Source organism: Copadichromis virginalis, linkage group LG12 (genome assembly GCF_057382275.1).
Source record: "Copadichromis virginalis isolate Kocher_CV1m ecotype Utaka linkage group LG12, C_Virginalis_male_GT1.1, whole genome shotgun sequence".
Lineage (NCBI taxonomy): Eukaryota > Metazoa > Chordata > Actinopteri > Cichliformes > Cichlidae > Copadichromis > Copadichromis virginalis.
In genome coordinates this window covers 31,045,863-31,117,951 of record NC_140629.1, presented here as the reverse complement: position 1 = coordinate 31,117,951, position 72,089 = coordinate 31,045,863, and the positions used below count along the sequence as shown (strand labels likewise).

The window sequence follows — 72,089 nt, the reverse complement described above, 5'->3', positions numbered from 1 at the left end:
TGAGACAAATGCAGGAACTTGGGTGTCTGTGTTTTTTTAACCTAATGCATTAACCCTAATTCTGTAAATTTGTTGTCACTTGTGAAACATAAGACTTTTAACTCCAGAAAAAAAAACTTTTAAAATGTAATTTTTCCCCCCATGTAGCTATCACATTACCTTACAGTGAAATGGAAAAAAAAAACAAACAAACAAAAAAAAGAGTTATAATTAAAAAGACTAAAGAAGCATGCATGCAACTTTTTGTGTAAATGTTGCTTTTCAGGGCTTGCTTTGTTGTTAGCGGCTGCTCAATTAATAAAAGCATGCATGCAGCTTTTCATAGAAGAAAGGTTTAAACTCTCAAACTCTAAAACCTTTATAGCTGTCTTCAAATTTTGGTCTTCATCCCTCAGAGTTAAGAAGCCACAGACACTCTTGACTCTTATTTGGAGAACCATTAAGTATTTAAGCAATGAAAACTCCATCACAGAGGAAACAGAGGTTTCCAGTTATGCCACAAATATCCACCACTGACCAGACTGCAAGGCTGTGTGAAGATATTTGTTGTGATTTACATGCAAGTAGAAGCACTCACTGAAAAAACTACAGCTTGTGTTTCTGCCTACCCACATCTTGATATCTAATTTAAACTATTAAGCTGTTGAAATAAAGGATATGAATAATCAAAACTTGACACAGTCCTCACTAATGACAGAAAAAAGCACAAAATGATCAAGCTGTAACTTCATCACAAAGTTGAACTGATTGATGAAATATGCCCGAGGTTCACATTAATCAACCAATCAGGTTAAACTGATGTAATTATTCATGTATAACACTGCTAATATAAGAGACAGTCATCTGATTCATCAGCAAAAAGACTGTTATGAGCTAGTGCAATGGCATGAAGAAATTTGTCCATAATGAATGATTAGAGAGAATTATATTCAATGAGGGTCATATTATACCTCAATTAATTTGTACTCAACTGCTCTTCTGAGGGAGAGTTTATAGGATGAAGATGATTAAATCAGTGATGATGCTGCACAGATAATTAGCACTGCAGGCATGGACTTGTTGCATGGCCTATCAATGCTTAGTAGGGGAGTCACGCTGTCATTTCCTCTTATGTGTAGGATATTGTAGCATAAGAAGTTGGGTAAACTGGGACATTATGATGGTCTGGTGTTTGAAGCACATAAAGGATGCTATTATTACAACCTTCTTTCTTTCTTCTCATTTTCAGCCTCTGGTTTTCTTTTGGAAGAAATAATAATAATAAAAAAATAATAATAATAAAAACCCTTTAGTGAAATATTGAATTAAACAATATTACGACTTAAAACTTAGCAACCACTGTTCAAAATTATTTGAAAGAAGTAAATTAGGTACTTTGATATTATACAGCTTATCTCTGCTGAAATTTATTATCACTTTACAAAGTAAAAGAAACGACACTCTTTGCCCCCGTCATGTCTTTAAATTGGAATATCTAAATACTGAAAACAGTATTTGTTCAGCATATGTCCAAATCTGTTCTCCTTTTTTAATGATGTATTTTATTTTTCTACATGTCCTAATGGGGGAAAAAAAATCATGGGTACCAATATACCGGAAATTTGAAATTAAAAAGACTAATCAAAGTTGTTGATAAGTTGTTCAGGGAAATATAATTTCCCTGAACAACTTGGATTTCCTTTAGAAGCTGCTGTCACGTGATTTTGTAAGTTGAGTGAGCATAGAAAAGGGTCTTAAAATAATTTCTCTGGATAATTGAGAACACCGTTGCCTTTACTAAATCTTCTCTCCAAAGCATCAATCTGAAGTTGTTTCCCAAGACCATCTTCCTCCCACCCTCAGCTCCCGCCCACCGCTACGTAGAAACCCACAAGTGACGAGCCAATGAGAGCCACTTCGCTAATGTATGTTGAGGGGGCTGAATAACCGAAAGACAAATGGTCAAAGGGGAGAGAGTAGAGGACCACTTTGCGACCCACAAGGATTGTTGTTTTCCCCGTGCACTGTTTGTTGGCACTTCCGTGCGCACACGGACTGCTTAAGGACCCGGTGCAGTCCACGTACTCGGGACTTCGCTTGGCTAGTTGGTGGAGATCCGCAAGGGAACGCAACGGGGAATCGCTGAGCCCCGAAACACTGCCATGGAGTGAGACGCTGCAGAAACTCTTATGGACAACTTTTTGCTGTGTATTTTACTTTAAGTAACTGTTTCAGTTTCCATCCCAATCATGTACGGATAACAGATAGTTCGCTCAAGAATCCGGCTCAAGTGGATCAGCACTGACGGGTTTATGGAGCCCGGATTACGCATTGCCAGCCTGTTGAACGCCTACACACGGGCCTATGACACACCATCTGCCTCGGAATAATAACATTATATAATAAAATTATCCAACGAAGACAATATCCATGGAAGTAGTGTAGAAGTTTCACATATGACACGGCTGTGAGTTTTATCGTTTCTTTTTCTTTGCAGCCATAACAATGGCAAACTGGTACAATGGTGCACTGGTACAGAGCGTCTGCAGAACTGTTTGGCCTCTTGGCTGCTTGATTTTGTTTTTTGGCTACTTATCCTTGGCTTCGCCGTCCCATGGTCGGCGACTGATATGCTGGCAAGCCATCATGAACTGCCAAAGCGAGGCTGAATGCAACTACGCGTACGAACACTACATTCGCGCTTGTCAACCAGTGTTGAGTGGGGAGAAGAAGAAGTGTCCCAGCCACTGCATCGCCTCGCTCATCCAGCTCAATCTGACTAAAAGCGGGCCGGCTCTGGAGGACTGCAGCTGCGGCCGCGATTCGATGTGCACAAATACCAAACGGGCCATAGAGCCCTGCTTGCCAAGGACTACCAGCACCGGTTGCACGGAAGCCCGGCACCAGTGCGAGAGAGACCCTCAGTGCAGCTCGGCTATGCACGAGTATTTGAAACACTGCGGGAAACTTTTCAGCGGGGCAGTGTGCACAAACGCATGCCTAAATGTGATCGCGAACATGCGTAAAATACCGAAGGGTCAGCAGCTGGAAACGTGTGTATGTGATGGCACAGAAAGGGCCATCTGTGAGTTTGTCAAGAACAGCATGAAGGCGTTATGCTTCGAAAGGCCCGATAGATATGAGGCTAGTGGGTCCTACGAAGATGACGAAGACGGGTATAAGGATTATACAGAAGAACCAGAGAGCGGAGCCTCTCTCCCAGCTGCCCAGTATGTTTTGACCCTGCTGCCACCCGTTTTAGCTCTTTTACCCCTCTTTTAATCCCCGTTTCACAAACTGCCCCGTCTATTGTCCGGATAAAAGGCAATCTAAACTTTTGTCACTCCTTGACCTGCTTCTATAGTGAAAGTATAGAGCCTCAAAGATTAAAGGGGAGTGCTTTTGGCGCAAGTAAACCTTCTTTGAAACGAGTTTAAGACTCTGAAGGATATCAAATCGGGATATTTCTATGCAAATGAGGCCAGAAAGATATCTAAACTGTTTCTCTTATCAAACCACACCACTTATGACTCCGCAGTTGTGTTTTGTTTGTGTGATAAGCTAAATAGAAATGCCCACTTTCTCTGTCACAGACTGATAGTAAAGTTGTCACAAAAGAGAAAGAGTTGGCTTGTTTTGGTAACAGTATAATGGTATCAGTATAATCAATATATGCTTTGCACTGCCAATCTTTTTGTGTGCGTGTGTGTGAACATATTTTAGGACAGGCCATTGCCCCTTGGCATCAGGCTGATTCATTTGATTTACACATATTTAATGTTGGAATCCAGTGTAAATAGATTAGGTGTTAAAGTAAAGCTGTAGCCTAATTTATTACATACCACCTAGTTACATCCAAATCACCATCATGTGAATAAACACCGAGAATTCCAGCTTTAAAGGGAAGTTTTTTTGGTTTTTCTTTGACTGAATATAGTGTACATTGTATATATTTGTATAGCCTATATAGATTCCCCCCCCCCCCCCCAGAGAATCTTATATGTTTTAGGCTATGAGATGATTTATTCACTGTTTATAGCCCAGAAAAAAGAAATGTCTAAATCCACTGTATGACTGCCTTAATGATATACCTTTATAGAAGGCATAAAGGAAACTTGAAGATATCATTCTTGACTGTGAGTGTTAATTTTGCAACATTACTTCCTATACGGTATTGTGCCTTAACTCAGATAAAAGTGACATGGAGTCTGATGACCATTATCACACAATTCTTTGATCAGTATCAGATTGAACAGTAACAAAATCCACTATGAAAAGAGAAAAGTATCAGTTCTTTTTTTAAAAAAACAATCCCCAGATGACACCCCTCCACCTTTAAGTTACATCAGTTTGGAGTGACTTGTTTTATACCTACTTTTCTGTAATAAGTAAATAAAATTTTTATTTTGCACAGTGGTATTTTTATTTCTATAAATCCTTTTCACCTTTGCATAATAATAAAGGTTGAAAGGGCACATTTTGATTAGACATTGATCTATAGCTACATACGTTGCTATTAAGAAGCTGTATTCAGTTTATTTAGTATAATAATAAAATGTTAAGTGATTTGGTAAAAAACTCAGGGCTGTGGTTGAGCTGATTCCATTTTTGTTTTAAGATTTTTGTCTCATAATAGTGATCAAACCTTAATAGTTTCATTTTAAAGCCAAATGCAACTGTGAAACAAACCTACATTTCCCAACTTCAGTTTGTGAGATGACGGTAAACTCAACTAAATGCAGGCCAGCTTCTTCTGCTGACTGATAGTCTAATGACCTGCTATGTCTTGATTTAGCTGCCTGTTGTCAAAAGCAACTGTCGCCATAAATCAACAAAACACCCTCTCCCTCCAACAACACCCGAGGGCACTAAACTCAGGTGTCAGAATTTACTGGCTGTTAAAATCACAGTCTATATTCTTTTTTTCTACTAAGGACACTTTACAAACAGTCATATGATTTATTTTTTAGATTAGCGTTATATTCAAGCCTAGGCATTGCTTAAAACGAACACGTTACCATATCAGAAACATTGACTATTACGCTGTTGTTATTTTTTATTTAAAGTCATGTCATTGTGACATTACTGGCATATTTAAGTCATGTAGCGAAAGCGTATTGACTATTCATTAATTAGCTTCAGTTCCACAAAATTAACAGAAATTATACTTATTGACCTTTTAATTTGAATATCACATGTGTGGGGGTATGCACTGTAAGCTCAATTATCATTAGTAGTAGTACTATTTGCAGAAATATTTTTTGCAAGAGATATTGCAAATCTGCCACGCCTCTCCGGTCAGCTTTGGGTAACTTTGAATCAGTGATTTGCTGCAAAATGTTTTATTAGAGGGGGGACAAGGGTACTCTAGCTGAATGGATGGAGGAGAAGTCGAGTGGCATCTTTGTCATGGAAATGTTAAACACATAATAGTTGGGTAGCACAATGGGGAGGCACTTCATTCTTTCAGGCTGGCTTGACACCTCTGGAGAGCCGAACGACGGGGAAGCATGTGGGAACGATCTGCTGCCGCTTGGGTCTCAAACCTCCACTGTAAGAAGAACAGCAGAAGAAGAAAACACATGACAAGCCTAGTGAGGGGTGTTTTATCTTGAATATGCATGTAATGTGCCCTGTGTATTTTTGAAGATGTTTTTTAATTTTATTTTTTACCTGCTTTGTTTACTTTGATACCTAAGCTTTAAGTAAATTACAAGAATACAGCATTAATGCAAGAAAAGATTACTTGCAATCTTTTAGATATTGCAGAAGAAAATTGACATTAGGCAGAAAAAATATGCTGTCTATATATTTGCTGCTTGCAAAGAGTTCCCCAGATCCCGTAGCGCCTAAGCGAAATACCTTGTCAGTTTCTTGCAGTGCCGGTAATGTGATCCACCGTGCATGAAGCTTTCCAGGCAGGAGAATAGCTCTGTAGCCCAGCCTGTCCTCCCCTCCTCCTCCTCCTTGTCTTTCTTTTGCCTCTCGCATTTGTTCAGGCAGTTTCAGCACTTAGAAAAGGCGCAGCATGCGTTGATTAGGCTATAATAATGTGCAGTGTGTGTGAATGGATGAATGAAGTGCAAAAAATCTCACGAAAGTTGCCTGCTTGTCAGAAAATGGAAGTGATGTACGACAAGGGCTTGAATATATTTCATAGTGTTTAGCTCACAAGCCAAAGTTTATTTATTTTTTCTGTGGTTTTAAAGGATTATTGTAGTTAAACTAAATAAATTAACCAGCCACAAAAAGTGCCTCAGAAATGGAGAGTTATCACAGCTGATTCTGTCGTTAAACACTCCTCTCTTGCTCTCTGTCGTCCTCAGCATACATAGAGCACTGTCTGTGTGTGTGTGTGTGTGTGTGTGTGTGTGTGTGTGTTTTGGGTGTGGGGTGGTGGTGGTTTTGGGTTTAATTTACAAACTGTGGCTGTTTGTGTTCCAGCTCTTTGAGAATGTGTAAGGTATCTCTGCCATCAACTTTGCTTCAGTGAGCTCAGTTCACTTCCAAGCTCTGTTTCTTTGGCCTCTTGAACAAAACGGCCCACACTACACCCCATGCAGATCACTTCGCCCCTTCACCTCATGCTTATCACAGCACAATGTTTACAAGGAGCAAACCTCTCAACCACTGATGCTGGAGATTTGATGTTTGGCTGCCTTTAATAGAACTGATAATAATTCTTACAAATATATATATACTGTTATGTTGTTTTTCGTCCTATTTTTTTTCCACATTGAATTAAAAGAAGTCTTTATAACTCTTAGGGATATACACACACACACACACACACACACACACACACACACACATATATATATATATGTATATATATATATATATATATATATATATATATATATATATATATACACACATGACCTTAAGTCAACTTTTCCTAGCAGTGTTTTCAGTTGATTCTTGGCACCGGTTGTGTTTTTTCATGGAGAGATAAATGGAAAACCTGCATGCAGCCTGTTTAGTTTCACCTTTAATAACCCTAAGTCAAAAACACGATGTGTCAGTGTGTTTTTTTAACAATTCTTTCGGTCTTTCTAAAAAGGTTTGGAAGGGCTAAAGTGTATCCTTCCTTCTTTTCTTTTTTTTTTTTTCAACACTGACTGTATTCCAACAAATTGCCGGTAGTTAAAATCCATAAAAGTGCCGGTACCTGTAAAAGTCCTAGTGCCTGATTTTAACATCAATTAAAAACAATTGCTTAATGCCTTTTAAAACCTTGAAGCGGGGTCTTCCCTCTGGACGTTCCCTCACCATTTTTCTCAGAGGCATTTGGTTTGGCCTTGGCTCCATACAGGTTTGTGCAAAAAGTGATGTAAAAACGACTGGACAGTTGGAATGGCTGAGACAGAGGAGGAGGCACTGAGATGGAAAGTTCATTTGAAAGGATTTGGAAATAATCCCTTGAAGTTACCAAAGGGTATCTGATGGAGTGGACTCCACCTTGACTTCCCTCTGTGCTGCAGCCAAAGCTTAGGCATTTGCTAAAAAGATGGTTTAAAATAGGTGTTAGTTGTTCCCTTTTCATCCTTACTTGGAATTTGTTTTTGTGTTGTAAGTTATTTCAGCTCTCCTGGTTATGCTCTCCTCTTTGCCTTTGGTTGGGGATTCTCTGAATTGAAGTTCTTTTCAGGAGACGCCAGTCACATAGCATAGCAAAGATCATTGATTTTGCATCTCTCTCATTAGCTGTGTTGCTGATGCCAGGAGACTTTCAGGAAACCCTTGTTATTTTTCTCTGTTCTATATCAGCTGCCACTTTGATTTCATCATGCAAGACCTCTGCTGAGTTCACAACCCTTTGAAATGAGAAAAAGGCCTGTAATCCAGTTACTCAAGCTGCCGCGCAGCTCCTTGGGTCCTGAGAGAAAACCTGCAGCACTAATCCCACTGTCACCAAGAGAACGCCTTGCTACCTGACTGTTTGTGGCAGCCATTTGATATATTCACTGTTTAATATGTTGCTGTTGAGGGTCTCTAAAAGAAGGTCACAAAGTGTTTCACACTGGTTTTGTTAGTTGTACTGCAGGCTGGTGTAGTGTTGGAAAAATCTAAAAGATGATGCAAAAGAAAAAAAACACCCTTAGTGGTTTAGCTGCAAAAGAAAAGAAAGCCACTGGATGGTTTCAGTGTGTTTTTAAGGCTTGAAGTGCACACAACTTACATCCACTGAGTATGCAATGAATAAAAAAAATCCCAATACCTATGTATTCAACAGGACTGATAAGATTTTGGAGGCATCCTACAATGTCTTGGAATCAACATTTGATTACAATGAAACAATGAAATGTTCATGGTTTTTGTAGAGGAAGTGAGTCACTGTCAAAGTAAAGTCATAAAGCAGCATAGAGTGAGTATACCAATGTTGTTACTTTGTAAAAAAAAAAACCTGCTTTGGATATGGTATTACTACTAAGTTTAAACATAACGTGAGTAAACATTAGTGTTTGGACACTGACAAAACGAAATAAAATATTCGAAAAGTAGTCTCTTGCCACACGTATAGTCAGAAAGTCCTCACAAGAAATCAGCAGCTGTTATTTCAACATTTATTTGCAAATGAAAAAGCTCTAAAAATAATATCAAGTATCTCAGAAGAAAAGTCCATGCATGGTTATAGGACGTATGCAATCGAGAACCCTTGGGAAGATAAAATTTAAGTCAGTGCTGGACTGTCCAAACCTGTAGTTCCCTGAATAGCCACTTGAGGCTGGCTTCAAATCTCCCAAATATTTGGGGGGTTTGCCACTTTGGGTGACAAGTTGGTGCAGACACAAGTGGCCGAAGCCGATAGGTGCACCTCAGCTAGCTCAAATCAATGAACTTCACCACTTTACTGAGCTTGTGGCCTATTGGAGGAATCATCTTAGACTTAACATGATTGGTTGTCTGTGCAGTGCATCTGTATACTTTGTGGATGTGCCTTAGTAATCTAGGTCAGCAGTCTCCAACCTTTTTTGCGCCACGAACCGGTTTATGCCCGACATTATTTTCACAGACCGGCCTTTAAAGTGTCGCGGATTAATACAACAAAATAAAACTAGTACTGGTACCGAAAAAAAGAAGATTTATTCATAACACACGTGAAAAGACCCAGGAAAACCGAGTTAACGATAAAAGCGATAACAAAATAACGCTGAAAACCAATAAAAACCCTGAAAACCATACATTTCACACCTGAACCTCAACTCTCGCGGACCGGTACCAAACGACTCACGGACCGGTACCGGTCCGAGGCCCGGGGGTTGGGGACCGCTGATCTAGGTTACCCCCATTATCTATAACTTAGCCCTTCTCACATCCAAATATGGTTCCTTTGGGTTATCAAATACACAAGCTACTGGTATCCATGAAGATAAAGCTGGGTCTTCAAAATCAGAGTGCAGTGGGTGATGTCAAGATGGTTACATCCACCTTTTATATGCTGTGTATTGGAACACATTCAAGTGCATTGTAGCCAAGCCTTATAGAGTTGTTAATAAAACTAAATCTGTTTTTCTTTTCTGCCTATCTGGACAGGCTTCTGTGTCTAACTGTGTCTGGAAAGCAGCTTCAAGCAATGTTGATTTATTGTTTATTTTGGGCATTCTTTTGTTATCTGAACAGTTCTGGAAACAAATGATCATCCACTGTCCTCAAATATACCGTGATTTGTGGAGTTAATTACTCAGTAATAGTCCTCTAGTTGACACATTTAACAGTTTACTACTATCTGTTTGTATGGCTCCAGTGGCCCTTCAGCTTTCTTCAGCTAGCGGGTCCAGCTGCTCTGCAGGCTAGGGGGACGTTCCTTGCTTGTTCACACATCACTGGAGGAGCTGAAGTGTTTGCCTTTCACTTTGACCACAACACAAACAACTTGACCCACAAATAAACATAACACAAGGCAGAGGCCACAAGTGCAGCAGGACACAGTCCAAGAAGCACTGAGACAACGAGTCAGCGCTGGCTCTGTTTGCCTGCTTGTCTTTTTGTTTACACACGTGTAGGTGGGGTGTGTATGCAGATAATTTCATTAGCAACCAACAGTGTGTCTCATAGTGGAAGTATGCTGGAGGAAATCATAATCTTCACTTTCCTAGTTAAATAGAGAGGTTTTTCATATTTTTTTCCTTGCATGATTATCCATTCCTCCAAACACACCCTCAAGCTATGCACTTTTTAGGGGCCTCCACAATTTACGGAAGAAGCGGAGACAGGGAGAGGAAAGGGGGGATGGGCGGGGACTAGAGTGGAAAATACAAAACTTGCTGACACGGGGCATAACTTAATTTCCACGGTAGGGGGACAGCTGTGCAGTGTAATCTGCCATGGCAGCCCATTCAGACTTCAATGGCAGGCTTGACCCGCCAAGGAAAACTCAAACTGCAGCTAGCCCCTTCAGAATGAAGGAGGTGGTGACCGGGCCACCATTTATGGGCTTGTCTTAAAGAAACATACCCTTCTCATTTGTTATTGATAACACCCCATATACTCTCACGGCACACACGCGCGCACGCGCAAACACACATACATAAGTTGGTGGGATTCTTATCTCTAGCAACATCTTAGAAGGCATGACATGTGAAGATTTAGGAATGCAACAGTGTCTGAAGTTGTTTTCCTGCAGAGAAATCGCTGCTTCCTATGTATCCACACTTGTAGTAGAAGTGTATTCATTTTTTTCCTTATTGCCACAAGCTTTTTGTGCATGGTGTTGTGGGTATGTCTGAATGAGGCTGTGAGGAATTTTAGTGTAAAAAATTATGCGAAGTTTGTCTGACAGACAGATATTTAAGAGACTGATGAAACCATCACTGAAAAGGTCTTTTGACCCATTTCCCTTTCAAAGTCCCATCTACATAGTCCTATCCAATGTAGTGGATGTCTGAAGCAGAGTGGAGTTCTGACTTGAGCTTTACTTTTTTTCCAAAAGAAGTAGTGCTATATTAAATCTTATGTTCTACCAGGATGTTAGGGGACTCTGGCCACCAAAGTGTTTTTCGCCAGCTGAAAACACGAAGAAAATGTCCTGCTGAGAGCACTTTAGTGCTTTGGAGCCACACATGTTTTTCAGCTGAGACATGTTTGCTGCTGTGATGCTGAGTATCAGCGAAGGTAATGTAATGTCAGAGGCTGACTGACAAGAAAATAACAAGTGTGGGGAGCTTAGCACGGGCAAGAATCTTATCACATTAACAAAGCTTCCATTGCAATCCACTCTTTGCTTGAAAGATATAGGCCAAGCAATTAATCAGGACATTCTAATAATACAGTAAGTATCAGTTACACCCGTAAGACACCCATCAGTGACAGTAGACTTTGGAAGTATTTTTTTAATGCAATTAAAATAGACAGATATGGACTTTATTTAAGAAAATTTACTATATCAGACATAATCAATTTTAGTGAGAAATACCATCATCTTGACTGTGAAGCAGTTGTTTTCAGTGATTTGACTTCAGTGGGACAGTTTGTGTGACCATAGTTGTTCAAACCCACAGTGATGTGCCAAAAAACTGATTTTTATACCAATTCTTATGGTTTCAAAGCCAATATATGGTCCTACTCTGGAAAATGATGCCTCTGCTAACAAAATACAAATATACATCACAGAATATATAAACAGGAAATCTGCTTTCACACTGAAATGAATAATGAGGCTGTTGCTTGGGAGTTGTGAGGAGTTAATAGTTTGGCAGTGGAAGTCAATAGGGGCTGGGGTCTCACTCCATTAAGCTGACCCCTAGGGCCACGTATTCATCCCTCACACATTCATTTCCTCTTTTATACTCCCCCTCTTTTCACAGAGGGGTGAAGGCGGCGGTGTGAGCGCATGCAGAACAACCTCGGTACAGACTGTAGGTCATAAATATATTGTTCAGAGTGAGTTGATGTGGTTTTGTTAACTAGAACAAAAACAGGAGGCTTCAGAGTAATTAATGCAAAACCAGGCATAGGACAGAGGGAGCCATGAAAGGTAGTGATAGTATATAAGCTTGAAAATGTTTTTCTTTTATATAACATACAATATCTCAGAAGTATCACGATGCATTTTAGCTTCTTGATATATTTATTTTGTCTGTATACAAACAATTCTCAGTGAAAATAAATTCTTATTTATCCAACAGATTAGTGAAATGATCCATATAAGCTCAGTGTGTCACTGAAAACACAGGGTTTGATCTCTTTTCTTCCTGTTGTGCTTCCTGCAGAGGCATTTGTAAACATCTTCAAGTGAAATCCCAAGAGCAAACACACCCAAAAGCCTTCAGCAGGCTGCACTTCACCCCAGCTAAAAGAGGTTCAGAGCAGAGGACGTCTCTGTTTGAAGTCCAACAAGTGGGAGCAAAAGAAGTGCCGTCTATAACTTGGAACAGGAAGCAATTATTTGATTTAAAGGGAAATGTACAAAGTAAACAAACGAGGATTTTTTTTTTTTTTGGTTTTTGTTTTGTTCTTAAACTTCTTATTAACGTCCACACCACTATCATCTCATTTTAAAAAAATGAGTCCTACGGCACTGATATCTCTTCCCGTAGTTCAAACTCAAATTGTGTCCTGAAGGTATAAAAAGAGAGAAAAGATGATGAGTCTGCAATAAACTGGGTTCACATGAGTTAAACACATAATGATGTGCAATTGCTGTAAACACAATGGTCTGCTTTACCAAACCAACTGAGGGCACGACTGGTCATTCAGGGTCATTAATAGAGCACTCTTTGTTCTTCAGTTCATGATGTAACAGGAAGGTTTTCAGATGTGTCTTCATTGTTTTGGCGTTCATTTGAGTTGTTCTCCATGTGTTTAGGATAGTGCACTCGTGAAGCTTGTTAACCTGCTTCAACATAATAGAAGCACTCACGACAAAGCAACGCTAAAGCATGAAGGGTTACAGACAAGATAATCCTCACATGCAGCAAGGCAGTCCAAGCATTGGAAATATGCAGAAACATATGGTGAATGCATAAATGCATAAACGGTTATGAACTTTGAAAGTAAACTGGTCATGCATGTAAAAGTAACATAACAAAAAGCTAGAACTGTTCTACCACGGTTCTTTTCTTGGCTCATTTTAAGGCTTTTTCTCATCACATGGAAATCCAGATTAGCAGCTCCCTAGTGAAGACAGAAAGCTGACTGAGTCTTTTCCTGAGCTGCTCATATGTCATGTTAAGGACACAGCAGAAACGGCAGGAGGAGGCGGGGCATCCAATGGCGAGTAAAGCAAGAAACAAAGACGTGTGTGCACGTGTGCATTTGTGTGTGTGGGTATGTGTGTGCATGCTTTGGGGGAGGGTATTGCTGGGAAAGCCAGATTGAGAGCGAAAGTGAAAAGGCATGGAAGTGTGAGTTTTTGTTAGTGAGACAGAAGCATTACATAAAACAAGAAAGGCTCTTGTTTTGTGTGAAACCACAATTAGTTTTTACATTTCACATGAATTGTGAATTGTTACTTCTAGGATGATTTTGTTATTCGTGAGGAAGCTGTTTCCCTTTTTTCCACATTTTTTTCTTAAACACTGTGGTAACCTGAGCTGCATCTGTGTGTTCATTCAGTATGGAATATAAGCGCATTTCTCAAAATGTGAAACGATGTTAAACTTACTATATCTTCTAAGACAAAGTACTACATGAAAATTGTCCCAATTTAACAGGTAAAATAAGTCTTTGATTACGTGGCCTTCCCGTAATGCCAAAAATCATGAAACCGCTAACTACTGGGGTTTTTTCAAATGTGTTTTTTTATGTGTAATGAGATGATAATGTTATTTCAGAACTGAGGCCCCTGGTGTGGATTAAACAAACAGCAGGAAACAGTTCAGAGCTGGCAGCACTCAAGGTAGACACTCCGTTAAACCTCCGAGAGGGCAAAATCCACTGTAGCCCTCCAACCCTCTACTTAAAAAAACACATTACCTGAACACACATGTCACAAGATTAAAACAAAAATAAAAGTAGCTTGTGGCTCCACTCTAGCAGGAGAAAAATGTTCATTTTAAAGCTGCTTTTCAAATTAAATGTATTACATGCTTTCATATTTGCCCATAAATATATTGCTAAATCTTGTAGGGTTTTAAAATAAAACAGATTCCCAGACACTAATTGAGACTAAAAAATGTTCTCAGATTTAATGTTCATTTGCAAAAATAATTTCGCACAGCACCAGCCACGTGCTCCTGCAAAAACTCAAAATCTTACCAATTATATTTGTCTTATTTCTAGTCAAAATATCTCATTACACTTAAAATAAGACAAAATCAGCTACAAAGCAACATTCCATGATATATGAACTTGTTTCAAGACAGTGAATCTTGAAACTAGAGAAAAACTAGATAATTTTCACTTGTTTCATTGGTAGACTTTTTTCACTTAATACGAGACAGTTTACCTTGAAATAAGTAAAAAAATCTGCCAATGAAACAAGTGAAAATTATCTAGTTTTTCTCTAGTTTCAAGATTTTGAGGTAAGATTTTGAGTTTTTGCAGTGCTCTCATTAACAGCTAAGGTAGCTGCTATTAGAACACTGAACAAACTTTAGGAGGATTTCAGACATAATTAATTGTGAAAACCTGGGAGTGAGAAAGAGTTGGATTTTAGTATATGTAAATAATGGATTTTGACTTGCAACAAAAGTCTCTGCGAAGGTCTCCCATGGCAACTCCTCAGTATTATTATCATCATAGTTTATGATGTGATCTGTGTATGATATGCCCAGGATCATGTTGTTTGTGCAGTTTTGTAGTCTTGCACTAATTTGTCTTTTGTCAAAGACAAATTAAGATTTCTGACAGAGAGTAAATATTTAAAATGGTTCACAGGATACAATTTCTAAGTTGGAACTAGATGTTCACTATCGTACTTGGTGTTTGTCATCGGCTCGGTTTTCCCTTTCCTTATTTTCATCCCAAACTTTACAGATGTTTGAGGTCGAGTCTGACATCAGTTCCCACTCTTGTTCAATTTTGGCCATTCTAGCAACATCATCAGGAGACCACAAGTTGGTGATTTGCCCTCCCCTTACTAATAGGGCTGTGTGATCTTCCAGGGTTTCTGCCATTATCCTTTCCAGGAAGATGTTGAACAATGTAGATGAGAGCATACAGTCTTGTCGAACACCAGCTGACTTCATGGTGGGTCTACAGTAACAAATAATTTACATTCTATACGGTAAAGCACAGTGCTGACAGAGTCGGTGGTCTATCTTTTCAATAACAAAACTATGCAGCCGGCCCAGGGCCGTAACAATAACATTAAACATACAGCGTGGAATCCTCCATCGAGCTCTAGAAGCATGTTTATGACCACCACAGGCTTATTGTAGGGTTTCCTCTTGTTAATGTGAATGCTCGCAGCACTGAGGAGTCCAACACTTTGTTAACATCTGGTAATTTGTTCCAAGGAAACAAATGTCTTTCAAACTATAGAAACTTTGACTGAAATGATGATGGTAATCCCAGTGCTCGGGGTCCAGCCTTCCAATGCACTTCCTCTGCAGCAACTTCCCCTGATGCATTTGATTATGGTCCAGCAAGCACTCAGCTTTATTTATTTTGCATTTGCTTTTTACTGACAGTGACTGTGGCTTTTTTTTTTAATTTAAAAAATCATCCATCTGCTTTACATGAGAATTGACTGCACAGTTTATGTGCTTTCTCTTTCTTCTTCAGGCCTGCGTAAATCCATACTCAACTCTTTATATTAGTTCTGATTGAAGTATATCAATATAGTCTTTATCATGTTGATTGTACAGTGCTTTGTGACAACATGTCTGAGAAAAGTGCTCCATAAATAGAATCTCATTTCTTTACTTACAATGTGATCAAAATATGACAGAATTACATAATGGCAGCATTTTTAGGAGTCAGTGTCAATATGATGTGCTATGAGAAAACATGATGCAGTATTTGCATGACAGTGGAAAAAAATATCCCCGTCTAACTCCAGGCAAGAATGCTAGTCATTTCTCAAAATGTCATAATATTTCCAGAAAATATATGGAAATAGGAAAGCAATATAGACATATACGCTTCTATAAGACAATCAGAGAACCCAGTACATTATCAAGCGACTGTCAGCTGAATTAAGTCAGTGGCATCTATCCTAGGCCCTCATGTTTTCGAGAATGCCCAAGTTGTTTGAAACAGGTGATAAGACGTCCCCGAAGCGCTCCAGAGAAGCACAAATATTTCTTCCCTCTCTCTCTCAAGTAGGAATAGATATTGTTTCCCTTCAATTCCACAGTGCAGCTTCAAATACCCGCCACATTTGTCTATTGTTCTGAAAGCCCGTGGACTCCTCTACTAAAAACAACTATTACAACACTTGTGTCAAGCTTGTGGTCGGGTTCAAAAATTAATTTAGCTGGCGTGGTCCGACGTGGCAACACAGTAGAGAATTATAGACTTCTGTTTGACTTTGAGCCACATAAGTATTTACTGAGACAGTCAAACAACCCCCTCCCCCAAACTGGATTTGTAGAGAGAAGGATATAAATATTTAGATTAGTGTCTGACCTACGGCTGCACCTCAGGCAGAAGTCTGAGAGATTGCATCATTTATGCTGTAAAGCTATTTTTTCACAGTTTGACTTGAACAATCAGGATAAAGTTAAGGCAGTGTTGCTGCAGCAGTAAAATATCTTTCTCAATGCTTTATTACAAGCATTCCAGTGGAATTTATGAACCAGATAATCAGTTCCAGATTTGCAATGCCAACCTCTGGGGAAAAAAAAAAAAAGTTTGTTTATTTGCAAAATGAAAATGGCACCCTTTTGATTTGGAGACATACAGCCCCCTCCCCCTGACCCCTCACCCCCCAAATTATTAGCTGTGAAGTACGACCACAACACAATTTGGGAAATTCTCATTTGTGCGCCTCACTTTCTGTGCTTTTCTTCACTCATTTGTTTGGTGCCTCCTTGTTGGCAGCCTAGCTGAATAAATTAAGCATTCCGTCTGATTCTGCACGCAAGTTTCGTAACTTTTTTTGTTCCCCCCCCCCGATTAACACTTGAAACGAAAAAGAGTGCCGTTTCATATCCTCTTCACACTGAACCATCTTTGCCTGAAGCAGCAAATTATCATGGCTTTGAGAAGAACTGACTCATTTCTCTGTGCTCGTTTCAGTTTACAACTGCCCCTGAATGGCGTATCAGCTTCCACTGGGTACTTGGCCTTTGTTCGGAGAAAAGGAAACAACAGCTGTTGCTTTCACAGCATTTTGTAACCCCAAGTCCTTGGAAAGAAAAAAACCCTCCCCTTTTTAAAAATTGGAACAAAAAGCAAAAAATCCCCTTGCCAAGGAAACGGCTCCAAACTGACCCCACCAGTTAGACCTTTGTCTCCTTTTCTGACACCTACAAACTTTATTTTATGGAAAAGAAATACAAAAAGAATATACAGTAACATGTTTTGAATGTCACACAGGATATTTAACGAAGAAAATAGCCCACTTTAACATTTTGTTTTTTTCTTGCAACATAATAATAAACATTAAGCATGAATCAAAAAGACAATCTCTGAAAAATGATTATTATCTTAGATTTGTAGATAAAAGTTACACTTTTTTTCTATTTGTTTTCCATATGGGGACGCTCACATGGAAATTATTGTGTTCTCTCTGTGCAGAGAGGAGGGGGTGGAGAGGCAGGAAAACTCACAGGTTGAGCTCCTTCTTTCACCTGTCTCATTATTAGCGGTGATGAAGGACAGAGTCAGAATTCCCTCCAATTATTCTGTCTGTGTGCTGCCTCTTTCTCTGTGTCCACCTGTTGACAGAGCTGTTAAATGAGTCCCGGCCAGGAATGTTAATCATAGAATCTGACAAGCTGCTGAAGATTTGGCCTTCAGCCTCTCAGTGGGCCTCTCAGACAGGTGGCTCTGTCACACAGGAGCAAAACTTCTGACAACTTCATTTGAAATCTTAATTTTGTGGCTCATACTCCCAATGAAATGTGCGACAATCATTGATAAAGACGGCAACAAAGTCCAACACATATTGATTTACAATTCATTATAAATAAACTTATAAATATGTAACATCCCTTTTTTTAATCCGGGGTTCAGATTCCCAAAAATAGCCCTGAAGACCAATTAAAAACATCTGTAATAGAATACCTAAATGTAGAAATAAAATAAACAAAAATGTCGAAGTTAATTTAAAAAAAGAGTAATGTACTTTGCAATTGTGTCTCCGGCTTGAGGAGAATAAAAGACTGTGCTTCATTCACTCCCTGGAAGGCTGGGACTGTTTTTTCTTTTCACCATAAATCATTAAAATCGAGCAAAACAAAAGATAATTAATAAATTAACAGAAAACCTTCACTTTCAAATTCTATTTACTATTATTAACTCTAATGTAATATGTAGTTTCATTAACTGTAGTGTGTAACACTGTAGAGAAACATCCTCTGATTCATTTGTTTGTGGTTTGGCTATCAGAAGAAGTGTGAAGAGCTGATGTTCTTTTATACAACCTGGGAACCTGTAACTTGTTTGTGTTGCGGTAGACTATAATAAAATTGTGATGAAATGCAACATTTACAATTTTTTTTTTGTGCCAGCTAATAAGACATGTGGCATGTCACAACGAGGGCTGCAGCTGGATGATTGAATTGTAGGATGAGGTTAGTTGGACATTGTCATCATGTATCTGAAACAGCCTCAGGGCAGACGCGATCATCATCAAACAAAACACAAGCTAATTGCAGAGCATTATAGGGCAGGTTGAGTAGCAGAGCTGTTTGAAGTGTGTGTGTGTGTGTGTGTGTGTGTGTGTGTGTGTGTGTGTGTGTGTGTGTGTGTGCACGTGAGTACACGCACTTGCTCTCTCCTCATTTTAGGGGTAAACCACAATGTTTAATCTTAACATTAGTACCTCTTTAGCAGGCATGAAGCCAAGCTGTGTATGTTTGGTGGTGGTTAACCAGCCAAAGAAAAGATCCTAATGAGATACCTGTGTATACTCACTGGCTGAGCTTAGCCAAAACATTTGTTCAGCATTTGTTTAGCCTGAGGGGGGGAAAAAACATACTGTAAGTTAATGATATTGTAAAAATACACTCACTGGTGCGTTCAGTAATAATGCTTTTGCAAAAAAGTCTGTCTTAAAATATAAGGGGCAATTTTCCTGAAATAAAGCCCATTTTCATTGATGCCATGTGTGTTTTAGTTGAGCGATTTTCAAGTTGAACTGGCTAGATAGCTTGCCTCATAAAAGCTCTGCAAATTGAATTTCCATTTCTGTCTCTGCTTTTTTCTATTTCTTTTCCATTTTTGTAGGTCTGTAATGTCACAACTTTATTTTTCTTGGTAATGTTTAAACACCAAGGCTGTAGCAGTTTGCCCAATAACTCAGACTTTGGTCAACAGAAAATTAATAGGAAATAAAAACGTTAGATTCTATAATGTGGGAACTTGCAACTTTTTATGTATTTCATTAATTAAAGTAAAAATCTTTTCATTTTTGGACCTGTGTTAAAATAAATAATATTTATGAATCTTATAATATATAAAATATATAATACAATCCATTATTTTTGAGAATCAATGTGAAAATTAGTTAAATGCCTGTCAAGGATTAAAGTGCAGGTGCTCGTATATCTTGGAAGCCACCATCATGACTGGATCCAGTTTATTTAACAGGATGCTAATCTAAACCTAATGATGACAGTAATTCTCTCTAATTTAGTGTGTCTTCACTTAATAGAGCTGAGATGCTCCTATGAGGGCATCTTAAAATTCTAACTTATTCTGATTATGTGTGAATATGCCAGCTGGCTGCTATCGGCTGTTCTGCATGTTTCTTCGCTCTGTTGGTTGTAAGGTGCAGACATGCTACGTTTGCTGAGAGCTGAAATTGAAGCCATAATTTGGCCATAGAAAAATCCTTCTCAATTTATCTTTTGTCTGACATGGCTCAGTTTGCATTATGTGACAAGTGAAACACTACAGATCAACAACTTCTCAGAAATAATTGTAAAAACATTGCTGATTTCCAGTTGTTTGCTAAAAGTCAAATGATCAAGCTCGTATGCATGATTTGTCATCAAAGCTTTCCTGAAACCACCTAAAAGCTAAGCTAATTAAAAGCTAATATCCAATGGTGTTTGTGCTTGACAGTGCAGATTGCTGAGTTCTAGAAAAAAAATTTCTGGTTACCTTTTACTCCGTGTTGAAATTTAGAAGTTATACAAAGTTATCTTGATCTTCTCAATATGTTGTCATGTGCCTTTGTAGTTTCAATCAGACATAGATGATTTATAAACTGGAGCTAGTCACTCAATTAGTTCAAATTAGTTAATAATTTAAATGATTCAGAACCAGATGCTAAACATGTGACCAGAAATTGTTTTCCTGTGTTGTATTTTCAACTGACAAGGTGTCTGATCTGCATTTAACTATGTAAAGCACTTTGTGCTACATTTTTTCTGTATGAAAAGTGCTTTATAAATAAAGATTGATTGATTGATTGATTGATTGATTATTTTAATGTGACTCAGAAAATGAAAATATGTTACTTTACTGCATATACACACTCATGGTATTCTTTATTTGGTAAACCTCATTTCCTTATTTTTTGTCATATATATTCAGCAAGGTGCTGCAAACAGCCCTCAGGGTTGTTGCATGAATCACATTGTTGCATGAATGAACTCACTGTTGTTTTCAAGAAGTCATTTTGAGATTATTTGAGTTTTTTCACATGATGTGTTTTTCTACCGGAAGCAGCAATGAGAAGATGGGACACTGTGGTCACAAAGAGATGGACATTGTCAGTGACAATACTCATGGACGCTGTGCCATTTAAACCTTGCTCAGTTGGTACTAAGGGACCAAAAGTGTGTAAAGAGAACACCCCCCACACATTATACCACGAGCCTGAACTGTTGATCATTACGTTCTTGTCTTTAGCTGACAGGAATGGCACCCAGTGTGGCTTTCTGCTGCTGTGGCTCATCTGCTTCAAGGTTCAGTGTGCTGTGCATTCAATGATGCTCTTCTGCATATCTTAGTTGTAACAAGTACTGTTGCCTTCTTATCAGCTAGAAACAGTCTGGTCATTATCCTTCGACCCTTGACATCAGCAATGCATTTTCTGAACTGCTACTCACTGGATATTTCCTCTCTTTCTTTTTCCATCCTCTGTCAACTCTAGAGATGATTTTGTGGGAGAATCCCAGCAGATCAGCACTTTCTGAAATCCCACCTGGCAATAACAACCATGTGACATTCAGAGTTCCTTAAATTACCTTTCTTTCCTATTCTGATGCTCAGTTTGAACTTCAGCAGGTTGTTTTACCTACATGCACTGGGATTTTGCAGTGTGATTGGCTTATGGATTATCTTATCTATTTCTCAAACAGGTATAACTAATGAAGTGGCCAGTAAGTGTAAATATTCTTACCAAGTGTGTAAAATTTTTAGTTTTAGTTTGGTATTAGCAGTTTCAGTGTTTGGCGGATTAATTTTTGTCCACACATTAATGGGCATCTCAGATAAATGTGAACATTGTTTTTTGTTTCATTTAGCTCAGTTTTTAGGTCAGAATGTTTCAGTTTATGACAAAATCAATGAAACACCCATGAGCTTCAGCTGTGTTTCAACTTAGCTCAGGAGTGAAGACTGTCACCATTAAAGGATCACATGGTTGCTTGCATAAATGGTTAAATCTCTTATGCTTATGTCTTCTTCAGAGAATTGTTTGGCATATATCAGAAAGAAATGTACACATTTTGTCACATTCCGGTGAGATTTGTTGAAGAAAAGCAACACATCCTCATGTCAGGGAAGACAGAACTAGTGAATGTTTGAAGTCCGTTTTTCCAGCACTAAGTTAAATTAAGAACCGGCTTCAACTTCCTCTGCAAACCTACAACACAAATGCTGCTTTTTCTTTTCTTTTCTGGAAACACAACGTCATCCTTGACACTCAGCTTGCCCTCCCTCTTTAGCACCTCAAGAGCTTCCAGGATCTAACACTGTTAAACAAACAAAACCTCAAGAAGAAGAGCAAAGGGCACAGAGCCACATTTACCGTTCTAACCCTCTGCTTGTGTAATCTTAGCCCCTCTTAAAAAAGACCTTTACTTGCTGTGTTTATCCTTTAATTCTCGATGTAATTGTCTTGTGTTTGGGTTTCACAGCCATTCAAAAACTAGCGATAACTTCTATTTGTTGATGCCTCAGGTTAGTACATGCAGCATGACATGGATTAAAATGATTTCAATGCCTTCAATCAGCAGTAACTATCAACTAATAAGCAGCTTTTGTGTGCTTTTTGTCACTCAGTTTATCAACAAAGGGAAACATGTTAGTCTCACTCAGAGGAATTAAGTCCAATCAAACAAAGTGACCACGATGGGAAAACCTTCTGATCTCCTTTCAAATCCCTGCTTTACTGTGCTCTGCTATGCACTGGCCAAAATAAACTATTCTCCTCATGCACCTTTAATGGTAGCAGCACCCTCCAGATCCCAGTAAATCTCTTTGTTTGTGAAGCACTTTTAAATGGAAACTGTACTGTAAAAGATATGCAATTATCCAAAGCTGGCTCATAAAGAGAGAACACGTTTTGCTGCAGGTGACCCTGAAGGTTTGTTTGTGCAAGAAAGTGTGCAGACATTTTGCAACCAGGTGCTTTTAGGCGTCTTTTGTAACACAGCACTTCAACACTTACTCATTTTGTTCGTTAAAAGATGTGTGGATGGATGCTTTGTTTTCCTCTCTCATGCACAAAAAATCCAGTATTAATTGTCTTTTTTTTTCAGCTTAGGGTGCAGTACAGTACTTTTTTTTTCATTTACATTCATCTAAGTTGTGTCTATAGTAATCAAATGAATTCCTGGCAGTAAAAAGAAAAAATATGTAACTGTTGATGATGCGGATTTCTCTAAAGGCTAACATGGGTCAGCTTGAAAGGATCAGATTGGAAGTGGGTGTGAGTCTTCTCGTGGGTTGGTGTGACCCATGCCTTGCAATACTATTACAACAAGTTTTAGAAGATTTTTAGAAGAGGCATGATGGAAGCATGAAGCTGAAAAAAGTACAAGAATATCCTGCTTATTTGTCAATGCAACAAATTGAATTGTGTACAAATTGTGTACTTTGCAGAGCTGTTCCAAAGAACACCTACAGAAGTCTTTGCCACTTGCTAAACTCATGTGTCAACTATCAAAAAACACGAAAGATAATAGTGTCAAGGTAAATTCTATTAAATATCTTAGTTACAGTATTTTTGGCCAGATGGTTGAAAACCTAGAATGGTTAGAAAAAATCCATGTTTGGCACTATGCACAAATAACAAAACCTTCTTGAAATTGTGCAGAATGGTGAAGTGAGCATCATGATTTCAGTCATATTTACTGCTTAAGCAAATAATAACTATTTAGTAGAGTATATAAGAGTATATTACTGATTAGTGTAATACCTTCTGCACAGCCCCGGTTGAACATAGTGTGGATGAAGTGGTGTCAGCCCACCGGTTGCACTCTACGGAGCCAAGTGTTGGCCAGGAACAATGACCCACTAACACGCCCTCCACTCACTGCAAATATGTGTGCTTTATTGGATCATACACCTTATCCTATGGGGCTATACCATGAATTAAAATGTCAGAAAATGAATGTGAGTCACACCAATTGCAGACACATTTTAGAATTTTGACTTTGATGTTAATGACGTGTGGCCAGAAGTAACGAGGTCTCTGTATTAAAAAACCCAAACACATCATAACTCAGTCCACATGGATAATGTCTTCAGAATGAAGAGACAATAATTCCACCTGCATTCATTTATTTTGAACATCACTGGATTTACAATCACTGTAAACACAACTGTTGTTGCTATTTATCCAAGCACTATTAATGCTACAGTAGAAGAACGTACACTTTTCTGCTGCTTTATTGTATCATGTGTCTTCCTCTTTTCCTCCTGTCGTAATCAATACTGCTGCTAAAAATATTACTTGAATGTAAACATGTTTTTTTCAGTCTTATCCTGCAATTCTTCTTGGAAGGCCGGTCTATTATAATCTTCTTAAAACTTCAGCCTTATAGCTGCTGCTCAGAAAACCAGATGGCTTACAATCTTTTTTCCTCCTGCTGGTGTTCCCATATAACCAGCACAAAAATAAGTTTTCATCAGCCTGGGAGTTCATTTTTTGTCTGGTTTCTTTGGACACAAAGACTCAGAGCTGTGCCTATCTCAATATTTGTTTTTTAAAAGTGGACTTTGCTGTGGTCCGTTTTCCCACAAAATTATCACTGGTCACAGAAATGATAAACCACTGATTAACCGCAGCTTCAAATCCACTTAAAATTCATGCTCTGAAGCAGAAATATTCAAGTCATTCAGCAAGCCAGAGTAAGACAGGAAGTTGGGGCAGGGGAGAGGTGAAAGAGCACAGAGAAAGGAGCAGATGTAAGTGAAAACTGAGCACAGGTCTGCAGCGGTTTGCTAATATGAATCCTGATGTAGCACAGAAAGATTCTCAGAGTGCAGAGTGGAGAGTCCCTTGATGATCAATCCCAGTGCATGGTGCAGCGCCACAGGAAATGGCCATGGCCGTTAGTCTGGCTGGCGTATGGTTCTATATTCCATCCTTGTGTTGGCCAGAGGCCTTGGACAGAAATGTGAAACACTGAAGCGATTGTGCACCGCAAAGTTGTCGGGGGGGGGGAACATGCTGGCATACAGCACTGCTTAAGGCTATACACAGATTCACAGCACACCAGGCAGAAAAGATTTACGCACCCAGTGAAGAGGGAGACAGTAACATGCTCTAGCCAAGGCAAACCCACACTCGTGTTTATGGACATTTTTTCTTTCATAGACCACAGGCTTTCCGGTAGTGGCTTTGGATGTGTCCATGAGAGTGTGCGTGTGTAGACACACACGCACACTCTCATGCGATTCCCAACAAGAGTTTTTCCACCCTAAATCTTACTGCAATCAGTATTTTAATTCTAATTGTATGTTTAGATGTTTTGGAGGGCTTTGATGTTTAAGTATAGCACGCTTTGGGGGGACAAGCTAATTACAAATTTACGATTAGCTAGTAATCAGGGCGTATCTTTTCTTGTGGTCCACTCTCATGAGTTAGAAAGTCACCTGCAGTAACACACCATGGTACGCTGATCAAATGTACTTTTGCTCACTGGCAAGGCATTTTATTTTTATTTTTTTATTTTGAACAGTGTATTTCATTGTTAATGTGAGTAATTTTGATTCCTTTTAAGCAGGGATTCTTTTGCGAGTTGTGCATTTAACTTTTAAAGGTAAATCGGTAGATCATCTGCATCTTTTTTTTGCATCTTTTTGAGCATATTTGTACTGGAAGCATTTTCTCATCTTTATACACTGGTATTGAATTCATAATAAATAAGTAAAAACATGCCTATTTTCTCATAATCAGCTAATATTGAAAACGGTGACTGCTGAGGTATGTGGAAAATCTGACTCAAGTTCTTAGAACTAAAGACAAAGAGGGGTCTTGTCCAAAGTGTCTTGAAGTTTTGGCTCAATCCACAACAGGAAATTTGTGACAAATAATTGTGTTTTGTGTCACACAGAAACAATAATTTCTGAAGTTTTTTTTTTTTTTTTAAAAAAAACATTAAAATAGTGAATCTGATCCTGATGATAACCTTAACTTGTGGGGGACATTATGTCTTCATGCTTTCTAGTGTTTTTGCAGATGGCCAGCTGCTAGTGGTTTGGTCATCCATGGGAAATTTCCCTCCCATTAGCTTGTCTCCTGCCCTTAGTCATCTCTCTTATCTTCTGGCTCAGCCCACTGAGAGAGCAATCCTCTGCCAAATGGACAGAAATATTTCCCCATGAATGGAGCCATAGATAAAATCTCTCCCCCATGATACCCTAGAGCATAGTCCCTCTCCCTGGGTGCTACCCTGAACTATCAGAATTACATTCAGGCCTTGCAGCTACTAAAGTATTTTAATGAACACACGGAGAAGCCGTGGGTCAACTGAGGGCTGAGACGTTCACTTGTCTAGAAGTTTGACATCAATTCAGTCTTTGTACTTTTATGACAATTAGCTTTGCAGGAAATTATGTCTGGATGTGTAACAAATGGGGAAGAATTATGGTGAGCGTGAGCTAGACAAGTTAATTCACAAGTAAAGTCATTCTATGTGGTATTCAGTAGCAAACCTCACTGTCCTGCATGGATTATCCTCTTAAAATATGTTCGAGCTGTATGATTAATTTAGAAATGAAAAAAAGCATTCTTATAATTTTGTTAAGCAAGTCATTTTTGCTTGTACCATCTTTTTAAAGATTGTATTTTATTTTGTTTGTTACGTATGACAGCGGATTCAGTGTCATCAACCAGGGCTGACATACTAGAGTGCATACAAGTGAGTCTCTCCAGCATCCATATCAGTTGAGTTTTCATAATCCTTTTCTCTGTGTAGATGAAGAGCTACGAAAAGAGACACCAGTGCAGGACAGTCTGCCTGAGTGCATGTGTGAAAATGACAAATGGATGTAATTTAGAAAACACTTACGTCACTAGGCCTTATCCTGCATTCTCAAGCCTTGTCTCAGACCTGTTTTGATAAATCTGAATCTGGCTTTATACTGTTGGGTCCAACTCATTCACTAACCACTTTGGTACACCTTACTAATGCTGGATTAGATCCCCTTTTGCCTTCATGACTACTTTTATTCATCATGGCATACTTGCATCAAGGTGGATGAGAGCATCACATGGTTGATGCAAATTTGTTGTCCGCAAATCAGTGATGCAAATCTCCTGTTTACAATCTCAATTCCAACATCTACTAGATTGCGATCTGGCGACTATGGAGATTATTTGAAACCAGTTGGAGCTTTGTGACATGTATTATTATACCGTGGTCGTAAAGGGATGGACATGGTGAATGGCAACAATTCTCAGATAGGCTGTGGCTTTTAAAAATGCCCAGTTTGTACTAAAGGGTCCAAAATGTGCCAAGAAAATGTCTCCCACACCCTTACACCACCACCACCACCAGCAGCCTGAATTGTTGATACAAGTTAGGATGAATCCATGCTTTTATGTTGTTTATGCCAAATCTGACTGTACCATTTACAGCACAAATCAAGACTTATAAGACCAAGCAATGTTTTTCTATTTTTTCTCCCTTCTGTTGTCCATTTTTCATGAGCTTGTGCAAATTGTAGCCTCAGTTTCCTGTTCTTACCTGACAGGTTCTGTCAGGTAAGAACACTACAGTGTCCAGAGGGTGTATGATAACTGTTAGCCATTTTGAGAGTCCAGTACAAAAACAAGGCTGCTACCTGCTCGAGAAACTACTGTATTTGGCAATAGACACAAATTTATGATAATTTATTATCATCTATGGGATGTGTTCCTCTTATAAGGACAGGACATTTTGGAATATGCTCAGACATACATCTGACATCCAGCATAATGCATAGTAACAACTGTTTATCTACATTACCCTGTTTACAAGGAGTGAAGCTTGGATGATCATAAATGTATCTGTTTGCAGTTTGATGTAGCAGTAGTCTGCAGTTGGTGGTGCAATTATGTGCTAACTCTTAGAGATGGTCTAAAAGACAATTTAAAAATAAAACATGCCATTATTATTAATGTTTTGATCAGTCGAAACAGTGGATCCAAAAATATACCCACTTGCAAACTCTTATCTGAGCTTTTCAGACTGAGACTTCAGACTGTCCAAAGTCAGCTCTCTTTTAAGTCAGCGTATTTTTCTGTGTGTCTTCTTGCTTGTACAACCTCCACCTGCACACTCTGACAACGCAGCAGACATTCTTTGCCATAAGTGGAAGACGGTACCAGCAAGAGATGGAACGATAAGGAAAAACTGTCATGACATGCATGTTGTCTTTTAAGTGAAAATTAGAGGCAGAAAATCACTGAAGGAATTTACTGTGTTAAGCATTTATCGAGTTAGAATAAGCTGTAAACTCTGTAGTGAGTTTTGAATTAAGTGAGCTGCCTTTGTTAAATGTATTTATTGTGCATTTCCATCATTATCATTAATCAAAACTATCACAGGTATTATATTCAAAGATCTGAATTTTGTTGTGATGCACAGTGTTCAGAAAGAAAAAACAAAACGGAGAAGGGAAGGGGTATCATGGTCTATTATAAACATGTTTTGCCTTGGGGACTGTTTGCCAGCTGCACTTCATAAGCATTCCTCTAACCAAAGACACAGGTTAATAAAAAGGTCTCAGACCGAACTCCTTCAGGTTTTGAATGCAGGCCTCCAAATGCCTGACTTCATTATTTTAATTTCCGCTGCCCCAGCTTGTATTCCTATTTTTCAATTTCCTACGGTGAACATTTCTCTACACTCAGCAAACTGTAGGGGACATGGCATGTTGTTGAAGTTGTTAGTGATGAATGGTTTATACAAACTAAAATGATATCATGGAAAAGAACAAAAGAATTACTGTGAACAAAAAAGTTTCATCATTTTAAACAAAGTAAAGTAAAGCAAGCACTAAAGCTTGGTTTTCATCTGGTAACAAAAGCAGCGATGAGCAGTCAGGTGTGTAGCCTCCATTTCTAACTGTGCCTATTTATAAAGCACAATCACTGTGGACACAACATTTTACTGTGACATGCTCTTTGTACTTGTTTTCAACTCTTTGGTTATATTTGTGTTAGAATATTGGTAGCATGTAGCTTAAGGTTTATGTGTAAACTGGTGAACAACGATTGAAAAAGAAAAAATGGTGAGTGTAAGAGCCATTGTACTTTATGTTCTTTCCTATAAGATGTTGGGCTCCATGATGTCATGTAAATTCTTTTGCTGGTGTATCATTTACTGGTGTCAGCTCTTATAATTCAGAGGAGCCAACATGCCTGATATCACAAGTGACAACCTGTTGATGTGTTTTGCTGCACGGCGATGGAGTTGCTAGGCGCTTTTTTAGTCAGCAATTAATTTCAGTCCTGGCCAACGGTGGGTGTGGCGTTCCAAATAGCTCGGAGGGTTTGACAGTCAGCCAAGAGTGAAAGAGAGTGACTGAGTGAGAGAAAAACACAGAGAGAGAAGGAACGCAAGCAAGAGAGATTCCTTCAGCTGACTTTATTTTTATGGCCGGCAAACCACAGTAAACAAACAAAAAAGCACATAAATTGTTCATGGACTACCCTCGGAAACCCCAAACCCTAGAAGCAGCTCTGTAGCAAGAAGCAAGCCTCTTACATGACATGCATACAGTGATTGATTTTAGTTGGCTTTTATTTATTTATTTATTTTATTAAACCACAGCATCTTTGTAGGTTGTGTATATTGAAATTAAAAGAAAAAAAATGAGCAACACATAATCCAGATTGCATGTCTGGTTTTTGATTGACGAGAGCCAGACACTCAGCAGGAGTCATTCCACAACTTTCTGCAGTGTTACTTACTGTGAAGTGTGTCTCTAAAAGATGAATAAAATGTCAACTTTACATTCTGAATGTGTCTGCAGCGGTGTCACAATTCTCAAATGTTAAAATACACAAGCTTGAAAATGTGATGTGTGTTTAGACACCACTGAAACAGGCTGTTGATTTTTGAAAATTCCCTTCCTGTTAAGCTTGAACGTGTGTAATAAAGGCTAGCACAGCATCAGCCCACAAAACGGTGTCTCTGTTTTTAGCCACAGTAGGGGTGGACAATATAGCCGTAAGATTGCATCACGATTTCCAACCAATTTTGCAATAATGATATTTATGATGATAAAAAGAAATACCGAGCAGTGTTTTATCGATTATTTATTGCAGCGTGCAGCGTTAATGCTAACAAAATGAAGAGCATTATCCATCCTTCTTTTCCAATGAGCTTTCCAACGACAGCCCAGTTCACAGTGTTTATCTACTGAAACAAGGTGCCAGCAGCAGCAAGATTTTAGCGCAATAGAAGTGACACAGCATTATATAGAGTGAGAATGTGTAAGTCATGCAAACACAAAGGTAGCTTCAGTGGTGTTTCTCCCTGGAAATGTTAGGTACGAGATAACTGCTTTCCACTTATGTTTAACAATAACTAAAGTCAGTTAACCTTGTAACTCCTCAGTTATTTAATATTCATTTAATCATTTATTATTTTCACATAATATTGGCACATCTTGAGTGTTGTACTTTAGGTAAAGCTTTTTAACCAGTTGTTTAAACCTCCCCTTTAAGGCCATGTGAGTCCTCTAGCAATTTCCATTCATTGTTAGCTCTTCTGGTCATATGGAGAAAGTGCGTAAAAATAATCTATAAATTTTCAGTTCGCACATCACCAGCTGCTAGTATCTCCCTCATGTGCCTCCAAGCCTGGTTGTACTCAAGGGTGTGCTTTTGCCTCAAATGGTGAAGCAAGCACATGTGTTTAATAGCTTCACAAAAATAATTTATTTAGTTATTTTGTTTCTGGAATAGTGTAAGTTTGGACAGTGCTGAAGAACAGATAAGCAAATGAAAGACACTGCATTCCTATGGAATTTGGATATCCTCTAAGAATGCTGTGCTTTTTCTGCTATAGAAACCGTGGTTTTTAAGTTGACATGGTGTGTGCGAGTTTTGTGTTAAGATGGACTTGTAAATGGTAGTTAAAATGTGAAATGTCAAAAGCTTGGAGTCAGCTGTTAAAAATATTGACTTAAAGTAACTTAATGAAGACTGCATATCATAGTGTGTAAGGGGCTCATTTAAAAACAGTAGATAAATCAAATTTTTTTGTTGTTGTTTATTTTTTACATTGTCTTTATTTTCAGGTTATTTTGAGTTTGGATCTGACTCATTGCGGTCATTTACTCTCTGCTGTGACTTTAACTAAGCTGGGCAACAACATCTGGACTCACTAAAGCACAATAAGTAGCTTGCTTATAATTGGCCTTGGCCCCTTATTCTGAGAGGTCATTGGTAAGAAAAGGTTGGGTAGTTTAGGAACAGGAAAATTAACTTCCTGTTACCAATGATAATGACCACATTAGGACGTTAGGTGCAAAGTTAACCAAAGGTCATTAGAAGGAATGGCACGCAAACAGCTGCTGGGACTTTTTAGAAAAAATACATAAATGTATTTATTTATTTAAACATTTATATGTAAATGGTTTTTTTGCTAATTAAAAAACCTCTCTGGCTGTTTGGAATGCATCTCTAATTTTGAACTAAAGTATACTGATTCACTCCCATTTGACATTTTGATGTGGCCAGAACTTGACAAAGTGCACAAAAATTGCATGAAGACCATGCATGTTTAAGGTAAACAGCAATCCAGTTAACTTGAATATTAATTACATTCCATCCAAGTTTCATTACACTTCTCAGGAATCATTATTAGATGCCAGGTTTTTTGTTCTTGCGTCCAACAAACATAAACTTTGACTATAATCTTTGAAGCCTCACGCTGCCTGCAATGATTGGTCCCGTACAGAGACAAAAAGGGCCTAAGGCTTGCTTCTAACTAGGTCCATATGGTACAGGTCTGGACATCCAACTGACTTCTAAGACTACTGCAGACTAGTTCAGCATAAACTTTGCATCTCATCTGAGCGGGGGCCAAAGGCAAATCCCCTCACATGCTCTCAGGAGAAGCATCTGTATCCCATTGCTCCCAATATCAACTACACCAGTTGCTAAAGGCTCTGACAGTGAGGTGACATACATCTGAAATGTTACACAGCTTGAAGAATTTTGTTTGCCCGTTTATTTAGGTCCATACAGGTCAAAATAATCCTTAATTACTGAAAAGGTCAGAAGCTTTAATAACTAATACTTACTTAGTTTGAACAAGCAGCACAGATAAGCTTCTTTTTCTGGTCTTTGTCAAACTGTAAGACACTTGGATCCGTCTTTCTGGGAGGAATTTTGGTTGAGATCTCTTTACTAAATGAGATGGTGAAAGGGACTGCTGGCACTGAGCGTGGATTGGTGAATGAGCATGGTAAGAAAGAGTACAACAGGTAACAAGGACCTACTGCTGAGAGACAGATGGCTGAGCTGCACAATAAGAGGCCCGCACACTAACGGGAAGCTCTCTGTGTGTGCGCGCATTAACGTCTGCACGTAAGACCCTCTTTTATTTGCTGTATGTCGATTTGTCCAATGAGCAATCAAAGAATGTTCCCTGAATGACTGTTTCACAGACCATCTACTGACATGTCTTTGCGGGTTACTCACTCCCTGGTCTCTAATGAGTGATGTAAATGAAGCTGCTTGCACATCACTATAGCTTCAGGATTTCCCCGGCTTCACAATAAAGAATGACATTTTTTTAAAGGAGCAATGAAAACCCACTTTGACTTAAATATTGTAAATTATATCAACCAGCCAGGGCCTCTCATGTCACCAAAACAGTTTTGACCTGTAAAGGGATGGACATGAGACCTCTGGGGGTATCCTCTGGTCTCTGGCACTCATCCTTTAGCTTTCTGAGTGTCTAAGGATGGGACTTGTTCCAGGCCATGCTCTGTAGGATTGGGATTTGTGGAACTTAATGGCACCTTAGGGTCTTTGTCCTGTTCCTGAGTAGTGTTTGCGGTGCGGTGAGTTATATTCTCAAGCTGCTGCCAGTGGCGAATGTTAAGAGAGTACAGGGCATGCTTAATCTGCAGCAATTTTTTTGCTTGTTAAAGTGACAGAGCTGTGAATGCCAGGATGGCAGGTTTACCAGCAGAGCACTGATTTTGAATTATTGGATCCATGTGTAAAACTGATCAATGCAAATTGACAGACAATATAGAGTGTAGGTGTTATTTAAATCTGTTTTGGAGTCCGTCGGGTCCATTGTTTCTTCCATCACTTTCAAAAAAGTATATTTACATTTTTCACTTTCAACCAGAGCAAGGATCCAACGTTGGGTTTGTTACTACAGGGGCCTTTTCTGGGGACATTTCTGTCACAAAAGCCAAATTGTCTCTTCTCTGACTCTTATTGTGCGTTTCTTGATGACTATAAACTACAGAGTCTCTGCAAAAGTCCTTTTTTTCTCGGTTGTGAAGAATTCAATTAGGATTTAATGCAGATGTTTTAGCTTGCTCTACGATCAAACTCTATTAAAACTGCGCTGGGCATACGGTATGTTCAAATAGCATTACATCATCTAACTTATCTGTGGGAAAGTACAACACTGTATAAAAGCAGAGTACATTACAAGCAGCTGTATTTAACCAATTGCAGGCCAAAAGAAACTTTTAAAGTACTTGAGAAACTGGTTTCATTTTAAATGCTTCATTCTTTATATGTTCTTAGATTTTGTCAATGGCAGTGATTGAAAATATAAAAAAGGTAACAGCAGGAAGTAAAATGACAACAAAATTTGTTTTTCTCTTGCTGTTGTTTTAATCTGTAGGGTGATTACTGCAAGGAAACCTGCATATCAGTTAAATATGCAGGCATGGCATGGTTGAACCACAGAGGATCTTGGATTGCAAGCCCCCCCCCCCCCCCCTTTGGAAGAAGATCTACAGCAAATAGTGAAACCACATCCAGTTTGGATCTGTGCCAGAGAATTATTCACTGCTTCAGTATCTGGGCCAGTGCAGAATCATATGGATTACACACTCCTCCACTCACACTGGTGATGTTTCAGGGGTAGACTGAGCTATTTTCTGAAAGTGAAGTTGTTGGCTACGGTGGCTCTCCACACTAAATAGCGAGGCTAACCAGTGTTTGCTTTGTGGAAATCCCTTTGGCGTTTGCTGAGTGAGATGGGACAGATGGCTCACACAAGCCAGTTGCCCTCCTCTAAGTGATGTGTTGCATGTCATACATTAGAGGCTGTGTGTATTCAGCAAAATATGTAGCTACTGGGATGATGCTGAAAAGTAAACATTAAGCTTTACACAATAAATCAGCATTCTCATTTAGCATTAAAGAGCTAAACAGTACACAAAATAAAAGAGGTGATGGTTTTTGTGGTGTAAGTGAAATAGATTTAGATCCATGTTTGGGTTATTTTGGGTTCAGGGGGTTGGGAAGCTCATCTTGTAACTGGAAGGTTGCCTTTTCGATACCCAGCTCTGTCTGTCTTGGTTGTTGTGTCCTTGGGCAAGACACTTCACCTACCGCCTACTGGTGATGGCCAGAGGGGCCGATGGCGCGATATGGCAGGCTCGCTTCTGTCAGTCTGCCCCAGGGCAGCTGTGGCTACAACTGTAGCTAGCCTCCACCAGTGTGTGAATGTGAGAGTGAATGAATAGCAGAATTGTAAAGCGCTTTGAGGGTCTCGAAAAGCGCTATATAAATGCAATCCATTATTTATTATTATTATTATTATTAATTTCAAGGTGTTCATTAAGAAGGAAGGTTTTATATCAGACAATATTAACCAGAGCAGTGATGGTGTATTTAGATAAAATGAAAGTCTTGGTGTGTGATACCATTTTCAAGGAAAAACTGTATATTAAGTGTGGTGCTACACTACAAGCCAGTGATTAAAGTAAATAAAACACTTAGTAAAAAGCAATAGATACAGAGTTTAGTATATGTAGGTTTATAGGCTTCTACTGAAACTTGACCAAACTTGACCAAAACATGACTGGTATATGAAAACCAATATTGTTTCAATACCCACTTTTACTGGTTTTAGTGGAACTTGACACCCACTTTAAAACAAATTAGAAATCAACACATTGTTTGTGTTGCTTAATCCCATGTGAATGGGATATGGTGGATCAGACTAAAAAAAGTGAGGACATTTGGTTTGTTACATATTTTTTACCCCTGATTCTCAGAAGATGGGACTCTCCCCTATTGAGATTTGACCTGGCAATCTTGTGGCCTAAAGTGAAAGCTGAGGCCCAGAGTGCTTATCATCTGGTTTCTATTCTCTCTGCCCTATCCAATGAAACTGGAGCCACTTTAGAACAGAACTGAATTATGGGCCCATCAATAAATACCATATTCCCCCCTTTGAAGTATCATATGTGTTGGAAAGTAGTAGATGTCATGTGTTGAAGTTATTACCTAATTCCTTAGCGCTATTCTACTGTGCTTGATGTGCCTGAGTTTTTAAGACTGTTGTGACTTTATCTATTCTAACAGCAGTGAGACTGACCTCTTTTTTTTTTCCCACTTTGCAAAAATGTCAGAACTTTTTTTAGTCTTCCTTCCACTTTTGCAACCCCCACAGAGCTGGCCTATTCTTATGGGAAAAGCAAGAGATGGGTGCATTACCGGCGATGATTGACTTTGAATGTTTCGTGACAATGGTGGATAATTTTACCAGCTGGTGAATAGTCTGCTCTTGAGTCATTTGGAGGTGCCTATAAAGTCTGTGTGTAATCTTCCTGCCTCCCACTCTTTAATTGTGCCTCTCACGGAACAAGTTGCTTTTGTTAAAAGATGCGATTGCCTGAGGTCCTGCTGATCTACTTATTTGTGTGTTTTTGCTTTAAATGATATAGTGACAAAGAATGGTAATGTGCACTGTTGACATGCAAGAGGAGTCCCATACAAAATAAATACAATTAAAACCCACCATAAAGTCCTATGGTCCAAAAAAGTATAAAACGCTGTAGTCTGTTAATTTTTCTCTCTCCTCAGCCTGTTAATTAACCTTTGCATGGTGGCTCTGTTTCAAAGCTTCATTCTCCTCTTCAAACAGCCTCTGTGCCAGTGTTGTGACACAGCTGGGTTTGCAGTTGTTTCTTCAGCTCTTTGCAGCTGATAGACACAGACACCAACGATCACTGTCGCAAAAAATAAGGCTTAGTCCTCCACAATGTTCAGGCTGTCCTTTCTGTCATCTCCCTAGCTGACTTGCACATGTTCACTGACACAACAGTGAGAATGGACACATTTCAGCAAAAAGCTACCTATAAGGAACGATAAAAAAAAAAAAATTAAATTTTTTTTATGACAATAAATGAAACCAGGTGATAACACAAGTTATTAGTAGATATTTTTACAAGTTAACTTACTAACTGAATACTTAATTTGCAAAAATAATGCTTTATGTTACTCTCACAGCAGAAAGGTATTGTGAAAATTACCACACGACACACACTGGCCAATGGCTAGTAGCTTTTTAGTAAGTGGTTAAGGGTGCTGTGTTAGTAGTTTTAAGAGGTTATAAAATTGGCAGTTATTGGTGGAAATTCTAATTGTGAAATCGATCATCAAAAGTTCACACAGCTAGAAACACTGTAAACAAAAAGGACAAAAACAAAGAGGAGGGTGATCATTAATGTACTGCCTTTACTGACAGGTGAGTGACATGCTGGGTTATTGCTGTAGAAGTGTATCAACAGTCTTTCCATCGTGAATGAGTAGAAAATTAGCAAAGCCATTAGAAGCCTCTCATGAGCAGTGCAGGAAGAGAGTGAAAGATTTTATTAATTAACATCAACATTCACAATTATAGCTGTGAAGAAAAAATATTCTCCAGCTATAAATCTTTGTTTCTGTCCCTTTATACACTGGTTTAGCCACATTTGTAAAAGAAAAAAAGGTGGCTAATGTTTTGAGATTCTATTATTTTGGTAGTCGGTTAGCTAAATTTATATATCTGTATCGTATATATAGTTGTTTCAGAACTGACTTTGTACTAGAGAGCATGTATTGCCTGAGTCATTCAGTGTTATATAGAAGGAGGTGTGAAGATGTTGTCAGTGATATTCATTATAAGCCAGCACATCAGCCCATCAAAGCTCTCTTTTGTGGAGGGGATCAAGAAAGAGGAAATCTAAGGTTTTCCACAGAGATGCCTGTGGTTTGCTCTTTCTCCTGGTTTCATCTTTTCTTGCACTGTTACCTACATGCGCGTCTCATTATGAGGGCTGCAAAGTCCAATCTAAATCTCTCTGTAAATAAAACTTTTCTTTGCATGAGACCAGGAATATGTAAATGGTAAATGGCCTGCATTTGTATAGCGCTTTTCTAGTCCATAGGACCCCAAAGCGCTTTACACTACATACATGTAGCAAAGTTAAGTTGCCTAATGCAAGAGTTTGTTTGTCGTCATTTAAAAAGCAGGAATGTATTTGCCATGCAACACACAAAAGAGCCACACAAAATAAGTAAATGGATATGGAGTATATGGAAAAAGAGTTGCAGAGAGAGGTAACTTTCAGTTAGATGCAGGAATTTCCACTAAGTGACTAACAGCCTGCAGGGTCTTTTCTGTCCGGAGCAGGTTGTGACCCTGCAGGATAGAGAAACTGAAGAATGATCTTTCTGTTGAGAGAAGCCGCTGAGTCATCAGAGCTGCTGAAGACAGGAAGAAGCAGTCTAGAGACCTTTTGACAGGCTCAAGGGCAATTTCAACTGAGATTATCTCATCTTGATGAGCAAATGTCACAGTTTAAATTTTAGATTTCTGTACTGTATTAAATAATTTGCTTGCTGAGAAGACTTTATTGGAAATGTTCAGACTTCTGGGACTGCTTGACACATTTTAACTAGTTTTGGTAAAATGACAGCAGTTTTTAAAGTTGTTCTGTTCATGCAGGTCTACCTTGTTACCAACAAAAAAGTAAAAAAAAAAATAGTTTAGCTGTTTACTTTCAATAATAGACTGACTGCTGTCGGCTAGTATGAAGGAGGAATATCTGGATCTGAATGGTGATCATCCTAACCCAATATGTTATGCTGCTTGCTATATCCTTTCTTTTTTTTATTTATGAAAAAGGTGAACATGATCTTTAAAGTTAGATGATATCCCCCCCAAAGTCTCTCAGACAGAATCCTCAAAGATCCAGTTAGAAAATAAGGAACACACTTTTGCTTTGGACTCACAGCAGGAATGTCACTCCTACCCTCCTTGCCTTCCAGCTCAGTTAGCGTCTCTTTTCCCTCCTCTGGGCTTGGAAACCATGCAGCAAGCTTCAACTTGTGCAGGGGTCGTGGAAAAAAAAGCGGTTACTCTCTAAGTCATAAAGCTTCAAACTAAACTATTCAGTGAGCTCAGATACACAATATTAGAAGTCATTTAACTACAAACAGGTTATAGCAATAAAACACTCATTCTTTTAGTTGTAATGGAAAGCAGTATGTATAGATTAGTATTTTCATCTATTTCATCTTTATGTTTCTCTTCTTGTCTTCCCAAATATTTTCCTCTATACTGTGTAGATTTAATACCAGAATTTGTCTTTTTTAAGGACCAGTGACACCTGTCTAATGCTCATTTAACACTTTTACTGGCCACGTTCTCCATCACAGACAGTCAGGGTAATTTCTAACCCTCTGTACATCCCTGTCTCTGTGAGCAGTTGGTTGCTACAGTTTTGATTTGAAAGGAAACTTTGACTCTATCATTGCTTGTTTGTGTTGTTACAACAGTATATATAAAATAGGCTGTGTGTTTTCATTTTGCTAATAATGTGGGTAATAATGCATTTCACATCTGAGGTTCAGTGAGAGATCAAGAGTATCTCAGACCTGAGATAAAGATTCACAGTAAACATCATTTGCACAGTTGTTACCAAAAAAGGAAACTTTTTTTGGAAGGAATTTTGCCAGAAACATTAGAAATTATTACTGATATTTATACAGCATCCTCCTGTACCTATGAAGTGAAGTCATTTAAACAGTAATCACAGACAGTTAAAAGCCACAACAAACACACACTCATGCATTAAAGCAGGATGTAGGCAAAGGCGTTAAAGGTTCAAAGAGGATAGAATGCAGGAGCAAAGCTGGATAATCAAATCTATAAATACCACAACATGACTTGACAAGTGAGACATGAGGGCAGGAGGCCAAAGGATATCAGAAACATGCATTCCAAAGTAGGACAATTAGGTTTCATCTTCCTTTTAATTTACTTTTGTGTTTAAACTCAGCATATATGGCATGTAAAATCAAGCTTCTAATTTCTGTTAGACCTATAAAACATTTGCTGATATATCACATCAATTTCCATGTTAAATTAGTAAGCTGCCATGCCACCGTGTTGAGCTGAAAGTGGTACGTGTTTTGGACTTAAGCAAAACTCCTTAAATATAAATGAAGTGATTTATGTGAGTATAGGGGCCACCGGGGCTCCTTAATACTCCTTTTTTTTTCTCTCTTTGTAATGTAATCAAAGTTCCCAGAGGGGGGATGTGGGGTCTCTTGTGTTAGACAGCTTACTGCAATTAAATTTTATTTAAGGCTTACAAGAAATCCATTCTCTCTTGCAAATCCGAGTGGATTCCTCTGACTCTGACGAGGTTTGCCCTCCATATAATTATCCTCTGCTCAACAAGGGCTGAGAGAGCAGCTCTCCTTTAACCTCAAAAGCTTTACACTTGTAATTAAATCATAAAATAACAACAACTGCAAATTCAGAATTTTCAAAACGAGAGCTATAACACTGTGATTTGAGGAAACGGGTGCATGCCAGATCACTTTATTGATGTCAGTTTTTAAACTTATGTCATATATCATTCTTTTATTGTGCAGGCACTGAACCTTTAGTTCTAAGACTAACCAGCGAGACACAAACCAGTACAAGCATCCTGACTGTCACTGTGTAAAGTGACACACTTTAGGACAATGCAGGTTTCAACAGGTTAACAGTCTCACAATTTTGTTTTCTGCTAGCTCAGGCTTTCACATTTTTTAATGTTACAACAGCGATCAGCATATAAAAGTTAGCATTACACCCTGACACTCTGACACGAGCTTGTGTGTTTCATTTTGTACTGCTGGGATTTTAATTTCACAATTGGCTTTGGCCCTGTCACTAAGATCAACAAGAACAGAAATCCTTAAATGTGAAATCCAGCCTCACTCTCTTATTTGATGAGTCTTAAGCCTGTGTTGTGTTTTACTGTCGCATTCTTTTGTAAAGCTCTTGTTTTTGAACTTAGTCAACCAGGTATAGTGTTCAAGATTTCTTCCTAAGTCATTTCTGTAGGCTTATCTGACACTATGCCTGTTCTTGTCCCCTTAATATGTCTTTTGATTACTTTGCCCTTGTGACCGACTCTTGAATTAAATGCCTAATTTAACATGGGCCTTTTGTTGGCCTTCTCATTGTTGAAAAGTTCTTTCTAATCGTCCAGCGGGGGATGTGCTGTTGTTGACGGCCGGGGGCCACTCAGTCCGCTCCTATTATGCCACGGGGACAGCGTGTCCTTGGGCAAGGCAGCAGAACTGTCAGGTCTCACTGTCACACTTCTCTGCAGGCAATGCATGGCCAGCCCACAGCGCAGCTAGGGGTCCTTAAGACTGAGGGTAGTGCTGCTCTTCTCCAAGGATGCCTACCTTGGTTGTTTAGCAACCGCTTGTGGGTGACAGTGTTTGTTCATTTGTGTTTTGGTGCTGTGTGATGGAACAGTGGATGTGGGGGTTACAGCGAAACTAACCAAACAACACGATGGGTGCTTTTGTTGGCGCGCTAAAGAGGAGGAGCTATCAGGAGATCCCACAATGTGCCCTTTCGTGCCTCCATGTCATGAGTAAACCAAGTGTACACATATACACACAAGCACAATATACAATGTAGAGCTGTACACATGTCAAAAAATGTAAGCATTTAGAAGACATTTCAAAATAAAATTGAATTGGTTACTTCAGATTTGATCAGATAATGGTGTAATGTTTGGGTACAGTCAGTGTATTGTGTATTGTTTTGAGAACACTGCAGAGAATCATGATGGGAAATGCTATGCAAAGACATTAAAGCAGAATTGGTAATAATGTCATATGAATAAGTAAAATAGTAAGAAAAAGTAAGCAAACACAAAAATGCTTACAGTAATTTGTTATTTATCAAAGTAACTGTGAATACATTTTCTGATGTGACTATTCAAGCCTATTCTTGCCAGCTGAAGGTTTCTACCAGAGCCTAAAAAATACAATTCTGACATCCTCCAAAATTTATGATAGACTTACAAGTGTAGCTGTAGCTTGCATGTCCTGTCATGCGTTGACATGACGCTGCCCTAGATCCAGTGCTGGTAGGATCATGCGTGGGCTGTTATTCAGTAAGATTTAAGTTGGTCAATTATGCTTTTATTACTTTCTGTCTGTACATCAATTGTCTCATCATATTAAACTTGGCCAGAGTTTGAAGTGACCTCACCTTATGAACAAGTAATCCCTCTGATTCAAAAGCTCAGGCTTCAGACTACTCTAAATATTCAGTCTCAGGCAGATTGTTTTAGGGTCTTTATGAAGAGGGAGAAATTCTTAATTTTGTTATCTTAAAGATGGAAGTCCTGGTAATCTGCTGTTTAAACTTCCAGTTTGGGAGGGACATCCACTAAGAAGAAATTTAGCGTATGCCACAGTAACACTAGGGAAAACAGTGGTTGGAGACCGTGGCATGACCAAAACTATTGTGGCCGCGTGCAGTAGACTTGTAATCTCGCTATCTTTGAAATGGTTGCATTGAAGATGGGGACCAGGTCTGTGGCCACTCGCAATTACTTGCCATCTTCAAAGTGACTGTGATAAAACTGCAATAAAAGTGAGTCAGTCTGTTATCGGTTTGTGGTCAAATGAGGTCACATTAGCAATTATATCCAATCTGTTTGTGATCATAAGGCAATTAACTATGACAAATTGGCAAAAATCACAAAATTGTTACTTACTGTTGCAAGATTATTATAGTTAATTAAAAGTAAACTAAAATCAGATGGGAACAAATATTTTGGTTAATTAAAATAAAAAGGAAAATTAGACTTTTGCAAAAACAAAAGAACATCAATTAAAAAATAATTCTAACTGAAGTGATTTTGTGACCTTGCAAAACGGAATGAAATGAAATAAAAACAAAGAGGAGATATCCATAATTTTTTTTTAATTTGTCACTCTGGCAAATTTGTTGCCTAAGGAGGCTTTCATGGACACGTTAACTGAAGATTTGTTTGTCTAATATTACTACTTATATCCCAGAGAGTCCAGCCAGAACCTCAGATTTGAAGTAGAAATTCAGAAATAATAGGCTATTTGACATTTTTGTGGCAATGTATATATAGAAAAGGGATTCAAATGAGCCCAAGTATTTGTTTGCACAAAACACCTTTTCCTACATACAAACAAACCTTTTATCACATCTTTACATGGTAACGCACATTGATCTCTAACACGATTACACCATTTAAGTTGCCCTGCTGATACGGGCATGAGATCAGAAACACTCTATGTGCCACTGCGGAGGGCATGGAAAAACATGTTTTGTTGTTGAATTTAGAGGGATTTATTGACTTAGACTTTTGATTTGTTTTCATTCTTAGGAATCCCTTACTCTGCTACTTCTTTTCTTTATAACAAAATGTTCTGATTAGAGTTTTGTTCTTATGCAGCTCTAAAAATAAATAAAACATAAAAATGTAATTAGAATAAGTAGTACGTCTGCGCTTCACTATCAACAAAACACATGGCTGTATATTTATTAATGTTGACAAAAAGGAGCTTTTTTTAAGATTCCAGATTCCAGTGAGTTCAGGTTTCAAACCCTCCACTGGATACAGTAGCAGAAAGCCACAGACTGCTGGCAACAACTGAATGAACCAGCTTCCTCTTTCTTTCATCTCCTCTCTAATCTTCTGTTTGCGCAGCTCTCTTTCTTGACAGCATAGTTTGTTTAGGTTTTATGCCATCAATAGAGCTGTATTCCTCTGTCTCAGGGTATCACTCACATCTGAAAAGATCATTGGTGATGGATTTGTAGACAGAACATTTCCGCAGATGTTATATCCAGGCTTTGACTGGAAAATGATTAAGGTTAATGGTCTATTTCACCGTAAACGACAGGAAAGAAAAAGCCCAAAACTCCTGCAAGAATCCAAGTGACTGAGTCTGTGTTTAGTCTTTTGTATAGGTACTACAGAAAAAAAATATTTTAAGTCATATAATTATTTCTTAGTTATATGCATATTTTATGCTAATCTGTATAAATGTAATAGTTGATGCAACACATTTCAAAAACATACCTATTAATTTGAGAATGTGGGACATCACCTCAGTAGCTGAACCGAGGAAGTATCATTGCCCTGGCAATGTCCACTTTAACGAAATCCACCTACTGCAACATCTAAAGCTTGTTTATGTTGCACCTACAAAGGTTGATTAAGAAGATACTGTAGAGTGGTTTGAAAACCACTGAAAAAATGTTATAGCTGAGTACTCTAACAGGTAAAAGAGAAGCGCTCGCTTCTTCTCCACTGACCGGCCGTGCTTAGCAGAGAGAAAGAGAAGGTTGTTTTCCTTCGGCCTCGGCAGTCAGTGACTCATGCTGGAACGTGCAGCCAACAGACAGAATTTGACAGTTTAATATTTATGCTGTCAATTCCAAAGACTAACCTTGGTAATTAGGGGAGGTGGTTTCGGACAAATGTATGTGGAGGGACAAAGGCCCCTTTTGTTTGGCTCTTGCAAATGCAGTCACCTCTCCCATGACAACATTTAAAAAAATATGCCCAAAGTCATTGGCAGCCTGATAGGTTCTCTTCTCAGTGTACTGGATGAAGTAAGATTTCCTCATGGGATGAGGGTGGGATGTCACATCAGACTCCATTAGATTGGGGCGTCTCGTTGACGGCAAAGTAATGAGTAGCAGTTGATTTGTTGAAATCCTGAAGATTACTTAACTAAACTGAAATATTTGCTCAAGATTTTGCCAACTTTGGAAACGAGCGTTTACATAGATAGGTCTGGAAACAGTTGCACCTTTTAAAAATTTAGGCTAAAATTACTCCAAAGCAGACATGGCGATGATTACTATAAATGCGCCACCGAGAGCAAATTAGCAACTCAAACGGTCTGATTTGTTTTCAAAACAATGAATCGGTTGATTAAGCTGTGTTTTCTGCTCCAACGCGCTAGCAACGTGTCCACTGAAGGTCCTGATGCCAAATTCATAGAAGATGGATACTATAGGCTACATGATTTAAAATCATGTCCGAGGGTTTCACTGCCAACATTTTTTTTTTTTGTATAGGTACTTTGTATAGCTACTAAACTATGCACTGTAATCATAGTGTTGATTGTATGCTGCTACCCCAGATTCTAGGCGTTGTCCTGTAATCAGCTGTTGTACTGCCAACAGTGTTACCAGATGTTAGCAGGTTCTCATTCACCAGTAACAGCTGATTACCCTTGAAGGCGGCTATTGACCATGATCTGAGCTCTTCATCAACGAGGAACTTCCATCCATCCATTGGTTTTCTTTTGCTTATCCTATTCAGGCTCACCGCAAGGCATGAACTTATCCCATATGAGTCAAGGTATGCACCCTGGATAGGTCGTCAGTCCATCAATATTAGTCAGTATTTGTTGTATAAGCTGTGTTTGTGAGATAAAAACATACTCAAGGAAGCTGTATATTGCAATAACAACTCCTGCCTAAGTGGAAAAATCTGTTTTAAAAATGCTAAAACAGAGATTTAAGTTATGATTTCCTGTCCACTGAAAATCCTGAGAACAAAAATGATGAAAAACAAAAGCCGTTTAACTCCAGAATTAAGTTGACTGTGCTGACATGCATTATATCTATATTATTTTATAGAAACAAATAATCATAGGTAGTCTGCAATAACCACTACATTAGAATAACCTTTATCGTTTCAGCTAAGCTGTGGTCACTGGTCAGTCTAACAGCCATAGCTTGGCTAGTTCACAGTAAAACATTATTTCCTGGTAATGCTCCATTAAAAAAAAAAAAAAAAAGTAATTTAAATTTGATCATAATGAGTGCAACTTTTAAATTCTCATTCACAAGTAAAACCATCGCAGATCATTATTCATAAAATCAAAACTGCAAATTAAAAAAACTGAACGCACTGATCGTTTAAGCAGGGCACATATTTGCAAAACCTGGACATTAACCATTAAAATAAACCACAGAGCCAGCCTTCGAACTTGCAAATACTGACATCATTTATTTTATTTTCCCTTCATCAGCCCACCTGGACAGAGAGTGAGAGTGGAGTACAGGTAGTTGCCATAAACACTCGGACTTTATCGTCTGGGGCGAGCACAGCCAGGATTTATTTTGTGGCACACTCTAGTTTAATGACAGATGACCTCAAGCTATTTATAGGCTGTAAAGGACACCCTGTAACAGCTAAAGTCCATCAGAGTGAGCGATTTCAGGATGAGGCTGAAGTGAAAGGGTAGTAAAGAAAAAAGACATGTCAAATGGAACTTAATGGCTTCGATGTGGCCCAAGGTTTGTGTAAGAGCATAACCGGGCAAAAAATATGGCTAGAGGTCTGAGGACTGGTCCAGACCTTCTAAATCTGGTCTGCAGCTTCATAAAAATAAAACAATCTGCACAAGATACAACAAGTTTGTTAGTGAACAATAAATATTAGTTTAATATTCCAGATTTAGTGATGCAGGACTGTGCTTTACTGATTTTAAAAGTGTGTAGCAATATGTGTTTGTTTTTTCTTCATTCACTGATTCAGGCCTGGAAGATATTTCCAATTAAACTTTGACTCTAAGACAGTCTGCCTTGAGTACGTAATAATTGTGCCTCGTAGAGTTATAATGGACAAAAAACACGAATAGGGTGATCCACTTGATTTATGTATATTGTTATGCTATTTGCACTCCATGAAGCATACTCTTGACTCTCAAAGCACACCCTTCATATGTGATAATCATTCAACACAACAAAAGTTCAAACATGTGAGAATAGAGGGGGTGTGCTTTATACATGGTCATGGGGCCCTTTCAGCCAAGATAAAGTTTTGTTGTGCTTGACCTGGGGATCCCAGCGTTGTTATTGAGCAATATGCTCTGCTTTTTTCAATGAGGGCCCACCCCTCATGCGCTGCTTGTGTTTTATCTCCCCTCTCACAAAGAAAGAGGCCCGGCAAACAGCCACCTTCACACCCCTCTTAGCAGCTCTGCTGAATGAGCTCAAGCCCTTTTCCATTTATACATGAAAATATACTACACACAAAAAAATCCGGGTGATGGTAAGTGTGCAGGCCTTTCTCCTCACTGTGAAAAATTGTGTGTGTGTGTGTGGGGGGGGGGGGGGACTGCGTGATGTACTGAAATCTTCATCTGAATGAGGAAAAAGCACAGGCTCCTAATCGGTGATTGGTCTTGGAAAGTTTATAGGTTTTTCCGAAAAGACGATTGAGGAGTTAAACATTTGACAATAGGCCTGAAAAAAACTCCAGCAGCTTGGAACCTTTATTAAAGTGCCAAATATGAATCACTGCACTGTGGATGCCAGACGCGCCTTTCCTGTGTTGCTAAGAGAGCCCCTTGGACTGAAACAAGGGGGGGTTAAGTGTTTCGGATGGCTGTACAGTGCAGTATGGTACGGTAGACATGACTTGATGCTCCTGTTCCTGCACTGCAGCATGGGTGGTCTCTGTTTGATTTTATACTGCCACCTATTAGCACCATGAGCTAGTGATTTATGTAGCTTCATCAGCACCGTCTGCCACTGGTGAATTGTGGGTATGCTGCCAAAGTCCCGCTGCACCTCCTGCTATGGGGCTAAAGTAAACCACCCCCGAGAGCTGAAAGGAAGAAAAAAACACTGTTTAAGAGAAAAATAGTATGTAGATAAATAACAACCATGCAGAACACTGAGGCCTCCTCCGTGGAGAACGTCCAGCCTAAACATCTGACTGGCTACATATAAGGAAGAGACTGTGTTTGGGTTAAAGCAAGGAGAGAAAAGGGGAATTCATAGTGAAATAGCCAACTAACAGGTCAGCTACTTGGGAAACCGTCAGAGACTGCATGAGATTTTTTTAAGGTCGAATGTTACCAGGAAAAAGCTGTGTGAAAAGACACATCAGGAAATTCTATTAAATCTCACTGCTAGGCTAATTTGCATGAGTAAATATAAGGTGCATAAGGGGAAAATGTGTTGAAAATTAGTCAGTAGAGTAAGTCTGGAGGTATTTTGCATCAGGTTGTGCAGTGTAAAGTAATGGAAACTGCGGGTAAAACCTCTTATTTGCTGCTTGATGAAGAAAAAGGTGTTATTCCCCGTGGGCAGAGCAGAGTAATGGGTTTTGGTTGGTTGTAATGAGGTTGCTAAATTCATGTTGGACCAGTGCTCTGAGCCAATTTCAACAAACACAGGAATGAAAGAAAGGTGGACTATGGATGGGGTTGATTTACAGTAGTCTTTACCATAAGGAGTATATTAGGAGAAAAAAAAACTCCACTCCATCTTCTAATGTGATGCTGAAGGTGCTGCCTTTAAGATTAAAATTCTGATTTGTGGTAAAGACGTCGGGGCTTTTTTAAGTGTCGGGGGCTAATTGCTTCTACCGCAATTGCAGCTCAAGAATGTCAAACTTTATTAATCACCTGTTAAGAAATAATTGCTGGGCTGAGTTTGATAGAAAGATCAAATAGACCTGAAAGGAATAGTGGTCTAGCTCAGTGATTCCCAAAAACATAATCATATAGATATACAATATATTGGCAAACGGCACAGCAGTTCCATGAAATGACTCACAATGACAAGAACATACTTGTGTGATCTTTATTTAATTTTATTATCACAAGAGTAGATTGCACAACATCCCGCACACACACCTGAGGTAATTCTAGCTCATCCAACCCATGAGTCGTACTATCAGACTGCATTAAATCTACTTTACTTAAATAACAAAAGTGTGAATTTATTTAATCTTCAAGTTAAAAGTTATGGATAAGAAGTTCAATTATTACCTGAAAACTATTAATATATACTGAAATATCAATTAATAGATATTAGTAAACAGGTTTTTCTCTAAAACAGCAATCTGTTACAAAGTTACTAAATCAAATCTGATTATTGAATTTTCTTTTTCATCTTTGCTCTTTGATATACTATTGTACTGTTTAAAGCTGAACCAACTACTGCTGCTTAGTTTTTCTTGACATGCAGCTGTCTTGTGTTTGCACATCTTCCAGACCTACATCACAGATATTCACAGAGAACTGTTGCTGTTGGCTGCATGCAGGGTGTGCCTGGTGCCAAAGGCCTCTCCTTGGTGTAAAGCGGTTTCCTTAATTTATGCTGGGTCAGAAACAGAGGTCATACTTTTGAGATGAGAAAAAAAAGCCTTCTATGGTCACACGCTAGCTTTTCAGCTGCCAGAAAGTGTGATCAAACAGTTCCCAATTAGAACCATATAATTTGGTAACATTATGATATTAAAGCTGGCAGCTTGGTTTTCCCAAGCAAAACTAACTTCATGAGCGGCTGACCATAATTTTGGGTTCTGTTGCATTTATGCAGAGGGGTTATGGTGCAGTAGGAGATTGTGTGTGTGTGTGTGTGTGTGTGTGTGTGTGTGTGTGTGTGTGTGTGTGTGTGTGTGTGTGTGTGGCAGGGTTGATAGGAGTTGCTCCAGAGACAGAGAAGTATTCTGGAGAAGAAAACGGTTGGTAAGCATTCAAATATGCATTCGTTTGGCCCAGAAACAACATGTCTTGAGGATGAAAGGGCAGAGAGTAGGTAGGAACATGAGTGCGGGGGAGGCTTTCTGGTTTTTGATTGTCACTTTTAAGGGTGGGAGGGGGTGGAGTACAGGAAAAAAAAAAAAACCTTTGACATGCATCATACAGACTAACTTTACAACTGCTCTCAGTTGTCATAGCGACAAGGAAAAATAAACATAAAAGCAAGTATGACAACTTGTTACTGTTGAAAAAAAAAAAGCCAGATGGGATGAGAAGTCTCAGCATAAATTGTGGTTTAGCATTTTGGGAAATACATTTTCTTTCTAGCTTTTCGATAAGAACATTGATACCACAATTATAGAAATATTACATTAGCCTAGCTTCTGCTTAGCACACAGGTTGGAAACATATTGTCATATAGACTGTATATAAAAGATGTACATAGCCACCTCGGGTTTTTCAGGACACTATTTCTATGGGGACCCTCAGCTACCTTGATCCATGTCATCAGTAAACACTTTTCTGACGAGTTATGGTCATTTTGCAAATTATGGCTCTCATTAGTTTCCATGTAATAAAGCATGACTTTAGAGCTTGTGATTAACAATTCTTCATGTATGAGCATGCAGCATCCCTCTGTGTCACATCTACTCTGCACTTGTGACATTTGGGTTCAAGAAGCAGATGCCCATCTTTTATATACAGTGTGAGCTCCCTACTTTGTCACAGACTCGGTGTTGAAGTGTTGCTCTAGTCTTGTGGACAGACTTGAGTGTGTATGTGTGTGAACATAGGAGCCTATGAAGTTTGATTTTGCCATGTCTTTGCAGCAGTGAAAGCAGCTGCAGCCAGCTCAGCTATGAATACATCACAGTTTGTTAAGCAGTGCCAAGTCTGAGCATCACATTGTTGGCTAAATGTGATTTTTTTTTCTCCAATAATTAATTTGAGAATTTTATCATTTTTGAAACATGATAATCAAAAAATACTTCAGGACCCTTAACATAAAAAATAAGTATTAAAACAGTACTGTATAATATACTGTATAACAAGACTATTTGTAAGGTTTTCATAGAATCACTTTATTACCTAGGGAAAGAGCAGCAGTGGGACCTTTAAGTATGTGAATCAATACCTTAAAATGCATGCATGGCATGAGAAAGAAAAGTTTGCTCAGTTCAGTGAAGCATTGTGACCCTTCATGGCCAGGTCGTCAATGAAGCATACAGGAAGGATCCAAGAGGGAGCGAGGATTCACAGGCAAGCTGAGAGTCAACAGCCGAGCTGCATCCCCAGAGATTTCTGGCTGTCTCGCTCTGTCTGTTGACACTCTTCTACTCCATTGACTTTTTCATTAACCCCTTATCAAAATGTTTTTCTCTCCCACACTCCACCGGCATTAGGCCCCTTCCCTTTCACCCCCCACGAGATCCTGGTTCAGCTGTTCCCCCTTGTGGTCAGATTTGATAGGAGGGTGCCTTTACACACACTTTTTTTTCTTATCTTCTAATTTCTTTGTTGTATTTTTGTCTCCTATCTCACCTTGGAGAGATGAAAACAAATACTAAAAATTCATAACTGCCATGCCATGGCCAAGACAGTGTTTGCACAGAACACACAGGACCCTTTTCATGCATTTACACTTAGAAAATGGATATACAAAAAACATGCATGAAGTGTGAAATTAAACTCTACACAAGAAATATAGCCAGTGAACATATTTTATTTGGTGCCGAAAGCCTAAATCGGCCAAAATAACTTATGGCTTCTCTCACATTTAATTACCTTCAACTTGTGGAGCAGCCAAATGAAATGTTTTCTTTGGCCTGTATTCAGAGTTTGCCCACCTCTTCTGCAAGTATGAGACCATCCTTCACTTCCAACTTAAATTAAAATTTTTTGTATGACTTAAGCAATTTCCCCCCCAAATAAAGCAAAGGAACAGTTACAGTCATTACCGGAAGAAGGGCAAATGCTAAACCTGTTAAGTACTTCATAAACACTAAATCTAAGTGAACAAATAAATGCAACGGTTAATGAAAGTATTTTTAGATTATTGTACATAATGTTTGTTGCCATTTTTTCTACAATTTCAATCCTTTGGGATTGATACAAAGCACATACTTTTTAGACCTGTCTTCATTTGTCTGTTCCAGCTGTGTAAGTAAAACACACAGATATGGCACCCACTAGTGGCCGGAATAATAATGATCCCCAAACTCAAGTTGGGTGCAATACAGATTGTGCAGTAAACACAATCAACATGCAGTGAAAGTGCAGAAGCGACATTTATTTGTTTAATCCTCTCTGCATGTATTATCACACTGGTTATAGGTAACTGGAAGCGTTTCCCAGTGTTTAAATAAAACTTCCTCACTCATCCGTTAGTCTAACAGCACAGACAGGCACAGTAAATGGTCCCAAAGCTCAGTAAGCGTGTAATAAATAGCATCAGGTGTGTACCTGCCAGCACACTGCTGATTCCCGTCTTAAAGTATGATGCACGAGTGGAGGATGGTGATAAGGATCCGGTTTTTACACATGGATATATTCCCTTTACAATCTCCGCACTTCCACCCCACCAGCATCATCATCAGCCATCTCATTTCAGCTTTGAAATTTAGATTCTTGTTGACTTGTAACTTGGTGCTGGATTATTATTATTATTTTTTTTTACTTTTCTGAACTCAAACTTGTCTAATTTGTACATTTTCTGGGTGACTGTTGGGCAAACAACAATCTGCTTCTACAATACAAAAAAAAAAAACAAACCCACAGGGTACAACTGTCGAGGATAGATGATTTAATTATCAAAATTGTAACTAAAGTACAATTCCCTGAAGAAATAATGAGTGATACACACTGACAGTTGAGGTACAAGTCATTTCATGGTTGATCTGATATCCTCGTGTTGGTGTTGTTCCCAGATCATCATACTAAATGTTGTTCCAGGATCAACATTGCAAGTGACCAATCAGAATGTTGTGACGTCATACTTTTGCGACTTCGGGAAAAAGCGACGTAAAACAAAAAACTGTTCTAAAGCTGCGTGAAACCGCCTCTGTCCGCCGATCAACGGACCCTGACCCTGACCCTAACCCTAACCCTTTAATAAACAGTAAGCAGAATTGATATTGTCCTTGCAACATTGGAATTTCATAAATGCACGAATGGCTTGGCGAGCAAAAAAAATAACGTCACAACAATGTGATTGGTCACTTGCAATGTTGAACCTGGAACAACATTTTCATGATGATCTGGGAACAACACCAACACGAGGATATCAGATCATCCTCATTTCATACTCTTCTTTTCATTACATTTGGAAAATGTTCTCTGGTTTATTCATAGCAGTGGTCTGAAAACCTTTCAAAGACATCCCCACATTACATTCCCACCAGCTGGATTTTGTCTAAGAACAATGAATAGGGAAAATTATACTAACGATGTGATTTGACAACTAAAAACAGTGATATAAAATAGCAAAAGGAAGATACCAGAAAAATCATTTAAGAAGAGCAAAGACAAAACATTGAAGGCAGTTTTATTCCCTATCAAAAACATATTTCAACCTTTTACCCCCATGTTACTCAAGGAACTGTTTTTTGATTTCTTAGAATTCCTCTTCGGCGTTCCGACACCTGGAGGTCTTGAGCTGTTTGAGGCGCTTGATGCACTCCTCCACACTGTGCTCGCCGTGGACTTTGTTGTCTCGGGTGCGTACGTTCACTGTGTTGCTCGTCTTCTCCTTCTCTCCCACCACTTTCCAAACAGGGAAACATGCAAAGACAAAAAGGGAGAGAAGGAAAATCAATATCTAGATGGTCAGTGAGAAAGCGATAAGGACAGGAATAACAGACAAGACTGAAACAAATGTGTGTTGCCACTGACCCAGGATGAAGTTATACTGCGCCAACTGTGCATTTCTGATCTTTTTGTTCAGGGTGCAGCTGGGGTCGAGATCCACGTCAGTCATGAGGCCGCTGCTGTGGAATTCCTGCTTGATCTGCCACATTAATGAGAGAAACAACCAACACTTAAAACAGTCCAGGAACGTTTTGGAAATTAATTCATTTGCTTACAAGAAAAAGTCTGTAGATGTTACACATTTTAGTCTGAACAGAATAAAGATCATATTACAGAAACCATTACAATCACAGTGGACTGTGGGGCTGTTCTCTTTTCCCATTACAATATTGGGACTATAGACCACCTTTACAAATATGTTCAGCACCAACGATATCCAACCAGAATGTCCCCAACACATGTTAAAAGCTAAGCAAACATTAATACAAACCGAGTTTTATTTTCATAGCTCTGACAGTCAGTTTTATTAGGTGTGATAACATTGTGCTCGCCATGATTAGGCCAATGTCAAATAATTAAATTGTAATCAAAACAAAAAACGTTCAGAAGAAAAATCCATTAGTATTTATGAACTAACATCCTAATTAAGTAGCAGAGCATTGCTTTAATTTTAATTTTAAATAAAACATTGTGTGACAGCTTCACGAAAACCTGCATGACTTGGTTCAGAAATATTAAAAAATTATACACTTAAAAGATGAGGCAACAAAGCAGGCTGAATTTCGGCAAAGCATGCAGTAGTTTAATAGAGACGAAACTAATGATCCTTAAATACTGCAGTACTGAATGACTCCAGTCTGTGATAACATAACAAAATATGTATAAAGTTAAATTAAAGTGCTCAACAGCCTGAGGGTGCTGTTTGTAATGTCCTTTAAATGTAAATACGGAAGCAGCCAAGGTCAGTTCTTACTTTCTCAGCATACTCTTCACAGGTTGGTCCCACGGGTACAACCATCACTTGACGAGGAGAGAGCCACAGAGGCCTGAAACAGAGGAGGACATATTTGCATTTAGCTGATTATTAAAAAACAGGCCAGAAACCTGCCCGTCTGCCAGAAACCCATGTAAAAAAAATGTCACCCGCCCACCCCCCACTGAGCTGTCATGCTTCCATTTCTAGCCCATTAATCAAGAAATCATGGGAACAGTCTGAAAGAACAGCAATAAACCAAAAATGTCAAAAATCAAGAATGGTGCTACTTCACAAATCAACCTTTTTAAACTGATTGTTTACAAACCATTTGCCCCCGTAGTTTTCAGTGAGAATAGCGATCATCCTCTCTACTGATCCCAGGATTGCTCTGTGGATGATCACAGGTCTCTTCTTGTCGTCACCATCGTGGCTACAAAGGTTGTTGGAAAGGAAAAAAAAAAAAAAATAACAGAGTGAAAATTTCCCCTCAGCAAACACAACCATTTATACAGGACAAAACTCAGACTTATGTCTGTTTTAAGTGAGGGACTTACAAAAAGCAATCAATAGAAAATGATGGAGGGCCAATTAACAAACAGGTGAGGACAGCATATGCTATTTAATGACTAGAGTGTCTTTTATCTAATTCTCAATTTTATATTGTGATGTCACCTTATTCACCTCCCCCCAGACAGAAATAAAACATCTAAATTAATTTTCATGCAGCCACTGCCCTTTTGTGAAAGATGGCACTCAGTGCACGACATGATGTGTAAAACTCAAACTCCAACTGCCAGCTTCTACTAATACTTTCAATTATGCTTTACAGGTTAATTATTTACCAAGGTGAATTTTCAAGGCAACAGATCATTTAATTAGCTACTGACAAACATCACCTAATGTAATTTAAACAGTTTATGAAGTGATGCAACAACAGTGAAGAAATGACCAATTAAAGACAGTTTGAAAAGACAACAATATGACCTGAATCGTGAGATGTATAATAATAGGTGAGACTTGCATAACTGGTAAAATTTCCCTAAAATGCCATTAATGGAAAAGAGTATGCATTACTGTATACATGAGTATGATCATATTGTACACATGAACTATGGTAATAAGTGAAAATCACATTTATAGGTCACAGACTGACATTTTCCAGTCGCATGAAGCTCTGAATTTTCTGTCACTTCTGATCTCATCACCTGTGACAGCTGTAATTCTTGTCTGTTCCTTCCTGCTATACAGACAATGACAGAAGCCGTTTGAGGTGTTCTCAGACTGAGGCAAAGTGAAAGTACTACTATTTTGTTATTGCTAGAAATATCATTTATTATTGTTACAAAAAGACTGGGGGGTGGGGGGGGGGAGCTCTGCTTCTAGACTTTATACATTTTAAGCACTATAAAGAGAAACAGATAATTGCTATGGTGGTGCTCCTTTTTGTTGGTCTTGCACTTATAAGCTTTATTACTGGGTATTGTCATAAAGCTGTAATGAAGACAGATAATTTTGTAATGTTTTTTTGGCAGACAAGTTAACTGTCTCCAAGTCAGGGGGTTTATTTACATATTAAGAATATTACTCATCGCTATTTGGTTACTGGATTTCCTGCTTTCTCACTGACACTTTAGCTTATCCCATGGGCCATAAATTTAATTACCCAACATATAAAACTTGTCGTTACCTGACAAACGTGAGGTTGAAGCGGATCGGGAGCTGGAAATCGAGCTGAATAGTAGCGCACTGATGGTATCGACCAATGGCATCCTTGATCTGAATGTCGATCTGCAGACAAAAGACTTGTGATCAAAAGCGACCCTTCTGCAGTTCCACAGTTTAGCTACATCATTAGTGCAGCGCACAGCTCACCTTGGGTCCGTAGAAAGCTCCGTCACCTGGGTTTAGAACCCATTTCTCTCCGAATTCATTCAAGCTATTCTCCAGTTGCTGTAAATACAAACAATAACTGCTTTATTACCATGTCAGTTTCTGACAAACGTGCAGGTAAACAGAGGTGTTAAGCAAGGCTCCTCCTTTAGACCTGACCTTTTCTTCATCTGGAACTAATCACTGAACTGAGAAATGCTAACGTCTCAATAATATTTTATGGTTGCTTGTGGGAAGTAACGAGCTGAGGGAAATATGCAGCAGTTTCTTCCAAGCACGATGCCAAGTTCCCCAGTCACTTTTGTGTGTATAATTTTCCACCTTTGTGTGGGACACATTAATCATTAAAAGTCAGTGCTGCATTTAAAGAGTGCTTTCTTCAGATGACAGGTTAAGTAAGACAGCTGTTCAACTTGCAAGCTGATATTTTTTATGGCTTTTATTTCTATTCTAAGAACTGTGACTAACTGTTAATTAGAAAAAGATAGCAGCAGCCCATAATTAACATGTGCAGTCAGTAAGATACAGTACATTTAATTTTTATACTGTAGCATTTGAATTATATTTGTAGTGTGCTACTTATCAGCAAACTACATAGTCTTTAAAACTTTAATAGTAACTGTAACCAATCAATTTATTGATAATGAAATAGCCTAAAAATAACTTCCATCAGTAATGCTTTTCTCCCAGCAGACAAAAGATATGCTTGAAAATTAAATTAAAAACGGAAGGACTGAGAACTGAATGATGACACCAGTGACTGTAAAAAGGGAGCAGAAAGGAAAAGGAACTCTTTCAGGTTTCTACAATACCCATAAATTGAAAAACAGAAGGGCAGACAGAGCCAGTAATAAAGAGTAAGTATGCTTTTCTCTTCTTCTACCCTGCTATTATGTTCTATCTATTCAAGAATGAGTGTAGCTACAGTTCATGGTAATTTATCAGTGCCTGAGAACAAAAATGTAAACCATATTTTCTAGTGGCTCATGGGTTTAAAACATTTGAACATTTTCCGTTATAAAAAAAACAGAGGATGTATCTTGAACCTCCACCAAGAAGACTGCACTAGATTATAATGATAAACCCGCCACCACAAAAAACAAAATCATGATTAAAAAAAAAAAAAAAAAAATCAATGAAGTGGTGACAACAAGGTACAAAATGTATCAGCTTATTCTGCCAGATGAAAGTTTCCAACAGAGTAAAAACAAACAAACAAAAAACCACTTAGAGGAAAACATAATTGAACATCTTTGTGACATGAATCGAGTGTGGCAATGTGCAGATGAAATAGTTATCCGACTGCTGAAATAAAATACCTCTGCAATCAGATAAAGAGAAGAGTAAAGGCCGTGTGAAAGTTAATTCAACACATGCTTTACATCAGTCAAACTTTTTCAACCATTCAAAGGCAGCCAGCACAGGCTTGCCAGACAAATAAACACTTTATGTCCTTCATGGACTAGTGCTGTGGGAACAACAATGCAGTATATATGTGGCATTTAGTAACCATCATTTAACAGTGGCTCTACAGATTCATCTCCTACAATTCAAGTTGTCCCAGCAGAGATGCTTGATGTCATTCATGAAAAGCTGCAACGCTGTTACCCACAACACCGAGCAATAAAGCCTAATTATGACTCAGTCCAACTCACTTCTATTATTTGTTTATGCTTGTTTAAAAGACAAGCTGAGCAAATTAGAGCCGAACTACAGATGTAAAATACAGAACTTGTGAACTTGATTTGGCAGCAAAAGCAGACAGTTAAAGCAACAATACGTGGACGGTTTCAAAGCGTAAAAAACCCTTCTTCAGACATGATTGCAAGTCCACAAAAAAAACTCATTAAAATATAAATGTACTTAGGGTCTGCAAGTCTCACTTCTCCATTCGCTGTCAGTGGAGTGGCGCTAGAATTTACATCTTAACAATGTCTCACATCAGAATCTTAATGTTCCAGTGAGACACTGACTGAGCGTTTTCTTATTTTCTACATGTAGTGAAGCTAGAGGCCTTTTGAATACCTTCTCTGCTTGGTCCCAGACCTCTGGGTCTCCCAGGAACTTCTCTGGTCTCGTGGAAAGGTTGAGTTTAAAAGTGAAGCCAAAGACATCATAAACAGTCCGCAGGAAGTCCAGGCATCCCTTGATCTCCGACTCAATCTGAGGTCAGTGATAAAAGAAAGAAAACAAAAAAGCAATAGTGTTTGCATCATCCATCTGGACATGGCTACAAATGTAATTTCTGCTGCTGATTTCATGTTTGTTTGTGTTAGGATAGCTAGAGAAGGAAACCTAATTATTTTGTTTGATAAGATGCTCAACTTTTGGTTTATTTAAAAACAACAACAACAACAACAAAAAAACCCAAAAACTAACAACCACAAAGATTTCATCATAATTGAAAAAAATAAATAAATAAATAACGAGTGAGTGCTTTGAAGGTGAAGGAAAATACACGATAAGAATGAAAGGAAAATGATTGCTTTCTTTTCTATGTAAACCATGTGCTGAAGTCACTGATTATCAATTTAATGCAACATAAGAGCATATCTCCTGCAGTCTGTTTTGCATGATTCTAAATACTGGGGGGGAAAAAAACAACCCAAAACAACAACAAAAACAAAACCACACCACCACAAACAGCAACAAAAAACAAACAAACAAAAACGACTACAAGCAGTGCTTTCCAGCTGCTGCAATGAAAGAGAAAAATTAAAAATGAAATAATTTGTGCACAAGTGCAATCAAAATAATTAAACATCCAATCCAGTGCCTTCACGGAGAAAATTAATCAGTGTGATCACGGCTGCTGTAATAAGACTTATGAACCGAAAAATTAAGAAACTTTTTTGGTCTTTCCAAATATTGTTTGTTTGCACCAGTTACAACTGTGCCGTTCTTTGGAAATGTATTAAAAATTAAAACGTTTTTTAGAAAGTATTTCAGTAATAAATGTGACTTAAAATATTACACTGGTATGAATGGTATCCTTTTCTAAAGAGTAATGAATTTAGTATTTCAGTCAAATAACACTGAACATGGTCATGCTTTAAAGGAGGAAACAAAAGTTGATATAGCAGAGTCAGGGGTATTGTCTTTTTTGTTAAAAGAAACCCAACTGCTGACAGTTCAGGAGGGGTGTATGCGACACTCAGATTTATTTTACTTTTCTTCAGTCTCAACTGAAGGCTTCGCACTCAACCAGTAACAATTGCCTTTAAAGTGAACTGATCATCCATGCGTAAATATCCATTATATTGAAGTAGGATGCAAAGCTGCTCTACTAATCGGAAATTAGCATCCTACGTATCCTTTAAATAATTTTTTGGCCCCACATACCTAGTGGGAAACGCCAAGACTGTAAACAGATTTTTAAGTGTAAAACAATTCTTACTGGTCTCATCGGGCTCATATAAAGCCAAAATGTGTGTTGTACACATTTCAATGCACATCTCACCTGGTCCATGGAGCAGAAGATGTGAGCATCGTCCTGCTGGAAGCGGCGGACACGGGTGAGGCCAGTCAGAGCTCCTGACAGCTCGTTCCTGTGCAGGACACCAAAGTCGGCCATGCGAAAAGGCAGCTCTCTCCAGGAGCGAGGCCGGTGATCAAACATCAAACTGGTGCCAAACAAACATATGTATAAAATACACAAAGATGCAACTGCCAACTTATACCTAGAGTAATCACAATACCTAAAAAATGCTCTGCTGTGAAAACCTGAGTGTAATATTTGATTTAACTGATATTCAACACTTTGAAGATCAATTTTGATTACAGTGTGATTTTCAGAGAGGTCATCTTTGTGGACAACCAAAAGTCTGAACGAGTGGAAAGAGATAAAAGATGTGAATACAAATAACTGCAGTCTGCTTCTTTGCACTGCAATGCAGCAGCAAGTGTCCTCGGCCAACAACTGAAAACACAGCAAACATTGAGCTGAACTGGCTGACAAGCATTTTCTTTTGTGACAGCAGTCCGAGTTTATTTAATGGTAATGGACATGTATGTAATACACAGCTCTTCCTTCAACAAGCAGTTACTTCTGATTACAAGTATTAAAAAAATAAATATTTCACACTACAGGCAACACTTGCTACACTGTGCATTAAAAGGAGTGTTTTTCTTTCCCTCATTCTTTTGTAGTTGCCCTTTAAAACTGAAACTATACCTGACAACAACTCTGATTGTGAGGAAACAGAAGTCTCACCAGTGTCCAGGGCAGTTCATGGGCTTGAGAGCGAAGATCTCCTTTTCCACCTCGAAGGAGAACATGTTCTCGCTGTAGTGCTGCCAATGCCCAGATGTCTGCCAGAGTTTGCTGTTGTAGACATTGGGAGTCACAACCTCCTGGAAGCCCCTCTTCCTGTACTCACTCTGGCAATGAACGTGACAATGTTTTCTCACAAAGTCTTCCAAAAAGCTCAGCTTCACAATTCTGTGTATCCATCACCTCTACAAACAACTGGCTGAAGTGGTTTCTGTCAACACCTGGAGACTCTCTAATAAGGGACGTATGCATAAATAAAATGGTAAACAACTCTGCAAGCAAACATGTTTATACTGCTGCATATTTGCATTCTCCTGTTTGTTCATATATTATGAAGAGTTTGGGGAAAAAACTGAAATATAAGGGTATTCACTTTTGTATTGCTTTAATTCACCATGAGCTGATTGGTTTGTTCGAATCAGAAAGACAGATGATATTATAAAATAATCTGTCATTTCTTTTAAATCCTGATATCTGCTGATATGTTTTCGGTGTTTTGTTGTTTGTGAAAGCAGAATGCAGAACCATTTTTTGTTTTTTGAACAAAACAAATCTCATTACTCCAAATCTGCTCAGTCAGAAATCTATTTAAGTGAAATTGCCTTGAATGTGTTTTCTATTATGACTGCACTGACTGGAAACCCAGGAAAATAAATGCTTTGAAAAAGATTGACTTTTATGTGTCTGTATAATAGAACAGGTGTAAATAAAGCTTTCCTTTAATGCTGTCAGTGTTTCAATATATTTTAAATAAGTGTTGGATAATAATAAGCTTTTCTGAGATTCACAAGTGAATTTGTGTGTCAGAAGGTAAACATCACATTGAGCAATGCTTTTCTATTACCTGGCCAAAACAATATTTTATTAAATAAGCATAAATTGGATGTGTCAAGCTTCCATTTACAGCATTACTGTTGTGGAAAGAAAACATGAATTATTTTCCTATTCATCTGGCCTTTGCTTAAGACACTGATTTAATGCTGTATTATCAAAACATTACCAATCCCTTTTTAGTTCTCTGTATTAAAGTATATGACACATGGCTTAAATTGGAGCGTTTTTTTCTTGTGTGCATTATAAAGCCATTTTCATCATCGCAGAACTTCTTCTTCTTCCTCCTGCAAATGTAAACTTTCTCCCTAATAACCTCTCTTTTTTCTACATCTCCAAGCTCAGTGTTAGATCACAGTAATTATCAGTGGGTCTGACAACTCAGCCTTACTCTGATGAACTCAATCAGGGTGTTGTAGATAAAGGCTCCCTTAGGCAGGAAAAAGCAGCTCCCTGGACTCAGGTCATGGAAGAAGAACAGGTCCTGCTCCTGAATGTAAAAAGAAAATAGGGTTTGTTAGAGACAGAAAATTAAAAAGAGCCATCAAACAAGTCAAACTGGTTTCAATTTGAAGACACCTCGTGACATATTTAAGCTTTAAATAGGGTTTGTCTAGGTATGTGCCCTTTTCCACGCCTTCATCACACTGAAAATATGGCTGCAACACCCTACACTCTGAGCTGACGACTATGGGTTTTCTTTCAATAACCAGCAAACTAAAATCTGCTTCATGGATATTTTTCCATCATGCTATATTAATGTCAGTATGTGACAATCAGTTTATGAGCTTACCAAACAATTCACTAAATAAAACTTATTTACACATGCTATTAACCGATTTAAAGATCATACATGTTTTCACACTGTTCAAAAACTAGTTTGAGTACTTTACTCTGTACATTTCAAATTTTCTTCTTGCAATACCAAGAGACTGCGAACAGTGAAACCTGTAAGAGACCATTTTCCTAACTCACAGCTCATTTACATTTCAATTCTTACCCGGCCTAGTTTGCGGTGATCTCTGTTCTTGGCCTCCTCCTGAAACTTTTCCCAGTCTTTAAGCATTTTGGGGTCAGGAAAGGAGATTCCATAGAGCCTCTGGAGGGTTTCCATGTCCGCCTTTCCCTCCCAGTATGTGGATGAATTCTAGCACACAAAAGGGAGTACGTAAGCTTTTTCATCATTCTTTTGGGTCCATCAAATCCCTTGGGGATAAAACAAAGGGTAACTCTGCTCTAAAAATAGGGACAAATGTGCTTACAGCCAGACATTCAGGACACAGACTCCAGTATTTTAAATCTCTCTTATATCCACATATATTGTTAACTGCAAGTTTGTTCAATAAATTTACACGGCTGATAGCAAAAAGTCTAACCTTGTGTATCTTGAGTGCCTTGATTTTTCCAGTGTGTCTCACATGAGGTCCCCGGCATAAATCAATTAAGGGACCACATCTGAAATGGAAAATATTGTAGCTTTAGTTCACTTAGTCACCTGTTTTGTTCTATATTTAAAATAAATACTGACTAGGAGAACCAGCTGTGTTTTGAATGTAGCGCCGAAATGTCGACCCAGTCTGTGACAGAAAGAACTAAACACAGCATCTTTAACCAATTAAGTAGTGCAGTTGCAAATCAATATCTCTTTCAAATTTAAATAAATAATATATATACACACACATATCATAGTCACATTACGATATTTTTAAAAAATTGTTTTGGATGATAGTTAAAGTCTGAGGCACCTGTAATAAAGTGCATCTGGTTTTTTTATTTGATTTGCTTGAGATTAACAAACAAACAAACAAACAAAAAAAGAATATATCACCAGGATACTATTACATTCACTGACCCACCTGTAGACTGTGGTAGTGGGAGTGGTGACTTTCTCATTCAGAATGCGGCACTTAAACGTGTTGTACTAGAAAAAAACAAAAGATTATGTTTAAAAAAAAAAAAAAAATCATCAAATCAATTGAATTTTTGTTCCATATTCGTGTGCTGTTGTTTAAAGATACCTTGAACATTTCCAAGAGAGTTTCCTTCTTTATCTCGAGCCTCTCAAACGGCTGCTTCTCCTTGATGATTTTCTTGCACAAACTCTCCAGACAGGGGAAGTCATTGCTCGATACACCCCTGTCCAAAACATCAAGAAATCACACCAAGAACTGCACACTGAACACTTTCTCACTTAAAACCCCACATTAATATGCAAACTGCCTCCACTGCTAAATTTAGTCTGCCATGCTTTCCAAAGGGCAGCATGGATGTGACCAGATATTTAACCATGAGAACAGACTTTTGTCCAACAGAATAATTCTTAAGTCTTCGTAATACAGATAACCTCATCCAAGGATGGGCAACTACTTTAAAGTCCTCGGCTTTAGGGCTTACGCAATGTCAAAATATCCTTGTAAAAAAGAAAACAGTCTCCAAGAATTCCATTAGCATAAAATGGCTTCATTAAGGAGGTTGTAGAATTAATTAGACAGCACTGCTCAAGCTTTCCTGCAGCCTAAAGCAGAGAGACGTGGATCCAAAAAGGTCAAGTTAAGAAGTTGTTTATGAGGAAAACTTGTTGAAATTTCTGAAGGTGTCTCAATCCCCCTTTCAAAGCTTCCCTTAAGTTGTTTCTCGTTGTTTAATTTGAATAGACTTGTTATTCCAACAGAAATATGTAGAAAGATGTTTTTCAGTCCCCACACATAGCCCCAGCTAGACAGCATTAGTGTAGTTACAATCTGTCTGTTTTGTGTTTGCTTCTGGTCTGAAGACAGTAAACCAGATTGACAGCTGCTAAGCCCTGAGGTACAGACCAAAAATATCACTGGATGCAGACTAACACCACTAATTAGACAGAAACTCTGAACTTAGAGCATACGAAACTCACTCATTGTTTTCTAGGAACATGTCATAGTAGAAGCCATTCTCGATAGGGGGACCGTAGCAGAGGCAGCCCCCATACACCCTTTCCATTGCTTCACCCATGATATGAGCACTGGAGTGCCAGTAAACCTAATGAAAATACAGAAGTTTTGGCAAATTTAGAAAACAGGAGTATTCAAACCCTTTGTGTTACTAAGACTTTTAAGGGGAAATATCAAGGTTGTGACACTGAACAGATTCCTTGTTGATGACAAAGAGCAGAGAAAAAGCTGACAATACAAAAGAATGAAGCCAGTATTATAAAACCAGTTTAAAAACAAGGAACTAGTGACACTGCTTATCAAATTCACACCAGGAACACCAGTCATTGAATTCTGAGGAACTGCACAAAGGAGACCCAAAAGAAAATGCACATTATAAATTAATACACTGAGAACTGAGGCTTTAACTGCATGCTTTGAAAACAAAACACCTGTGTAAAAAGAAAAAAAGAAGATTTTGCAAGTATATAAATATGGCTTTTACAAAGCAAAAGGTAACTGAAGCTTTGATGTTTAGCGAGCATGACGCTGTGTATCCAGAAGATGTTGAGCATCAATTTCCAAAACTATGCTTCTAAACAATGTAGTACAAGCAGGGAGAGAAAAGAAAAATCTGACTTACAGCTTGAGCTTCCTCGTCATCAAACTTGAGCAACTGAAGGCTGCAGTCTTCTTCTAAAGGTCTGTCCAGGTCCCATACACTATCGTTTACTTTGGCAATCACCGTGTTGTCAGCAAGGCCTTGACTGAACACAAGACACAAATAGTCTACATCACAATAATGTACAGACACAGAAATAAAATGGCAAATGCTTATTTATGTAGCACAACACAATTTGCCTTTTATTTTCTCACACTCAGACATGTGGAGAGGGAGTTTGGGAATAGCTCTGCCATATCCTTGTGATTAGCAGAATTTCTGTTCTACCTTATTGAGAAATGGCCAACAAGAGAACAAAGACATCACATATTTTATCGTCGGTACTAGAACAGTTTGAATTTGTTTCCTTTCCGACCCTTAAGGAAATAATAGCTCAAACGAAAAATTCCAATTCCCGTCATGATGTGCTCCCTTCTCGCATTATCAAAAACGCCCTGAATATTGTAGGACCCTGGATTTTACTTATAATGAATTCATCACTACTATCAGGCTGCGTCCCTGCTGTGTTCAAACATGCAGTTATCCAACCTGTAATCAAGAAAAGTAATCTTGATCCTAATGTCCTCTCAAACTATAGGCCGGTATCGAAACTCCCTTTTATGGCTAAAGTCTTAGAGAAAATTGTTCTCAAGCAATTGCAATCTTTCTTAGAGGCAAATGGAATCAATGAAAAATTCCAATCTGGTTTTAAACCTCACCACAGTACCGAGACAGCTTTACTGAGAGTTTTTAACGATCTCCTCGTAACTGTTGATACAGGGCGCCCTGTGGTTTTAGTTCTTTTAGACTTGTCCTCTGCTTTTGATACGGTCGACCATGATATTCTCCTTTCAAGACTTGAACATGTAGTTGGCCTTAAAGGCAAAGTACTCTCATGGTTTAAATCATACCTATCCGAGCGGTTTTTCTCTGTCTCTATGGGAAATCACTCCTCTTCCCCCGCACCCCTTCGTTGCGGTGTTCCCCAGGGGTCTGTGTTAAGTCCCACGTTGTTCTCTCTCTATCTGTTACCCCTGGGAAAAATCTTTAGAAATCACAATATCTCTTTTCACTGCTATGCGGATGATATCCAAATCTATTTCCCTTTGGATTTGGATCTTCAATCCCCGCTATTGCCGTTGCTTAATTGTCTGTGTGACGTCAGAGACTGGCTACTGCATAATTCGCTCACCCTCAATGAAAACAAAACAGAAATTATCGTCTTTGGTAGCCACATGCCGTTGAAACAGCTTTCGGAGACTTTAGGTTCCTATGCCAGCCACTTATCGCCCACTGTCAGAAATCTCGGAGTAATGCTGGACAGCTCCCTCAAATTAGATAAGCAAGTGGCTGCAGTGGTAAAAACCAGCTTCTACCAACTACGCCAAATTTCGAAGGCAATGCCTTACCTACGACATAAAGACCTTGAAAGGCTCATTCATGCTTTTATAACCTCTAGACTGGACTACTGTAATTCTCTTTACTTAGGCCTCCAACTCTCTCTTATTCAACGCCTACAATTAGTCCAGAATGCCGCAGCACGCCTTTTAAGCGGCGCTAGAAGACAGGATCATATTACTCCCATTCTAGCTGACCTCCACTGGCTTCCTGTCAAATACCGTATTGTTTTTAAAATTCTTTTATATACTTTTAAAATCTTAAATAACTTGGCACCCAGTTATTTGATTGACCTTCTTAATCTATATATCCCTACAAGGGCACTCAGATCCTCTAATCAGGGGCTTCTAATGCAACCAATGTCTCGATTAAAGACGAAGGGGGATCGGGCCTTTGCTTTCGCTGCACCAAAACTCTGGAACAGCCTACCGGTTGATGTCCGTGTGTCGGAAACTATCCAATCTTTTAAATCTCGGTTAAAAACCCATCTATTTAAGCTCGCTTTTCAAACTACTTAGCTTAATTTTCCCTGATTCATGCCTGTTCTTATATTATTATTTTATAATTTTATTCTTTGTTAACTGTTTTCTCCTGTTGTAAATTGCAAGTATGGTTCGTTTGTGAAGCACTTTGTTGTACTTGTGACTTTTAAATGTGCTATAGAAATAAAATTGAAATTGAAATTGAAATCATTATATGAGTAAATGCCTGGACAAATATGATGAAATGCAAACTTTTATATTAAATGACATAGCACAAAAAGTACTGGGCCACCTACACAAAACTACAGAAGCTGCCATGAAAACCCAAGCTAGGAAGCTCCTGGTGATGATGTTAATTCCAGAGGAAGCTTTGGGCTCTGCAGTTACTGAATCAACAGTGTGTTGTTAACCTTTATGCACCTCAGCACTCTGTGACCCCAGTCTGTAACTTTACGTGCTCTGCCACTTAATGACACAGTTGATAGTCGAATATCTCAGAGGGAAGAAATTTCCTATTGCAACAGTATCACACTCAAATTTAATGAGCTAACTCTAACATTTGTTTCCTCCCACAAATCTTTGTAAAGGCAGAGTGAAAACACATGAATGCAACAATTAAGAAGCATGCCTCAATATTTTTTGTAGAGTGTAGTTAATGATCTAGTTAATATGTACACGTTTGTAGTATTATGAAAAGTAGGACTAAAACACTTACGTTTCATTATATGTGGATTTCACTGGGTGGTTTCACTATGACTAGTAATGAGAAGTGTACTGCCAGTAAATCCTGATATTTACCCACCCTACACAGAACCTAAATATTTTGTTTTACATTGAGAATTGATCATTCCAAATGTAATTATATCGGCCTTACAATGTGTGTTTTTACTGACAGGGATATACACTGCGTGCTAATAATGCCATTAACAGTCCAGTGCAATTTAAAGAAAACAAATACTTAAATTACTTTTTAAGTCTTGGGGCTGAGACATTTGTCATCTATAAAAAGATTATGAAATGGGAAAAAAAACAAAAAAAAACAAAAAACAAAACCCAAACACATGGATAGCCTCCCCCCCAATGATTGTTATGTAGCTGCCAAAATTTATGTTCATGTGTACCCCTTTTTACAATCACTTTACATTGGATGGTACTAAGGGATAACATTCCAAGCAAAACCAAACCAAGTTTTGCTTTTTTACCCCATTATTTTCTTGTCTTCAGCAGACAGTCAAAAGTTGACAAGTGTGATTTCCAGCTGCTTCCAATTTTGCCTTTAGAGTTGTGAAGCCATTAGAAACTAAAAATGATTACAGGAAATACAAAAAGGGGGTCATCTTTGAAAAAGTACATTCTGTAGCACTGACCTGATGCCACAGGCCACCTTGTACGGTGTGGTCTTCCAGGACTCCGCCTCAACAACCTTTCCATCAGGCAGAGTAACCTTGATAGGTTTGCTATCCTTTGCAGCTCTTTCTGCCATCAGAGCATCATGCTCTGCTTTCAGCTTTGTGTACAAAGTAAGACGTTCCTCAATGTATTGAGGCTGTGGTGACAGCTGAAAAAAGTAAAATAAAAGAGAGTAGATAAGCAAGCCTTTCATTGTCATTTCTTCTGTCTACTCATTGCAGTTTTAATTGTATTTATTTTTTATGTAACAATCATTGGGTCAAATTTTTTTTAGGGAATCTGTGTTTTGAATAATGTCATTACAAAAAAAACAGCAACAACAAAAACAAAAACACTATCTTGAAGCCAATGGGTGGTTGCTTTGAGATGACACAGATCTACACAAGTACATGATTCATGTTCTTGAAAAACAAGATCTAATAATAGCAGAACAACATGACAATATATTTCCTGACAATATAATAACTCACCTCAGCCCTGCCTCCAGAGTCTTCAGCAGCATTTTTACCCTTCTTCTTTCCTCCATCTTTACCACTTCCAGTTCCTTCCTGTACACATATCACACCATGTAATTATTTTAACTTTTATAAAAAAGAAACTAGGTGAAAAACATGTTTGAAGGGTCTCATGGACAAAGTTTCCATGGAAATGTAAAATGTACACTCCTACCAACTGATCATTTAATAATAGTAACGAATGCAGATAATATTGGGCAAATTAAAAATGTATACATCTTTCTTGTTGCTACTTTAGCATATTCAGTAAGATCAAAACATAACAAAACCTTGCACAAAATGCTGTGTTACAACTACTTAAAGCACTTGGGTGTGCCGATTTAGAAGGAGAACCCAAGCTAGTCATTCAATACCTTAAGCTGGTCTGACGTGTGTGAGCCTACCAACATAGAAAGAAATATTAAACTGTCGCAATTCTGAATATAGTCCGGCTTGAGCCTTAGTGTACGTGTACTGATTTGCTACATTAGCCAAACCAACTTAGCCAAATAGACATAACTGTTGTTGCCGTGGTAAAGTTCATAACAAAAACATGAAATAATGAACAATTTCGCTAGTTCCCTTAAGATGAACAATTTTCAGTAAAGCCAACACAAAAATCCCCATGAAAGCCAGCTAGCCGAAAAGTTCTTACTGAGTGGCTAAATGACAGCATGGTCCTAACGATAGGCTAGGCTAACTGCAAACCGCTTTACATGACTTAAAACACAGACTGAAGTCTCACCTTTTTGCCTTCGTCCACTTGTAATTCGCTCATTTTATCCACGACAGTCTTCTCAGCCATAAGGAGTTTAAAGCTATCCTACTTTAAACCGAGAGATAAAGTCTGAGGTATATCTACTGCAAGCGGTGCAAGGTGCCGGGGAAGGATTGATGACGTTGCCCGGATATTCTGATGCAAGCTTGCAGGCGGTGCTCTTGGGCGGTGCTTCCTGTCAGAGGAGGGTGATGTAACACGTCGTATTTCTTTCAAAGTTTGTGTCCATTAATTAAAAAGTCTAATGCCAAACCTCATTTTATGTATTTCAATAAGGAAATGCAATCACATATCACGATATCAAGCTAGATTTTTATTTATTTATTTATTTATATTTAATGATTTTCGATTTCAGTTGTTCTCCTGAACACTTGGTCAGTGCACCTTGTATGAAGCACGGGATGTAGAAGCATCGCAAACACACACACACACACGCGCGCGCGCACGAAGACACGTTGTGATGAGGCCACTATGATCTGTCCTTTTTCGCATTTTATTAACGACTTACTGTAACCTTCACGCTACCAGAATAGTCTATTGCATCAGCAGATTCTGACGCAACATTGCGCACTAGGTCTGTATGTAGATCTAAACAGGTAATATAAAAACACATAGATCGATTTGTAGATATAATGGGTATGATTGAGACTGCTCTTTTGCTCTTGTATGTCTTATTTATTCAACAACATAAAGTCGATGGTTTTTTATAAGATGACATCATTTGCACTTCCCCAAACTGTTTTTCTAAAGTAAAGTACTTAAACAAAATGTCTGGCTCAAGGCATTTACATTAAGCTAATTGTATACATAAATCTGAAGTACTTTCCAAAGAATAGAATTTTTGAACATAAAAAAAAAAACACATTGTGATGAGACACTATTGTCACTTCGACTCTAGGAGTGATTGGTAAACTTTTTCACATGATCTTTCATATTTCTGTAGTTGAAATTCATCTTAGGTTTTCAAGTGTGTGATGCACCACACGCACACATTCCACTTATGGATTTACTGCAATTTCCATTTCCTTTAATTGTGTTTCAAGGATTTTAGAGTACCGGAATAAATGTGTATTGTTGCATCAGAATATCCGAGAAATGATGACTTTTCTCACTTACTCTGATGCAACATTGTAGGCAGAGACATAATGGGTTCTGCTCTTCTGCACTTTTATCTTTTGTATTCAATACAATAAAAAGAAAATTTCAAGACAGGATAGTGATGTCATTTGTCCTTCTCCTGAACTCTTTTCTTTTTTTCTAAAATAAAGCAGGGTGGATTCTTCTTTGCAGAAAACACCCAGTTCAAAGCATTTACAATAAGTTTGTACATTTGTTATTTGAGCATACACACAAAAGCATCAAAAATGATTGTCCATAGAGTGGAATTTATTACCACAAAGGCATACTCTAATAAGGTCAATATAAACATTGTGAAATGTTTTCTTATGTTCTGACCGCAGGGATCAGTGTTTAAAAGTGACCTTTCTAATTGCTATAGATATAAGCAAGTTATTTTTATTTCTCTAAATTGTGTCACAAGGCCTTCAGATTATAAGGGATAAAATTATTATTATAACTATGTTTTATTTATTTATTCATTTATTTTGTTCATGTAATTGATAAAGTAAGGTATAAGGGCCAAAACTAGTGATAGCAGCCTAAAAGTCCAGAACTGGTTCAAGACATGAGCTCAATTTTCTGGGTAATAGCACTGGTATTAATGACTGGAATAAGCAATACCCCAGCAAAACAGTCCAGGCGACTTCTGTGTGGGCAGAAAGAATAGATTTTTCTGAAAATAAAGTTGTTGACTTGATGTTGACTTTCGTGGAGACCAGGGAAATAAACAGGTGAATTTTGGTGATATCTTGATTCTGGGTCATGGTTGTTTTGTTATGCTCTTACCCAACATATTGGAGTTATTGACAAGGGTGGTTATTTTAATCTGAAATGGTGAAAATGTATGTGTACCAATTACATTCCAAGCTGTTTAAATGAAACTTGGAATAGACACCTCATCGCTGTTATGCCAGCTAGTGTATTCAATACAATCTGAACAAACAGGTATCTAAATTTGTTTTGCTATCATATGTGCTATAAAAACATTTGTAACTGGATTATCCATCTATGCATTCATCCATCCTTACATCCGTCCATCCAGCTATTAATCCATCCATCCATCCCTCCATCCAGCCATTCAGTGAGCTAACTGTCAGGTAAGGTGAGAGTCAGGGCAAATCCTGGACAGGTCACCAGTCACGAGAGAGAGACAGCCCATCACGCTTAAATATACAATTATGGCAAAATCAGGACAATCCCTTAACAAGGATGCCTTTGCACTGTGGGCTTTTAGATTTTCCTGCAAAATAAAATGAAATTAATGAATACACATAAAAACAAGTTTAGTTGCATAATTAAAGAACACCACAGGCTTACTACCAAGTTGGATAAAAACATTTCTGAGCTGAATAAAAAGTTCTGTCTTTTTCATAAGGAGTTGTTAGTGTATTTTAAATACTGGGAAATTATGGCTAACATGGTTGCCCAGAAGGGACATGAGTAACATGGCGCATAGGCATCATTAGACCACTGTTGATTTGGATTGAAATCCTTTCTTCTATTTAATGTGAAATGTGCTTTCCTTTTGTTCAGCATCACGGGAATTCTTCATGCACCCACCCATCTGCCCTGAGGCTCACAGCTACAATTTCATCAAGTTTCCCAGTTATATTCTGACAGAGCTACTTTTAAAAATAAAATCATTTATCAAGTGTAAAACCAAAAGGGAAAGGGGAAGAGGAGGTCTTAATACTCTCTGTTCTGCCACAAGCAGCTGGTTTTATTTGAACATTCAGTTGCCAGTAGCAACCACTACTATTCCACTATTGCATTTTAACTAATGGAGTCACATTCAGCATTGTGTCAGTTCTTTGGCCAAGGAAATATTGACAAACACATTTTATCCGCTCCTGCAATGACCTTATCAGAGAATTGTTTTCCAGTGTTATTATAGCAGTTTTGTGATTGCTTGTTTGTGAGCAATCAGTTCACAGTTAAACAGGCAATCCAGCTGGCTAGCTGTTAGAAGATAACGCCTTTCTAATTTCTAAAGTAAAAAGGTCAGCTGCTATCATTTATTCATCTTTATTTGAGGTGCATTTAGCCTGGTGAATGATGAGCCCACACACATTGTTGCTTGTAAACTCTTGGTGGTTTATAAAGGATAGGGTATATATTGGACTTGGGTATATATTGGGTATATATTGGGGCGATCGTGGCTCAAGAGTTGGGAGTTCGCCTTGTAATCGGAAGGTTGCTGGTTCAAGCCCTGGCTCCGACAGTCTCGGTCGTTGCGTCCTTGGGCGAGACACTTCACTTGCTGCCTACTGGTGGTGGTCAGAGGGCCCGGTGGCGCCAGTGTCCGGCAGCCTCGCCTCTGTCATCGCGCACCAGGGTGGCTGTGGCTACAATGTAGCTTGCCATCACCAGTGTGTGAATGAATGGGTGGATGACTGGATGTGTAAAGCGCTTTGGGGTCCTTAGGGACTAGTAAAGCGCTATATAAATACAGACCATTTATATTAGAGATTTATGCCTTTTGTTATCATTTCAAATTTGTTTAATTTTTAAATGTGCATTTTAATCAGCATTAAGCAAATTTTTTTTTCTTTTTTCTTGCTGAAGATTTTGATAGTTTTGAGAAAAGAGGTATTTAAGTATTTAAGGATGAGGAAAAGAGGCTTTTTTGGGGGTGGTGGGGGGGAATATTTCACAATGTAACTTTCACAATTTACTTCCACTTTTTGTACTTAAATTCTGTCTCTCTCTTTTTTTGTAATACAACAATCTTATTCAGGCTTTAATTGATTTATAAAACTATGGAAACCTAATTATCAAAATCCTTAATCTCATTAT

At 38.4% G+C, this 72,089-nt stretch overlaps 2 protein-coding genes across 2 annotated transcripts; one reads left to right on the top strand and one right to left on the bottom strand.

Moving 5' to 3' along the window:
* Positions 1–1,909: 1,909 nt before the first annotated feature.
* Positions 1,910–4,390, top strand: gas1a (growth arrest-specific 1a). The gene has a single exon (XM_085476046.1). It carries the CDS (start codon positions 2,485–2,487, stop codon positions 3,259–3,261), a length of 777 nt encoding a protein of 258 aa, XP_085332172.1. The 5' UTR covers positions 1,910–2,484; the 3' UTR covers positions 3,262–4,390.
* A 46,666-nt stretch (positions 4,391–51,056) lies between these two features.
* On the bottom strand, positions 51,057–68,340 carry tars1 (threonyl-tRNA synthetase 1). Its single transcript, XM_085476045.1, has 19 exons — positions 68,142–68,340; positions 67,373–67,450; positions 66,860–67,050; positions 63,595–63,718; positions 62,936–63,060; positions 62,064–62,181; positions 61,902–61,966; positions 61,422–61,500; positions 61,046–61,192; positions 60,437–60,535; positions 59,155–59,321; positions 58,402–58,564; positions 56,967–57,104; positions 54,924–55,001; positions 54,739–54,839; positions 53,377–53,481; positions 53,049–53,121; positions 52,160–52,274; positions 51,057–52,030 (listed from the first exon to the last, which is right to left on the bottom strand). Exons 1-19 carry the CDS (start codon positions 68,199–68,201, stop codon positions 51,882–51,884), a joined length of 2,175 nt encoding a protein of 724 aa, XP_085332171.1. The 5' UTR covers positions 68,202–68,340; the 3' UTR covers positions 51,057–51,881.
* Positions 68,341–72,089: the final 3,749 nt, after the last annotated feature.

Excerpts from the sequence above, each read along its gene's own strand:
- gas1a (XM_085476046.1), top strand. The coding sequence starts at position 2,485 with ATGGCAAACTGGTACAATGGTGCACTGGTACAGAGCGTCTGCAGAACT.
- tars1 (XM_085476045.1), bottom strand. The coding sequence starts at position 68,201 with ATGGCTGAGAAGACTGTCGTGGATAAAATGAGCGAATTACAAGTGGAC. Across the intron at positions 67,451-68,141 it reads AAGTGGACGAAGGCAAAAAG|GAAGGAACTGGAAGTGGTAA; the intron begins GTGAGACTTCAG and ends ATATGTGTACAG. Across the intron at positions 61,967-62,063 it reads CTCTCTTGGAAATGTTCAAG|TACAACACGTTTAAGTGCCG; the intron begins GTATCTTTAAAC and ends GTTTTTTTCTAG.